Source organism: Papaver somniferum, unplaced genomic scaffold, assembly GCF_003573695.1.
Source record: "Papaver somniferum cultivar HN1 unplaced genomic scaffold, ASM357369v1 unplaced-scaffold_19, whole genome shotgun sequence".
In the NCBI taxonomy this organism is placed as follows: Eukaryota; Viridiplantae; Streptophyta; class Magnoliopsida; order Ranunculales; family Papaveraceae; genus Papaver; species Papaver somniferum.
Window position 1 is genome coordinate 6,967,250 of NW_020628818.1, and position 72,089 is coordinate 7,039,338.

The window sequence follows — 72,089 nt, forward strand, 5'->3', positions numbered from 1 at the left end:
GCCTTTACCTTTACGAGGGTACATCAACCTGGTTCATGTCGTACCCTCTTTAGGCTTATGCAAGCTCCCCGCTAACTTTCATATCGATGTAGCTTACTTTCGAGGCCATGCCCAAGGTGTCATTGGTATATGCCTAAGTGGAACACCTTTATATGAAGTATGAGCATCCAAGAAATGAAATGCAACTTTCTTGATCAAGTATGGCCACAATCATCTCTTGCATCGCAATACCGAGCCAAATGATATGAGAAGCCAATATGTCGTAATTATATCACAATTACATGATATGAGCGACAAAGTGTTGGACCGACAATGCTGCAACTCATTGCGGCTGCCTATAGACCGTAGTTCATCCTCGAAGGGACAGAAACTTTAAGCCAACTCGTTTTGCAAGGCCGTGGCCAAGCAATAATAGTAATGGCCTAGTCCGTGTAGGCCGTTCCATCAAAATACGTCCAAGTGATGCATATTTAGTTCGTGACATGGCATAGTGATGCCTTAGCATCATATACCCCATTGGCAAGGCTACACAACTATAATTGAGGCCTAAGTATCATTTATACTCTTTTGGCTAAGCTATGAAGCTTATTTGGTGCATGGTCCGCATATGCACCTTCAACCAACTACCCCTCCCTATATATGTTAACTTGACATTTTTACAACTCAAATTAGAGGAGCAAAATTCATTCATCAACTCTCAAGGACGTGATGGTTGTACATGACTACCTTGGCCAAATGCAATATACGGCCGTGATAGTTGGCCAAATGCAATTTCCGGCTTTGGCCCATAGTTGGCCAAATGCAATATAGCTTGGACAAATGCAATTTACGGCTTTGGCCCATAGGCCACTCTATAATGTCCAACCATATTCGCTATACATTTCCAAGGACAACCTGCTCTTGGCCTATTGCGATATTGGCATAGGCCAATGACATGCGCAATACGCCATTGTGGCCCTACTTTGTTTAGGCGAGCTACCCAACTGGCCTGAAGCAACTTTGGTGCGAGATTGACTCTTGGCCAATACAACTTACAACTTGTACCATCTTGGTGTGATATTGTCCATTGGCCAATATATCTTCGTAATGCGCCTTACTTAGCGCCATATTGGCTCTAGGCCAATGTTCCTCTTAACACGCAATGGAGCTCGAGATGAAGCTTCATCTCATGCTATGGCGTATCATTGAGCATGCGCCATGCTAAAAACACGGGGTGTTACATCATTCACCCCTTTAAAGAATTTCGTCCCCGAAATTCAAAATAAAAACTATTATGGACAAACTTTTCGGTTTGGATTCCTGAGAAAAATTCCCATACCAGATGCTCAGAAATCACGGGTTTCTTCAAGTTGTCATGAACAACAATTTAGAACTTCTGAGTAACCGTTCCATACCGCCTGCCCAGGAATCCAAAAGTTCCCACAACATTACCGAGAATATCAAGTTGGCCAGTTGCCAAAAGGATATCTCAAACAGGTATCCCGAATGACGTCCCATACCACCAGTCAAGAATCCCTAAAATTCACGAAGTTGGAAAATGTCATCGAGATGACAAGCAACATCTTAACGCAACATTGTGAGGACCCAACTCTAATGCCATTGCAGTAGGATGCAATCCACCGTCCTTGACGGATTTCCATTTGCCCATCATAATCGGTTGCTAGCCAACCTGACAACGCACACTGTCCCGGACGGGTGAGGGGTGATCAATCCCTATGACAGTGGTAGTAGGATACCAACCAACTGTCCCAGACAACACCGTCTTAGAAGCATTTTATGGAAAACTCACATCGGTTAAACAAGCTCAACTCTATTCGCAAAGTAACTGGTATAGCAGTTACAAACTCTTTTCGCGCAAAAGTTGGTCTACTCTGCAACTTTATTTCCTTTTAAAGGAAAATTACTCGTTGAAGAGTCCACTCCGCACAGTCCCTAGAGTTATCTCAGAACTTGCTCTGATACCAACTGTGACGGGCCGAAAAATTATGCCTAACACGCCTGGGCACGCACGCCATAACTTCCCCAGTGCGCCATTATTAAACTACTTACCGGGCCTTAAAGCTAGGAAAATGCACGCCCATTTTCCCTTGCAAGCATTCTCGAAGAGCATGATGCAGCTAACTGAGCTTCCACACCATTCCATCTTATCCCTTGTTCTGCAAAGGGTTTAAAGCCATTGAGGATATGGCAGATGCATGTTTATGTGCATCTCTGGCCTTCAGGTCCTTTCTAGGCATAGAACATGACGTGAGCTTGCGCGTAGGCCATTGCAGCCTATTTCCAACTCTTTACTTAGATTAGGCATTGCTGAGTGTATGCACTTGCCTTGCTCTTGCCAAGGGTGAATCAGTCAGGTTCATGCCGTACCCGTTAGGCTTATGCAAGCTCCTCTAATTTTCATATCGATGTATCTTACTTTCGAGGCCATGCCCAAGGTGTCATTGGTATATGCATAAGTCGAACACCTTGATAGGAAGTATAAGCATCCAAGAAACAGAATGCAGCTTTCCTCATCAAATATGGCCACAATCATCTCTTGCATCGCAATACCGAGCCATATGATATGAGAGGCCAATATGTCGCAATCATCTCACAATTAGATGATATGAGCGACAAAGTGTTGGACCGTAAATCCTGTAACTCATTGCGGCTGCCTATGTACCCTTCCCTACTCAAAAGGGATGAAGCACAGACCCCAGTTCATCCGCGAAGGGGCAGAAACTTTAAGCCAACTCGTTTGCAAGGCCGTGGCCAAGCAATAATAGTAATGGCCTAGTCCGTGTAGGCCGTTCCAGCAAAATACGTCCAAGTGATGCATATTTAGTTCGTGACATGGCATAGTGATGCCTTAGCATCCTATACCCCATTGGAAAGTATACACAACTATAATTGAGGCCTAAGCATCATTTATACTCTTTTGGCTAAGCTATGAAGCTTATTTGGTGCATGGTCCGCATATGCACCTTCAACCAACTACCCCTCTCTATATATGTTAACTTGACATTTTTACAACTTAAATTAGAGGAGAAAAATTCATTCATCAACTCTCAAGGACGTGATGGTTGTACATGACTACCCTGGACAAATGCAATATACGGCCGTGATAGTTGTATTTCCGGCTTTGGCCCATAGGCCACTCTATAAATAAACTCCAGAGCCTAGAAATTTATGTTTATTAAGGATGTCACTAACCAATCTAAGTGGATGGAAGCATCTTGGTTATAGGAGTTGAGGAACCAATCTTATTAGATGGAAACATATAAAGAGTCTATTCATAAAAGCACAGAGCTCAGGTGTGTTAGAATTAAAAAAAAAAAACATGGTAGTTTCGCCATATCTCGTTGAATCCTAATCCCTTTGTTTTTATTTCTTAAATGATATGGTGGGGCACACGATTCAAGTTGTTATCATTGCTAGGTGAAATAGAGTGGTTGAGATACAAAAAAAAATTGAGACCAGACCATCAGACCAACCGGAATAAATTCAATAAAGTCGACCACTGGTGCCCTTGTATATGCCAGTTGTGTTGACCTAGAGTTAGGTTTATCGACCACTGGTCCCCTTGTATATTCAAGTTGTGTTGATATTAGTCAGACCGGTATCTCAGTCCATTAGGATAGGTTCATCTTGGCAGAGGTCTTCAGACAGATACGGGAAACACCGTTCACTTTAAACCATCTATTTTTTTTCTCTTTGTCCATCTTCTTAATTTTTCCATATGATTGGTTGACTCCGGTTATGATGTCCAGAAACTATCTGAGTAGAGCTATGTCACTTATATATGAATTTTAGTATGCTGAATGCAAACTCGTGTACAACAATTGGAATTTCGCATCAGGGTACTTCCTCCTATAGTCAATGATTGTATGCCAACCAAGGAGATTCTTTAGTGCCTTCCAAGGTTCTGCATAGATGGCTAGGGTATGGAGTAAAGGTTTTGTGGGTATACCTCTGGTAAACCCTCCGGAGACAACACTCCGCCGCTAAGGCCACCTAGCGGTTTAACGGCTTGCTGCACATGCTAAGTGTAGTCATTTTATTTTCTAGATTAGATTTGCTCGAGGACTAGCAAATAATAAGTTTGAGGGTATTTGATAGACACATTTTTGTATCTAAGTTGTCCACAATTTTCTGTATTTTTGGTACTCGATTTTGTACTTATTATGGTGTTTTCTGTGTTTTTAGGTATTTTTTAGAAATGAACATTGTGGGAAAAATCGGCTCAAAAAATTACTCGGAGCACCCCCCCAGAGGACAACTACTAAACGGACTCTCAGTTTGGATAAGGGGCACCTAGTTACTAAAGGGCAACTTCTTCACTATTTGAACCCCAAGACGCCTCCCGTTATTCGCACCCTTGGTTTGGTTAGGGGCACACCCTTCTTCATCGTTCAAACATGAAATATGGCGGGAAAGTTGATTATTCACTGCAGAATTTTCTAACTTGATTTCGATCGAGATTTTGGGAGATATTTTCGTTGGATTTGGTTATAATGATCCTGTTTCCTTAAAACAGGAAAGCTAAAAAGGGAGATTTCACCGAGTTGAAGAAAAACAGAGGTCACGACAATATCTTGGGTATTCCTCTCACTTTCATGAGTCAGTTAAGATATTTTTGGAAGATTTCGTCTGCTGGAGAAAGTTTGACTCAATTCTAGACAAGATTATTGCATGCTTGGAGCGTGGAGTCAGCTGGAAAACGCGTGAAGGAGTTAATTTGGGAAATTATTTCCGCGACTTCATGAGAGTTATTACAGAGATTTTAGAATTTATTACGGGAGATTCTTGGTGCAGTGGTGTATATAAAGGGTGTTCGTGGTTCATAGAAGGGTTATGGAGAGTTGGGGAGCAGTTAGAACGAACAGAGAGTCGAGAAATCAAAGTTGCAGGAAACGCCATCTGCTGCTGCATAGCTGAAGAACACGAAGAATAGACCAACCAAGACAGTCGTTTATCAACAGTGATAACGACACACAGCCGTGGGTCTTAGAAGCTACAGTCTCAGCGGCTGTTGCGCAGTAGTCGTTTTGCTACAGTGACAACGACAGTTAATAGTTATCGTTCTCTGTAACAATTGAGTTTGTAACAAATATAAGTGTTACAACCCGATTTTTATTATTTTCTCATATTTCATTATTGTGAACACCCTTTTGAGCAATGGAAAATTCCTTTGAGTGTGTTTTCACCATGCGGAGCTAGAATCCATCACTGGGACGATGGAGGAAGTTGTTTTTCACCCATGTGGTAATTAAGTTAATTGTTTTATAACTATTTGCATAGAATTTAATTGTTTTATGATTTCTATTAATTATTTGTTATTTTGTCGATGTCCCATGCTTAGTTTTAATTACTTTTGATGCGTCATGCTCACAACTTACAATTAATGTTTTATGAAATCTACTTTGGCAAAGAATAAAGTTAATATTTCTTTTATTTTGAGATATAATTGCCTAGGATTAATTTCTGAACCACTTGAATATGAAAAACAATGAAATCCTGAGTCCCAATAAATTCTTCATCATGTGACAATATTTTGTATATATTTTTCTTTTATTTTAGTTTATTAATTCTTAAAATCAATCTCATCAAGTCCGAACGAACGAAAACTCTACTTACCACTATATAAAAATACCATCATATACCCACAAAACCTTTACTCCATACCCTAACTATCTATGCAGAACCTTGGAACGCACTAAAGAATCTCCTTGGTTGGCATACTTATTGACTATAGGAGGAAGTACCCTGATGCGAAATTCCAATTGTTGTACACGAGTTTGCACTCAAGCATACTAAAATTCATATATAAGTGACAGAGCTCTACTCAGATAGTCGCATTATGGACATCAATATCCGGAGTCAACAAATCACATGGATAGATTAAGAGATGGATATAGAGAAAAACATAGATGGTTTTGATGTTGACTAGGTGAACGGTGTTTCTCATATATGTTTGAAGGACACTGCCAAAATGAACCTATCCTAATGGACTGAGATACTAGTCTGACTAATATCAACACAACTGGCATATACAAGGGAACCAGTGGTCGATAATCCTAACTCTAGGTCAACACAACTGGCATGTACAAGGGTACCAGTGGTCGATTTTATTGAATTTATTCCCGCTGGTCTAATGGTCTGGTCTCAATTTCGTTTTTTTCTTTTCATAATAATTCTTTTTTTTTTCTTTCATTTTTCATTTTTCAATTTTTTTTTCATTTATTTTTTTTGGTATATCAATCACTCTATTTCACCCTAGCAGTGGTACCAACTTGATTCGTGTGCCCCACCTAATCACTTAGAGAAACATATTTTAAAAAGAAAACAAAATAAAAATAGAAGTGAAAATGACTCAACGAGATATGGCGAAACTACTATGTTATTTACAACACCTGAGCTCTGTGCTTTTATGAATAGACTCTTTAGATGTTGCCATCTAATTAATCATATTGGTTCCTCAACTCCTACAACCAAGATGTTTCCATCCACTTAGATTAGTTAGTGCCATCCTTAATAAGCATAAATTTCTAGGCTCTGGAGTTTATTTATTGTAACTTAAAACTAACAAAAAGTTTCTTCCCCACCCCCAAAACTTAAATCTAACATTGTCCTCAATGTTATAAGATAAAATTAAAAGCATGAACAAGGAGAAATTGTTACCATTTGAAGCAAAAGAGTTAAGGAAAGATATTACCTTGTCACATGAGCATTTGATACTTCCCAAGAAGTGTTAAGTTTAAAGTCTTTAGCCAGACGTTAAATACCACAAATGTCTAATTACCTTTCAAATCATATATCAATAGTCAAAATAACTGTGGGTCAACAAAACCAAATAAAACTGCCACAATTATGAGACAACTGCAGTGGATTAGAAAAATGAACAGACATAACACAATCTGATCAAAAACTTCTTGCAAGACAACTGCTTTTTTCTGTGGCGTCCACTTAGGCTTCATATGAGTGTCTTGAAAAATATATTCATCCGAACAACAGGTCTCTAATGAATGAATTTCCTCCTGGACAATATCAGGAGGATCAGGTTGCGGAATCGGAAGAGACTCGGGTAATACCTCAGGTACACTAGGCTCGAGTCTCAAGTTAAGGACTTCTAATGGGGATACTTGAGTATTACTACCCCCAAACTTAGAATTTTGGGTGTCTCTAGATAGAATTGTCACAATATTCCTAATTTCTAGATCACCAGGTTCCTGAAAAAGGTCAATTGCTTTCTCTAAATTGTAATCAGGTGGTTCATCCTTTAAATGCATTTGAGGCATACAAACTGTAGGACTTATATGTTTCACATCCTTATAGTTAACCATAATGTTTCCTTATCGTATTGAAGCACGATTTCTGGCCTACTATCCTGATCGGAAGCTATATTCATAGGAAAAGTCTCAGGTGACCCTAAATGCTCTTCAGGCTCTTCCAAATAAGGGATTAAGGTAGATTCGCAAGCTAGTAATGGTTTGAACCTATCTTTCCATCTATCAATATATAACATAGGAATAGAATCCAACATAACATTTAGTTGTTCAATGTTTCTATCATCATCGAAATTCATGCTAAAATGGGCTAGACAACTTTCTAATGGATCTTCTGATATGATGTTTGGTAATGACTCCTGAATTAAGGTTTCTATCATGTTCACCTCTTCAATGCACGTGTCATCTAGCTCAGGAGGTAGCTTATTTACATTAAAAATATTCAGTTCAATAGTCATATTACCAAAGGATAAATTCATGATACCATTTCAACAGTTAATGATCGCATTAGATGTGGGGCTAAAAATGGGCGACCTAAAATCACAGGTATCTGGTTCTCTGGGTCGGGGACAGGTTGGGTATCTAAGACCACGAAATCCACAGGATAAATAACTTGTCGACCTAAATAAGAACATCCTCTATCACACCACGAGGAATTTTAACAGACCTATCAGCTAACTGCAGTGTCATCTTGGTAGGTTTCAATTCACCGAGCCCTAGATGTAAATACACATGATACAGAAGTAAGTTCACACTGGATCCTAAGTCAAGTAAAGATTTCTCTACCCTATGTTTTTTCTATTGTGCAAGCAATGGTAGGGGCACCTGGGTCTTTATACTTAGGAGTTGTGGTATTCTGAATGATCGAACTTACATGACTAGATAAAAAGGCTTTTTTAGTGACACTAAGCTTGCGCTTTCGTGTACACATATCTTTAAGGAACTTGGCATAAGCCGGAAGTTGCCTAATTGCTTCTAGTAATGGAAGGTTTATGGTAACTTTATTAAAAACCTACATTATGTCATTAAAGTTGGATTCACTCTTTGTTGGTACTATTAGCTGTGGAAATGGGGCTCTAGGCATAAAATAGGGCCTCTCAGGAGCCGAATTGGCATCATCAGAAACTTTATCAGTCTCCTCAGCTATGGATGGTCCTGAGGGGTGAACTATAGTATGATCACTATTGGGCATGGTTGCCTTATTGTCTACAACCCTACCACTCCTAAGAGTTCTAATAGCATTCAATTGATGTGATGGTTTTTCACCTACTTCATGAACTCCTCTAGGGTTGGGTTGTGTTTGACTAGGGAACCTACTTTTTTCTCTCAAGGACTCATTTATCAGACTAACCTGGGTTCTTAACTCGGAAATAACTTGACTGTTTTCTTGCCCTATCCTGTTACTAGCTTCTATGCTTTGTGAAAGCGATTGGTGCATATTTTCAGTGTCTCGAATAAACGAAGCGAGAGTTTCTTCTAGGCTTGAAATTTTCTTGTCGGACTGATTCTGAAAATGAGCTAGTCCTAAAATATTCTTAGTATAGCCAAAACCCGGGAGAGCATTCGAATTATTAAACTGACCTTGATTCTGGTCCTTAGACCATGAGAGGTTTGGATGGTTTCTCCAACCATGATTATAGGTTTCAGAATACGGGTCAAATTTCTAACGGTTATCAAATCTAGTGTTATTATTATAAAGAACATTGGCTTGCTCTTCAATAGTCTGGCCTTCCCAAAAAGGCTCTATTCTACCACTAGTGTGACTTAATTCTATAGCTTCTAACCTTTTAGCTATTGCTGCAATTATGACATCTGATTCAAAGCCTCCTTCTATCATATTAATGTTTCCTCTGCCTAGAAGAATTGTTTTCTTGGGTTCCCTATTATTTTCCCATTGGTGGGTCTTTTCGGCGATTTCATTCAAAAAATTCATCGTTGTATCAACAGTTTGGTTTTCAAACCCACAAGTGCATAGAGACTCAACCATGGTTGTTGTCGAATAATCTAAATCCTCATAAAGGATCTGAACTAGCCTAACCTTTTCTAAACCATGATGAGAAAATTGGGCTAATAGATCATTGAACCTTTCCAAATACCTATACAAAGATTCTCCTTCATGTTGAGAAAACGTGCAGATTTGCGTCCCAATAGACGATGTTTTGTGCCTAGGGAAAAAATTGTTCAAAAAGGCAGTTGCAAGTTGTTCATATGTTTCGATTGACCCAGAAGTCAAACTATATAGCCACGATTTGGCTTTATATTTCAGGGAAAAAGGGAATAACCTAAGTTTCAAAGCATCATCATCAAGGTCTCTAATTTTTAGGGTACTACAAATTTCCTCAAAATCCCTAACATGGAAATAGGGATTTTCATTTTCTTTCCCTAAAAATATTGGGAGCATCTGTAAGGTCCCAGGTTTAAGTTCATAATTTGCTTCCGTTTCAGCTAACCTGATACACGAGGGACGAGTAGTCCTAGTCGGATTCAACAAAGCTTTCAAAGTTGCCATTTTTGGCACTATAGGAGTCCTAGGGATTCTCTCCTCAATAAAAGAGGGATGTTCAAAACTAGGTTGTCCAAGAATAGGGGTTTCTAAATTAAGGTAATCAAGATCCTCATTTCCTAATATAGAACCACTAGGTTTTTCTTTAACAAACCGACCAAATGCGTCTCTTTTGCGTTCAGGCATATACAAGAATTCAGCAAAAATCCGTGCACATGCAAATGCTGGGCTCACTAATTTAGGTAAGCTTGGGTTACCACAACAAAATATACCCAAAGGTACGAGGCTGAGGTTTGTGGAATTTCAGATGGTAACTCCCATAAGGCCCAAGGCACGGGTTTAGCTTACTAATCCACGAGTTTTCCTAAACTCGGTGATCTGACTAGGGATGCAATTGGTCTGTGCAACTGTGTTTTTTTCTTTTTTAATAAATAAAATACTAAAAATAAAAACAAATAAAAAAAATTACAAGTCCAAAAATAAATTAAAACTACCAAAGATAAAAGTCCTTAAAAATAAAATCTCCGGCTTTCTCCTTTTATGGCAAGTCCAACTTTTCACCTTTTGTTTCAAGCAAAACCTGCACAACAAAAGCAAAAATATCCAAAGTAAAATCAAAGAAAATAAAAATAAAATAAATATAAAAATAAATATAAAAATCTAAAACCTAAACCTAAAGACAAGTCCCCGTCGGCGACGCCAAAATTGATGTAGTTTTTACAGTGGTAAGAAAAGGTTCGTTAAAGACTTGTAGAGATTTGATTTTAGAATTATAATTTAAAATAGAAAACTCAAGACGATGTTGTTATCAAGATTATAAAAGCACCAAGACTCAGGATTCCACCATTGACCAATTAAGTGATTCAATCTAATCAATATTCATGCAATTCTTTGCGTTTAAAGTGATTCTAATTTATTGCCTCAAATAGATTTTCGAAGTAACAATTGTAAACATCAAGCATGAAACATCAAAAGTCTTAAACTAAGCATGCTCCACCAAAACAAATCACAATCATTCAAAAAAATCAATTTTCCAATATTAGTTCCATGAAATAATCATAAAAGAAATTGCAAAAATTAATTAAAATAGAAATATACCACTTTTCATGGAACAATGGCTTCCTCCGTCGCCTCAGCTAAGGGGTTTAGATCCTCATATTATTCACGTGCTCAAAATAGGTGTTCATAGCTCAAAAAGGTGAAAAACAAGAGAAAACTAATAAAGCAGACTGTTTGCAACGTTTTACAGGCGTTACAAACTGACTGTTACAGAGAATTGTTGCAATATGAGCCGTTACAGGAAACAATAGAAGAGTTATGTTGTAGAATAAAAGACTGTTCTGACACTTCTTATGTTCTTCGTGTTCTTCAGCAACAGCAGCAGAACCCGGTTTCCTGCAACTTCGATTTCTCTGCTCCATGGTGTTCTAAACTTCCCCTAACTTCTTCTAAACTTGAATAGTCCCCCAGGAGATCGAGCAACCTATTTATATCTCGCAAACAATCCTAGAAACCCGATTTAATTTCTCTTTTTCTTTTCGTGGAAGTCACGGAATTTTCACTTTCCTTATTTGATTCACGCGCTTCTGAGATGTTCCAAATAATCCAAACCCTTCATTAAATTGACACAAATCTTAGGGGATATTATTTGGCTTTTAGTCTAACTATATTACCAAGAATCAAATCGTAAAGAGACCCATAACTTTTCTTCACCTCTGTTTTGATCCAACTCGAATTCTAGCCCAACTGGATCCAATACAATGATTATACCAAGCCTGTTTTGCGTTTAACAGGTCCAACCAAACTGAATCCAACGATTGAATCTCTCTTGAGATGGTCAAATTCTTGAAACCTAAATCTGGTCGTGAAATAACAAACTTTCCTGCCTTTTTCTGATTTGAATTTGGGAAGAAAATGACCTGGGGTGCAAATAGTAATTTATGGGGTATAAATAGTAATTCTCATGGTGCCTTTAACAACTCCTCCGGGAGTACTTTTCGAGCCAATTTCCCGCAAGAGCTTATTTCTCCGAAAACACCTGCAAAAACATAAAATAACCAAATAAATATAAAATCGAGCACTAACAATACACATAATTGAGAACAAAATAAACACATAAATGCGTCTATCAGCCACTCCAATTTCCAGCCATGATGGACGTACATTGCCAAGCCCATCCTGCTCTTGGCATGTTGCGATATTGGCCATAGGCCAATGACCTGCGTAATGCGCCATTGTGGAGCTACTTTGTTAAGTCCATCCATCCAACTGAGATTGGCTCTTGGCCAATACAACTTACAACTTGTATCCTCTTGGTGTGTGATATTGGCTCTTGGCCAATATATCTTCGTAATGCTCCTTACTTAGCGCCATATTGTCTCTAAGCCAATGTTTCTCTTAACACGCAATGGAGCTTGAGATGAAGCTTCATCTTATGCCGTGGCGCATCATTAAGCATTCTCCATGCTAAAAACACGGGGTGTTACATTTTTTCCGGGGTTATTTTGTTGTTGATGAAGTTTGTTGTTGTCAATCTGGAGATCTCTTAGGTACTTAGGAAGAGATATATAATGGGGTTTATTGAAAGTGCAGATGTTGATTTCGATTGGAATGAACTGTTTTTTTTTGTACTAATGTTTTGCTAATAAGATATTTAGTTATGGATGTTTAATGGAACAAGTTCAGTTGTTTTAGTTTGATATTATGACTTGAGATTGTGGTTTGATTAAATCAAAGGACTTATGAGGTGTGCAAGGTAACTAATACAAACAAATAACAAGGTATTGATTAATCTGAAGATGAACTGAAACTGATTTTAAGTATGATTAACAGATGAAAGCATTTGAAAAATTTATGGAAAACATACTTATGTCATGATAACGGAGCAAAGCTCAAATTTCGGAGGTGGCGGTGTATAAAATTTAGTAATGTCTAGTTATCTATCTTTCTACTGAATTTCCCCTCCAATTTTTTCTTTCGAAAAAATAACAATTTTAGTTTATTTCAGAAATATAAACGCCTAGGAAAAGAAAAATTCGTTGTCGACTAAACACATAAAACGCTGCGTTTGTACCATCAAAGACACATCGGTTACTTGGTTAGTAGGCCACTTCCTATGGGTGTGGCAAACCAAAGAGTTTTCCATTTATGCACCCACTATGGAGGTGGAAAACAGGCAAAACGACCTGGATAAGTGGAAAAATTTTCACTTAGCCAGGCCAGGTCAAGTTTCTACTGAGCGGTTGAGACTTGCCACTTAGACAGGCCAGGTCAAGTTTCTACCGAGCGGTCGAGACTCGACCGCTCGGTGTAGTTTACACCGTTAGGTGTTTACTATACCGCTAGCGTCTTCTATTAGACCGGACGTCCTAGTCTACACCGCTGCGTAGAATCTGATCCAATGATCATAAATATTCCCCCTATAAATACCACATTCCTCTACCGTTTTAACTCACACCTCCTCTTCTCTACTCTTCACATTTGTTAATCTAAAACAAATTTCATCATCTAACTCTTTCATTCACTCGTATTGTATAATTTCTTTAATATGTCTCAATCTAATACTCAATCTAAACAAAAAAAGAAGAAGATTAGGGGTCCAAAATTTACCGTAATCGAAGATGAAAGCATTTGCAGAAACTATGTGTTCTTTACACAAGATAGTATCGATGGTCCCAGTCAACAATCTAACAAGTTGTGGGATAACATATCTGCTAACTTTCGTCAAGAAACTATGAACATCAACGAGCGTGATGCAAATGAATTGTATGGTCGCTTTGTTACAATCAACGCCCAAGTTTCCTTGTATGTCTCCGCTATAATGCAAACTGCTCGTGGTCGAGAGAGCGGTCATGTCGATGTTGATGTCGAGCGAAAGTGCCCAACTGATTGGCACCATAAACATGGGACAAATTTTTCTTATGAAAGTTGTTATCATATTTTGAAAGTGTTGCCTAAATATAATCCAGAAGTGTTAGCAAACATGCAGAATATACCTGCAAGTTCACCATAACTTCTTCACCTTCAACGCTAGTTTCACAACCATATCAATCATCTCACCCCCCTTCAGAAAATCCATTTTCTTCACCAGAAACCACCGGAAACAACAAATCCAACTTGAATGTCAATACTGCAATTAAGAGAAAATTATTAGGAAGAAATCATGCAAGAGCAGCAAGAAAAGCTGCCCAAGAAGGAGAAGCAAGTGAAGGAGGTAGTAGTACTATGGAAACTTTGATAGAGCATCAGAAGACCGTCGAAAAACAAAGAGTTGTTGACCGCAAGTTCTTGACTAAGGAGATGAAAAAACATCGACTAACTCAAGAAAAATTTGTTTCAGACTATGACAAGAATAAGATTCTAAATGCAAACACCGAAAAAATGAATCCCATACAATTCATGGTATGGGAGATGGAGATGGACAGGTTAACAGAGGAATTGGAAGAAAAAAGAAACAAGAGAAACATGGAAAAACAATTTGGGTTTCAAGATGAAGATGAGGATGATGAATACAATGATGAAGTAGTGCCACTTAATTAATTAATGTATCAGCTTTAATTTTAATGAATATGTAGTAGTTTGGTTATGGTGAATGAAATTGTTATGATTTTTTCATTACAAATTGTTCTACTTTTTTCATTACATTTAAACTTAAACCATTTTTCTTTCATTACATTAAATCCTTAACTTGACAACATCAATGAAAACATTAAGATTAAGCCTAACATCCCGTACGAGTTATTAAAAACTCTTTAAGAATTTGGTAATGTGCTTCGTACTCGAAATATTTTCGTTTCCATCTTCGCCACTCGTCTCGAGTTCGCATTCCCAATTCAGCATTGGTCTCACCTCTAAGACGGTATCGAGTGACAATCTTTTTCATAGCTATAAAATCCACAAGCTCTTTTTTGATATCCATGAATCGGAAAAAAAAATTAGCACGATCCTGATTGTGAGGATTACTTGTCTCTGTGCAGAAGGCATCATGAATTTTACCCAAATAACTCATACTAGGTAAACCGCTCATCCGTCGTTCTTCACCTCTCTTTGAGTAGTATATTACATAGTTTCTACAAAAAGATAAATCTTCATCTTCAGTGAATCTAGGATGATCCATAATCTAAACGGAAGTGTGAGAAGTTTTTGTAGAGAAGTGATGTGTGAGTTTGAAACTGATGAAGTGAAGGTTTTATAAAGGAATGTTAGCGGTAGAGTCTAGACCGCTAACGATTAAGTCTAGACCGCTACTTTTAGAACAGCTACAAAACAAAATTATGGAAAAACAAATGAGATAATTTATGGAACAACAAATGAAAATTAAACAATTTGAGAAAATAAAAATAAATAACAAACAAATAACAAACAAATAACAAATGAAACTACTCAATTCGTCCCCCATATCTTCCAAACTCAGCCCACAGATTCGCTCTGAGATCTTCCCTTAACCTGTTATACAGGTTTCTGTTCTCAATATGAATGGTCAATTGCGCATAGTTCCTTGCAGGTAATCCTCTTGCTGGTATAATCTTAGGCCTTAAGTCTTCATCTTGATGGTTAGTCTAATTCTTATTACGACGAGTCTCCTGGATAACCATGTTATGCATAATGATGCAAGTCAGCATAGTCTTATGCATTTCACGAGCACTTAGACCACGATAAGGCCCACAAATGATTGCAAACTTCTGCTTCAGAATTCCAAAAGCCCGTTCCACATCTTTTCTCAGATTCATTTGTTTACTATTGAAATACGAGTATGAACGACCCATTTCACCAACAGGTGGATGACGGTAACATTGAACTAAAGTTGACCATTTTGGATAAATTCCATCTGCAAGATAATAACCATAAGTGTAGTGATTCCCGTTGATAGCGAAATTTACCTGAGGAGAAATTCCATACTTTAAATCTTCAAACAAAGGCGATTTGTGTAAAACATTTACATCGTTCCGAGATCCTGGGAGACCAAAAAAAGCGTGCCATATCCAACAATCATAAGAAGCAACAGCCTCAAGGATCACCGTTGGTTTTGGGTAGTGACCTTTATACTGACCGACCCAATAGGTAGGGCATCCGGTCCATACCCAATGCATGCAGTCAAGACTACCCAGCATTCTGGGAAATCCTCTTTCCTGATTTTGCTTTAATATTTCTCTAATATCTGCATCAGTTGGTTTTCGTAAATAAGTAGGACCAAAATGATTAATCATTGTTTTGCAAAACAACGCAAGATACTTGTATGCAGTTGTTTTGCTAATGCGAAGGTACTCATCATTAGAATCTGGAGGTCTGTCATATCCTAAAATCCTCAAAGTCGAAGTAACATTTTGTTCAGGGCTATGACCCCTAATATTCAGTGCATCATACTGGGAATTAAATTGAGGTTCTACCTGACAAAGCTCACCAATAATATTTAGCACCAAATGTCTGGGCATGCAGAATCGGCCTTGGAAATTTTCATCAGAGAACACACAGTCAGGAAGAAAATAATCGTGCATCAGCTTCTCGTGCCATTCATCCCGACCACGGTACGTATATCTTCTTGTGAACACTTCTTTTGGCTCTGGATCTCTAGGTATTTGCCCCGATGAATCTAGCTGCATCAAGGTGTTGGTTAGTTCTTTATCTTCGTTTGAATCATCATCAATCTGTTTCAAGGCCTGAACGAATATTCGTTGTTGTTCTTCAAATCGATCCATATGAATACGCACTTCTTCTTCAGAAGAATCCATATCCATTGGGCTGGAAAAAAAAATTAAACAGATGATTATGGTACAAAAGAGTGAGTAAAGATAGAGTTAATGAGAAAATTAGGTGTGATTAAATTTAATTGAATGAGGCGAATTTATAGATAAATGTTGGGGAAAATAGCCGTTAATTCACTCAAATAAGCGGCGATTACAAGACCGACCGGTGTCTCGACCGCTGGCGGTTCAACTAAGACCGGTCGGTGTAGACTCGGTCGTTTGTGTTTTCTCCCATAGTGGCACGGCCAGTTTTCCAGGCCAGCTGGCATGGCAAATGGAGGGTTTAGCCATTTACCATCGGAACCGCCCGTACAATTGAGGCAATCTCATTTTGTAAGGTAATAATAGTCTGGGCCTGGGGTACCATGGGGCGATGATGCGCGGTAATATTTAGTAAAACATCTGCAGCTCATTCTTACGGGGATTGGCATGAAATGAAGTAAACGTTTGCACATACATGAAAATGCAAACATTCACCTAAAACCTGAAATACTTGTTCAGTTCTTCTGAAAAAAAAAGGAAAAGAAAAAGAAAATTCTCTTTAAATTTACAGGGGTTAGTCCACGAGTGAGTTGGAGGGAGTTTAATGTATTTTGAATCTTGGGGATTTGGAGGGAGTGTAAGAGAGTATAGGGAGTTTGAGAGAGTTTGGTGTGTTGAGTGTAGGGAGTTTAAGAGACTCTCCCAAAATCTGTACTTTTTTTGAGAGATTTGGAGTGAGGCAAAAATACACTATAAACTCCTAGAACTCCCCAGAACTCCCAAAAAAGACAAACTCTCTATCATTCTAATTTTTACCACTAACAGGGAGTTTAAGAGTTTCTTTCAAACTTCCCCACGACTAACGGGGTTTTCTAGGGAGTTGGGGAGACTCTTCTAAACTTTCCCACGACTAACGGGGATTTTGAGAAATTCACTCGAACTCCCTCACGATAAACGGGAAAAAACACAACTACACCCAACTCCCTTCGGGACTAACACCCTGTCAGTCTCTTGAAAATCCAACGCTGTGGAGTCTTGTTAAGGATAATACATTGGAGCGAACCCAAATCAACTCTCTGTAAGTTCAATATTCACCAGGATTTCATTATAAAAACCCTAGAATCTGTAGTTTCATCTTCTTCGTTTTGTTTTAATTACATAAAATTCTTCATAGATTAGATGTCCAATTGCGATCCTATAAAACGAATTGGAAATTAGTTTTCATGTCTAGGTTCTGCTTCATAATTGATGTTATTGAGAATGTATATTCAGGTGATCGTCAAGTGTTTGACTGGGTGATTTTGATTCTTATAGTGTGTCTTTGATTTTATAGGATTTGGATAACTCAAATTTGATAATGGATACGGTCAAGAATGTGTTTTCGGTGGATCTACTAGAAAGATATGCAGCAAAAGGTCATGGTGTTATTACTTGTATGGCTGCTGGAAATGATGTTATTGTATTGGGAACAAGTAAAGGATGGGTTATTCGCCATGATTTTGGAATGGGCGAATCTTATGGTTTGTTTCTTCAACAAATTTAGAATAGTTTCCCTTTAATTTGACCTAAACTGTATTTTTGTCTAGTTAATTTTGTGGCTTTAGTCAATTGATATGTCTTTGTTTGCAGATCTTGATCTTTCTGCTGGTAATAGAACTGGAGAACAACCTGTGCATAGAATATTTGTTGATCCAGGAGGTAGTCATTGTATAGCTGTTGTATTTAGTGGTGGAGATGTTGATACATACTATACACATGCTAAATGGAGTAAGCCTCGCATACTAAACAAATTGAAAGGTGTTGTTGTAAATACGGTTGCTTGGAATAGGCAACAGATAACAGAAGGTAATTGTGAATAGTTGGTGTTTTACTTGCCCTTTAGTTTAAAGTTTGCTCACATTGGTTTTGTATTCTTAATTTTGTTTGTCACCTTTGATATTTTTATAAACTTAGCTTCTACACGAGAAATCATTCTTGGGACGGATAATGGTCAGCTTTATGAAATGGCGGTCGACGAGAAGGATAAGAAGGAGAAGTATATAAATAATTTATATGAATTGTCAGAGCTCCCTGAGGCCTTCATGGGTTTGCAGGTATTTATTTATATTTGTGAAACATTCTAGCAAAAGCTAGTTAACCTTTCTCGAAAACCACAGCTATATGCAGCACTTGTAACAACATCCCTGGTAACTTAGCCTGGTAACCAGAGCCATATGCAAAAAGAACTCATTTTCTTCAGTTTCGTGGTTTTTTTTTCTTTTGTTTGCAATGTTCTTTATCCTCTTGCATGCTTTCTTACTCCCTGGGAAGGAGCTATGTACTAGCTCGGGCTATAGCACTGCCCACCGCATCCTGGGAACTTTGGTATTTTCCAAAGGTGTTTTTATGAATAGTTTGGGTTTTAGTAAGATTGTAGTATATCCCACATGAGATTTTCTTTCCAATTCAATAGTAACTTAGCCCACCTAGATTCAACTTCCCAGCTTCATCGCTGCTTGCTCTTACAGTAGAATTATGACCTGAGCTCATCTCACTTGTGAGGGAATTTTTCTGTATTTTCCAGTATTAATAATTAAGGAGCCTGCTTTGTCCTTCAACTTTTTGGGGGCGTTGCAATCTACATGTAGTTATTTCATTGGGCTTTGAATATTGTGCTATTGTTGAAGTGTCTTCAAATTGCTATTGTGTTTTACAGATGGAAGTTGCTTCTCTCAGTAATGCAACTAGATATTACGTGATGGCTGTTACTCCAACACGACTTTATTCTTTTACTGGCATTGGAGCACTGGATGTAAGTAAAGGAATTTCTTTAGGTTTCCATTTCTGTATCTATGTCTACTTGTACATACTAGGAATGTGCATAAAGGTCTCTAGCTCTAACTGTTATACATCTATATTGAAGTACTATCTGGGTTTTTCATTCAAAATTCTCCTAACTGTTAATAAGTAAACGCTGATTTTTTCAAATTTCTGTTTCCAAATGAAAAGAATCTTTTTGAGATAATTGTTTGCACAAAGATTCTGTGATAACTTTATGTAGACTCAAAATTTTAATATTTTCATCCAAATTTCACCAATATATTGATATCTCTTTTATCATATGGAAATTTGATACTTGTTCTGAAACTTTATCTTAATTGATGCTTGTGAATCTGCACTTTCTGCAGACAGTTTTCGCCAGTTACTCAGATCGAGCAGTACATTTTATGGAACTTCCAGGAGATATACCAAATAGGCAAGGTTTTTGATTGACAGCTCTATATTGAAGTTATGACAGCCAGAAACATTCCGCATGTTTGTCTATAGTTTCTTACATATAATAGATGAGTATAGAATATTAAAATACTTATGTTAATTCTTATTCTTGCTCCTATGGTCTTACCAAATATCCAGTACATAATTTTGACTGTAAAGCAAACCATGAAACTCCTAGAACTGTTTCCATTTGTAGAATTTGCATTTTTTATCAGAGTCCATTATATCTGTAGGCATTATCTATATGGTTCCAGATGTTTCGAGTTCAATGTTAGTGTTTAGAAACTTATACTATGCTAAGTGAGTCACATATTTTCAGTTTCATCTCTCATATCCATGTTCCATACTATTTCAACCGCGATTTCAAACACACTTCTCTTTGTAGCCAAAGACGCTCTTCTTTTTAGTTGATTAACATTTACCTCAAGATCGACACTTCAAACCATGTTCAATATATTATGCTAAACGTGGTTGCTATTTACTTGATTTTTGAACTCAGTAATTCTTGACAATTTTCCTCTTATAATTTTTTTGCTTAGTTTAGGAAACTAAAAGTTTTCCTCAATTCACCTGTGCTGCAGTGAGTTATACTTCTTTATCAAGCAACGTAGAGCTGTACATTTTGCCTGGCTTTCTGGGGCAGGTATCTATCATGGTGACCTGAATTTTGGAGCACAACACAGGTAAAATGACACGTTGTACTATGTCATATAACACGTAATAGATAAATTGCTACGATATGGTAAATTTTATGTTTCTCACAGTTTAGATGGTTGCTTCGGGTTTGAATCGATTCTTATTGGTATTTAATTTTGGAAAATTCTTGAGCAGCTCATCCAATGGAGACGAAAATTTTGTGGAGAATAAGGCCTTGTTGAGCTATTCAAAATTGAGTGACGGTGGAGAAGCAGTAAAACCTAGATCGCTTGCTGTATCCGAATTTCATTATCTGCTTCTCATAGGAGATAAAGTCAAGGTGCGGAATAGACACTGTTGCCTCTTTTTTTTGGTCTTAGACAATCAGTCAAAAGAGTAGATTTTACTTTATGAATTTCCCTGTTTGTGAAACCTTGCCATGAATCCTCTATTTTTGAAAAACATGTCAACAAAGAACGCAATATTAATTTATAGCCCTTCAAAAATTGATTTCTCATGGGTTATGAACTTTTAATGGTGTGTAGGTTGTCAACAGAATTAGCGAAAACATTATCGAGGAACTGCAGTTTGATCACGCTTCAGAATCAGCTTCAAGAGCGATTATTGGATTGTGTGGTGATGCCACGGCTGGTTTGTTCTACGCTTATGACCAGAATTCCATCTTTCAGGTTCACTACTTGAGTTAATTAAGGATCTGCTATTATGTCTTTTACCTTCACTAAGATTTTGTGTACTGAGCAAGAGACATTGCAGGTATCTGTTCAAGATGAAGGACGAGATATGTGGCAGGTTTATCTGGATTTGAAGGAATATGCTACAGCTTTAGCCAATTGCCGAGACCCTTTCCAGAGAGACCAAGTATATCTGGTGCAGGTAATGAGAGAAATTAATATTCAGTTGCAACTTAATTAAACATCAGGTAACAGTGACCAAAATAGTTGAGAGAAAAGGAAATATAACTTAGGCAATCTTATTATCTTTGTCATCAGACTTGTAGCTACCCTTCTAATCACAGTTCTCTTTTATCTTCTCTCTTTTGAACATTCATAAGTGTCATAACTTGTTTGCAGGCTGAGGCTGCTTTCTCTACTAAAGATTTCTTCAGAGCAGCGTCCTTCTATTCTAAGGTAAGTCTTTTACTGTACATTTTTCTATTTATAATCTTTAGAAAATTCTCATATATGAGTTACATATTAGACTTTACACTTCAATAACCATAAGAAGTTGTGGGGCCTGGGTGCCTTTTTTTACAGCTAGGTTTTAGACTATGATACTTTTACTGGGGAATTATATCAGGTTGTCTGGCTCGTCGTATTTAAGATGGCCATTGGTTACACTTGTTGTGGGAAGAAAATACCAGTCTTAAGAAGGGATTAGGCAATTGAAAATACATCCTCCTTACTGCTTCCATAAGCATTTTTTTAAAACATGTTTTCTTGAAGTTGTATGGCTTGATTCTCTATATTTCCACAAGATGAATAGTTTTGGTAACTGTCATACATATTTGTTGCAGATCAATTACTTGTTATCATTTGAAGAGATCACACTGAAGTTTATAAGTATTAACGAACAGGTAAGTGATCTTCCATTAAAAATTCAAGTTATATGTCATATCTTAATACCTCTCAGACATGAGATATATCACTATTTTATAAGTAGAGGGTCTAATCCATCTGAGGAAATTATTCTTTCTTATGGTGCATTACGCATTTGGGGACTTAATCTGAAAACGGTCCTTATGGAGTTCGATTGGTTATATCCAGTTCTTCATGATGTTACTAACATGTCCACATCTTTGTTGAGACCCTCGTCTGAATCTGTGGATAGCAAAGGATAAGCTAAGTAACAAAGTATTATAAGGAGATTTCATCTTAGTATGGGTTTGTTACTTGGAGGTTAATTTGAAACTTTATGAAGTTACTATTAGAAGTTAAAACACTAAATGGATAGAAAAATTCACAATATATAAGAGAAACTAAATCGGTAGACATCTTAGGAAGGTCTCATAGCACCAGCAGCTAGCAGCATAAACTTGAAGAAGCGCTTCAAGTGTTTGCAGTCCTTGCTGAGCATCAATTGCAGTTGCAACTAAATTGAAAGATTTTGCTCTATCTGTGTTACTGTTCTAGAAGTTATCTTTCAACGCATTGAAAACCTAGTCTCAGTTTTCTTCATATCATGCTCGAAAGTGCTTATTTCATGTGGCAAGTATTCATGGAAAGATAATCATATCGTATATGCATTATTATATGATAGTAGTCTTGCTGATACCTCTTTTGGGCTTTAGTATTAGTTGTCAATTATTCAATCTTGATGTTACCAATATAAAACTATGTTAATGATCAAGTGTCTTTGTTTTTATTGCAGGATGCTTTAAGAACTTTTTTATTGCGGAAACTTGACAATCTTAGGAAAGATGATAAGTGTCAAATAACTATGATATCCACGTGGGCTACTGAGTTGTACTTGGATAAGGTGTCTTTCTCAACTTCAAGAAACTGATTTCTATCTCGCATACAAACATACATATGCACAGCTCCTTTGGTACTCATGATCACATATGATTGCTTTGGCTTAGTTTGAGGCTGTCTTGTGTTAGAGTTAAACCTTATATCAGTAAGCTTAGGCCTTAATCTTCATATTGATGGTATGAAACTGCTAGTTGTATCATTACACCCTTGGCTGAAGATACCAGGCCTGTAATGAATGGTCGGAGTTATGCGTCAGAACACGTCTAAGTTTCAATGAGGATGTTGCCGTTCAGATTGTCAGTTCCTGACTGATGCTTCCTTTATTTGTTGCAACTTTTTAGATCAATCGGTTATTGTTGGAGGATGACACAGCTTCAAATAACCACAGCTCAGAGTACAATTCCATCATTCAGGAGTTCCGAGCTTTTCTCAGTGATAGCAAAGATGTACTGGATGAGGTGACCACTATGACGCTATTAGAAAGGTATGATTGTGTTGTACACAGTTTACTTACCAAACCTGCATATTCTTTCATGTAATGAGTATTTCCATAGTTGACTGTTAGTTTTCTGCTGCTTATTTTACACGCAGTGCGTGATGGATCTAGACTTTTTCTCTTGGTTGTAACAAATGAGTTTGGGTAAATATTGGTTAAACTCCTCTTGGCTCTTGTACTTCTGGCAGAAGAGTTTTGAGTTGATTATTTGACTTGATTGTTATGACATGGATTAGACTGCTCATTTTAACACTTCAGAATTTAGTTACTTGCATTCTTGTACTCCTTGTGTCTCAGTGATCGGTACTTAAATTCTCCAAACCAAGACTAATCACTATTTTGTTTGATTTGTTTATTGAGACAATGATTGCTCATTTCCATTTGTAGTTCTTTTTTTTTTGTTTCTATTATTTAGTTACTTTCAACTTCTGAAATCGACAAGTCATTTTGTTTCTTGCCTTTCACAATTCTTGCAGCTATGGTAGAGTTGATGAACTAGTCTATTTTGCTAATCTGAAGGAGCACTATGAGATTGTGGTTCATCATTATATTCAGGTATGCATAGTGTCTGCAATACTACTATAATGTTATAAAACATGATTGTAAAATATTGACTGAATATTTGATCTTCGGTAGTGGAGGGTGTTCTCCAAGATTTGATCACAGAATATTGACTGAATCGTAACATATGTCCTAAAATCAAGCAGGCTACCTTATTGCAATCATTGATTTCAGGAGGTGTACATTTTGTGAAGCGTATTGGTTCTCTAAAGTGGAACCTAATCACAATTTGTGCCAATATTGTTTTATACTGTTTTCTACATTTTTCTGCAATTAACTTCTGAGATTGTTATATGAGCTTGGTTTCCTTAGTTTTCATCATCTATCATGATTAGCGTTCTGCTTTTATCTGTTAATCTTGATGGTATTAAAATGACAACCTATACTGTGGCTTGTTTCACCCCGAGGTTCAGTTTTCATGGTTATGCGTGGTTGCTTTTTCATTGCGCACAATTTTGAATTTAATACATCTTACTAGTTTGGCCATTTAGATATCAACATTTCTTTCTTTTTATTCCGTGGCACAATTTTCTCTTATTATCTATAAAATGATGCTCCCTCGATACCTGAAACTCTAGGCAAAGTTTTAATTTCTTAAAATAAGCAGCGGTTGTATCGGGGAAGTGTTGGCGAATCTGTAGAACTGCAAAGTTTTAATTTCTCCTCTGTGTTTGGTTTAGCAAGGAGAAGCAAAGAAAGCACTGGAAGTACTGCAGAAACCAGCTGTTAATGTAGAATTGCAGGTATATGATGAACAATTTCTTTTTGTTTTGCTTTAAGGTTGCTTGATTCGTGCAGTTTATGGTAGACAAATGGACTGAGTACGCTGTTTCTTTATCTTGTGTTCAGTTATGCTGAAAAATAATTATATTCTTCCTTTATTTGCAGTACAAATTTGCCCCGGATCTGATCATGCTTGATGCATACGAAACTGTAGAATCATGGATGATCACAAGCAACCTAAATCCTAGGAGACTGATTCCTGCAATGATGCGTTATTCAAGTGAACCTCATGCTAAGTAATGAGTACTTAAATATAGATTGCATATCTGACAGCATTTGCCATTTAATGTAGCTATGGATATTATTCAGCAGTCTACTACACTAAAAGAATACATGGTTAGACTAAAAGGTGGCAGCCTATAAATTTGTGTACAGAGATGCCTAGTGCGTAGTCCCTTTGCTAGAATTACTGTCTAGACTGAGCTTCCAAAATTTTCTGTTTGCTTAAAGTGGCTAAGTTAGCTATAATGAGAGCCCCCTTACAAAAACAGATGGGGATTAGGCAGTCTAGGTCAAGTACCCCGGGGAATGATAAATAGTGAAACAGCATAAGATAGTGGTGCACACCAACATCCCTTTGGAGAATTCCCTTGGACAGTCTCATTTGACTTTCCTTTTTATGTCCTTAGCTTTTTTTAGTTGATCTGTTATGTTTCATACCTTAGTACTTTAAACCTTTAACTTAGAGTTCTTCCCTAGGAGATAATGTAGAAACAAAATGATTAGTGGAACTTTAACACGGACTCCAGAATGATAAGTTTGTATGGAACTGCTCTCCCTTCCCATGCATGTGTTCGTGGAATATGCTGCATGTTGATTCTCACGACTTTCATGATCATATCTCTTACTTATTTCTCTGACGGTGGATTATGTTGTATACGAGTTTTGAACTTACCACCCAGCAACTTTGCCTACAGGAATGAAACGCACGAGGTCATCAAATATCTGGAATACTGTGTCCACCGTTTGGTCAATGAGGATACTGGTGTGCATAACTTACTGCTCTCACTGTATGCTACACAGGTTGGAAAACCTTACATTGCTAGATTTCTGCTGCTTCACGAGTCTACTGTCTGTTTGTGCATTCTGAACAGAGTTTCAGTTCAATTAACTCAACTCCTGTATATATCTTATTCTTTATAACCTTATACTGCTTATATAACATTATTATGTTTTCGCGAGGTTGCTATTAGGAGGATGATAGTGCACTTTTGCGTTTCCTGCAATGCAAATTTGGAAAAGGACGTGCAAATGGCCCAGAGTTTTTCTATGATCCCAAGTATGCTTTGCGCCTTTGTTTGAAGGAAAAGAGGATGCGTGCTTGTGTTCACATATACAGCATGATGTCCATGCATGAAGAGGCTGTTGCTCTTGCTCTTCAGGTGATAATAATATGTTCTAAGTTGGATCTTATTAACTTGTTGCCTGGATAATTTCCTCAAACTAGAGCTATATAGTGCGATTAATTTGGTTTTGTTCAACGGAAAAGCAAGTAAGTGATTGAATTTTTTTTTTTTTAAATATATATTTTTCCTGATTATTTGCATCATGCTTTCACGGTTACTTGTGATCTTTGTAGAAGTCATTCAACAATTTCAGGAGAATAAGATTGAGAAATTTCATATTATATTTATTATGTTCTGAGGGGTTGGGAGGGTGGGTGGGTATTGTATTACGTGCTTCTGCGAGGAACTAGTAGTTGAAACATAGAGGGGATGTTGCACAATTCTTGAAAATGCTAATGGTGCATGTTAGGCAGCAAGTGTGCATACTCTTAATTTTTCTTTTCTAACCAATTGCATATCCATTGGCGCTCTAGGTTGACCCAGAACTAGCTATGGCTGAAGCAGATAAAGTTGAAGATGATGAAGATTTGAGGAAGAAGCTTTGGCTTATGGTTGCAAAGCATGTCATTGAGCAGGAGAAGGGAACTAAAAGGGAAAACATACGAAAGGCTATAGCCTTTCTCAAAGAAACTGACGGGCTATTAAAGATTGAAGACATTCTACCGTTCTTTCCAGATTTTGCTCTGATTGATGATTTCAAAGTAATGCATTACATAAACTTACATATCCAGCATGTAGTATATGCAATGGTCTTCGCATTTCCATAAATTCCACTGTTGAGTTCATTTGTTTGTCTGGGTATTCAATGTTTTAGGAAGCAATTTGTTCTTCATTGGAGGACTACAACAAGCAAATTGAACAACTCAAACAGGAGATGAACGAAGCAACTCATGGTGCAGACAACATAAGAAATGATATCACTGCCCTTGCTCAAAGATATGCTGTTATAGAAAGTGACGAGGGTTGCGGGGTATTGATCCACTCGATTATGTTCTTTGCATTTGTTTGGTTAGCTAGATCCTAGTGCCAATTATCTGGCAAGTATTTCAAGTTTTGTAGTTAACACTAACTTGTGACAGATTATTTGGACATCCTTAATTCTTATCTATATCTTGCAAGTCATACCCACTGATCTCCTGGATTACTATTTTGCTACAATATTGCAAACTTTATTGCTTGACCTAACATGTAAAATCTTCCTTTCGGCTATCAGGTTTGTAGAAGGAAAATTCTAACTGTTGGAGGGTTAGAACGCGTAGCAAGAGGGTATACATCAGTTGGTTTGATGGCTCCGTTCTACGTCTTTCCTTGCGGGCATTCCTTCCATGCGCAATGCCTTATAGCTCATGTGACACAATCTAGTAACCGAGCCCAAGTAAGTTTGTTTCTTTTACTTAATGGAATCTTCAATAGATTTTTGTATGCTTTCTTTTCAAGTTATTTCAATTAGTTATTCTTGACTCATGATAACTGCATGACAATGGTCTAATAATTCTTGGATCGTGCTATGAAACTTGCGGCCTTATTCTTTGTGGCAAAATGAACCTGTGAATTGAGCATGCGCGTTAATCCAGTAAAATATATGAGAAATACGTCAGTTGGAAAAGATTTCCTCCTTGTGGTCATTATGTACCCACATTTGCTTGGAAACAGACATCCGCAAGACACAAATATGTTTAATTGTTTTTCATCTAGTTTATTGGTGAAATTTCAGGCAGAGTATATATTGGATCTACAGAAGCAACTCAGTCTACTCAGCGTTGAATCCACAAAAGATTCAAATGGCATGGTAACGGAAGAAGAATCACTTACCAGTATGACCCCAGAAGATAAGGTTGACCTTAAAATTCTGGCTGAATTGTTGATTTTGTTTGGGTAGATATATTTAATTTGATATCTGTCATTGTTTTTAAACTGATGTGTTTTCTTCTTGGTTAATGTGTATTGAGCAGCTCCGCTCACAGCTGGATGACGCCATAGCTAGTGAATGTCCATTTTGTGGTGATCTGATGATTCGAGAGATCTCCTTGCCGTTTATACTTCCTGATGAGGAAAACGTTTCTTCATGGGACATAAAAACCCCACAGCTTCTTTCAGGTCAGAAGAGCCTTTCTTTAGTTATATAATAGTCTTTTCTTTTGTATATATTGGGATTGCAATTGTGTAGTGTGCATATAATTTATGTTTTATTTTACATGCAACTTCTATCCTTATCTCTGAGTTTTGATGTAGAGCTTCAGATTGTAAGGTCTTGTGTAGTCTTTCCTTGAGTATCTATATTTAGAATTAAAAACTGAACATTGTACTTCGTTTTTAACAATTGAATATTAATTGTATTGTACCTTAATATATTGACAGTTCACAGTTCATATGTGAAAATGCAAGTAAGATAGAAAACATAAGAACAGTGGCTGTTCTTATGATTTATAGCTTAGAAGTTAAACCAACAGTGAAGAGAATCGTATGAATAGTGTTTTTCGACCACCTTGAATCTGTTTTCATTCAAGTTATTCAGAAACAAGAAAAGATGAGTTATTCCACTCTCAAGTTAGAAACTTAAGTAAATAAATGAAGGAAAAAGCGCATTAGGTTTCTTGCTAGAAAACAATGACACACAAAGTATAAGTTAGTGGGGAAATTTTGTTTTGCTTAGAAGTTAGAAATCAACTTGCCAGTAGTCAACGTCACGGACCTTAATCAAAGGGATATGTCGGTAAATTGCTATGGTAGGGAGTAGTGGGAATTCCATTTTAATTGTGAGTATCATTGATGATAAATAAAGGGGGACTGTAAAGTCGACAAGCACAATTGAAGATGGAACTTAGAAATGAGGTGCCATAATTGAAAATTATGGTAGTACTCTTGTTGATAACCCTAACAACCATAAGAGTACATCACAGTTCCCATTGTCTGATAGGATTTTATTATACCCTTCTTAAAAGTATGTGTATATTGTACTTCTTTGATGTCTGCCTCAAAACCATTTTGTATATCATTATTCTTTTTTACAGCACTCTACTTATCAGATCTACTTTGAATGTAATCTTTTAAGGTTTCTTAGAACATTCAGAGAGGTAACTACACAAGGATCATTCTTTTTCACTCTCATTAATTTTGTCAGACTTGTAAGGTTTTTGTGCAGTTTGATGTCTCGCTTTTTCTTCGTTTTCTCCCTAGCTTTAATAGTAGTAACTGATCGAATTCCTACCGTCATTTACAGAGAGAGTTGAAACATGTAAAGCAGAGTACACCTTGATGGTTGCTACACTTGTCTGTATTTGTGTATCTAATGTCACTTCGTGGTACTTCAATTTTTTTTTTTTATAAAACTAGTAGTATACATCTAGGCATTTTCTTTTCCTTCACTGGAGTTGATCATTGATGGTAAATGAAGGGGGACTAAGGATATCAACAACCCAACTGGAGTTGGAACTTAGAAATGACGTGCCGTGATTGAAATTTATGGTACTCTCCTTGAAAACCCTGATACTGTAAGAGTACATTACAGTTCACTATGTTTGGTAGCATTATGACCCTTCTTAAAAAAATGGGTGTACACTGTACTTCCTGATTATTCTAGTACCTCGAAACCATATGGTTATTCTGTTTTACAGTGCTGCATATCAGATTAATACATTCAGAGAGTTAATGTTATTCTTTTTCACTCTAAGTTTTGTCAGGCTTGGCAGAATTTTGTGCACTTTGATGTCTAACTTTTTCTTCCGCCTTTAACCTACCTTTAATGGTAAGAACTGATTGAATTCCCACCATCATTTTATAGAGAGTTGAAACATGTAAATCAGAGTACACCCTGATGGCTACACAGTCTATCTATTTGCTATCACGTCTTGGTAATAAAAAAAAATCAGAAAAGTTGTGGGGAAGCAGCCATTAACTGGATCTGGGTTGTAGAACCAACTTTCAACTGCTTCACCATCTTTCAACTGCTTCACCATCTTTCAGATTCCTTTTTACCCCTAGTTAAAAGCTGCTAGATTTTCACTCTTCTTAAAAGATATTTTAGTTGTATGAATTATCAGACTCTTTGTTTTTTGGTGAAAAGGGGAGAGTAAAGCTTTTCGCCAATTTGAACAGTTTGTTTAGTGTTTGTTTTGGTCATAAGATTTGTGTCTAAAAATGGGTTATGTTTATGGATGTCTTGCATGTGTATTTTTCTTGAGTTAGGGATTGCTAGGCAGAGCCTTGAAAGGGATTTAGGTAAGTGATCAATTTTTCCAAGCAACCTAAATATAGCTCAACAATTAGGACTTTCTGTTTGCTTTTTGGCTAAATTTTGTCTTGTGGAAGAGTAAAAACAAAAACGGAGGACAAGAGTGGAGAAGATTTCGAAGGGGGCGGTGGGTTGAAGTTGATACCTAACAGATTAAAAGGTTTCACTTTGAGTAATGTTTTGTGTAAAGCAGTCAAAAAGTTTTTCTTATAATTAGAAGATACATTACGAACCGCAAAATATACATGGAAAGAAATATAGTAGTTAATATTTGTGTGAGGTTTGAAATTTTATCTCAAGAAAAAGTTGTGAAGAACGTTAATATGCATGAGAATGATGGTGGCTAAGCCCATTTCATCTAATCCTATAGATTTGTCGGTTCACATTGACATTTGTATAGGGTTCACGTTTATAATGACGAACTTAGATTTAATCAAGTGGTTCAAGTGGCATTAGCTTGAATCAAGTTGCATTAGCTTAAGAGTAGGTTCATTAGTCCGGTCGTGTTTGCCTTTGATAGACCTTAAATTTTTATTCCAACTCGGGTTGTATTTCCTGTGTCAATTCAGTAGGTTTTGTGCTTGCATCGCTTTTGGTTCGGATTTAGTTAGCCAATATTGCTGTTGCTAAGACTAACATTCAGTTAGTAAGACCTTGAGTTGTTGTGGTCAGCTGGATTTGTCGAGCGTTTTCACCAAATAATCTATGTCCCACTAAGAAACGAAATGAAAAATATCTGAGAGACAACGTTGATTTTTCTTGCCTGCACTTTAGATTAGATGGGGCCTCCACATGCGTGCAATGCCGTCTGATAAAAATTGAGATTGGTCGGATGGAGGTGCATGTGCCGCTCGGCCCATCAGAGAATTTGATCCAGGGAAAAAGGTCACCCTTGTGTCTGCTGTATCTTGAGATGACCATTGTATTGTCTGAGTACTTAAGAGGGTTATTTAAGCAAAGATTCATGTCTCTTGCTGTTTAAATGGATTTTTAGTGCGAGATGTTGAGTCGAGGTTCCGGACTGATATTTTCTTTTAAGCGTTCTTATTCACTGTTGTAGGGATGTTCCGTTGCCAACGCCCATGTACTATGCATTAATGGCATGACATTCATTGGCTACGAACAAAAAAAGAAAAATAAAGTTACCACTTATGCAAGGTTAAAACGGCTTAGAATTTGATGTTCTTACTTCTAATAATCAGCTTTAGTACAACAGTAGTCTTATGAACCACCAACTAAAGGCTCTCTCATAATGAATGTGCATAAATCTGAATTATGGATGACGCATTCGGGTCCAAAAAATCATGTGCCTCTCTTTATATCCACTTTAGTTATGAGCAATTAACTGTCAACATGTTAATGTAGTCACTGATGGTCGATGAAAGGTTGTTTTCCGCATGTCCACCATACTGTCCACCCGGAAAGAAAAAATTCAGAGTCGAGCTGATCCGGTAGGACTTGGCAGTCGGAAACATTATGAATTAAAAGACACGTGAAAGAAAGAATCGGTGCCGAAAGGTTTAGCATAGTTGAATTGACGTGTGGATTTTATTTGACACTGATCTTTAACCTTCAACTACTTCATTAACTCCCCTAATTAAAACTTATCAGATGTCCCTAAAGTGATTTTTGTGTCTTTAATGAATAGTTGCCCAATTTCATGTAAGTGGGTTAGGGCACCTCTATGGATCTATGATGCCCTCTGTTGATGAAAAATAATAATATTGGTACAAAGTTATTACACACATGGTGGGTTTTTGCAGCTGGATGAGTTGGATAGGAGTGAGGTGTACATATAATACACCCTTCTTCTGTGACATTTTGGTTTTTCCATTTTCTTGAAATGCGATTACTTTTTATTGTTAGGTTTGTTTGGGACCTATTTCAAGGATAACTGTTTAAGCAAACTATCGCGTACAGCTTGTTTATTTAAAAATGAACACCCATCAATTATTTTCCGTATTGGGTGAACAAAGGAAGATTCTCCTTGAGCTACATTAACAATCCGTATGGTATTGTTGTTGATCTAATTTGAATGTTGTTTGATACATTGTATATCATTAGAGCGTCCACGGTGGTGCCAGTACAACCAAAGACCAAAGATTAAAAAAAAAGACCAAATTTGGGTTTAGTCCGTCATGTGGCGTAGTGGGAAAAGAGTATATTTGGTCGCGCGTTGATAAACATTACGTCTGGGATCAGGCGTTGGTAAAGATAACGCCCGAGTGGGACGTTGGTAAAGATAACGCGCGAGTGGGGCGTTGGTATAGTATACGCTTCACAAAAAAAAATAAAAAAAAATGGGGCGGAGGTATAAAGCCCGCCCCATGCAAGTTTCATAAATTGTGAAAAGTGGGGCGTTAAGTATATGAACGCCCCATTTCGCGTTATCTTTACCAACGCCCCATCGGGCGTACATTATATCAACGCCCCGTTTCAGGCGTACATTATATCAACGCCCCTTGTGTAGCGGACATTATATCAACGCCCGATGAATGGCGGAGATTATATCAACGCCCGACTATATTTGGATTTGGTCTTGATCGCAGACCAAATTTGGTCTGGATTTTACTCTTTGATCAAATTTTAATCGATGGTCCGTCCCACTATGCCAGCCCACTCGACTGAAAATTTGGGTTTACTCGTCCATTGCAGTTGCTCTTAGGCCCTATACTTTTAAGCCAGAACGGCCGGTGACTTTTACGTGTCGGTGACGGATTAAATTTCGGTTCAATTTTTCATCAGTCTATATACAAAATTTCTATTTCTTTGCCTCCCATTAGAGAGTTTTATGGCTCCGCCCCGGGATAAAATCTCATATAACTAGCCTAGTTAAATACTCAGAATAACTAATCTGATTTTCTGTGAAAATAATATGCGGACGTAACACTAATTTTCTTTGTGATGAAGAAACTTGTAAAATCTATGTAATACTGTTCTAAATGACATGAATCCCTTCGATTCACAAAAACAAATTCCTGGTGGCTAGGGACCATTACATTACATTGTTTTACGCATTTTGTGCAGTGTTAATATGGTGTGACATCTTATTAATAAAAAGTTAAAGTAATCAAATTTTAATAAAATAATTAAATTAAATTCATTAAATACTACAAAATAATTTTTACGTGCTGCATAAATACCAACTAAACACCGCGTACAATTCTCACACTCCAAACAGAAATCTCTTTGTCTTTTCTTCTCTTCAATTCCATCCTCTCCCATAACAAACCTAACTCAAAGCTGCCTACACCTGCATTATCATCTACTCTCTTTTCATTCTTCTTCCATTCTTGATTATTATTTTGCTTGTTCATCAACTATGGGTTCTCTTGCTCATAACTCAAACCATGATCATGGTTTCCCACCTATCTCGAAATGTAATCACGAAAACCGGTCAGAACAATCGGTAGCTGCGGATTTAGACGGAACTCTTTTAATATCTAACAGCGCTTTCCCATATTTCATGCTGGTTGCAGTTGAAGCTGGTAGTTTATTAAGAGGACTAATCCTTTTACTCTCTGTTCCATTTGTTTACTTCTCTTACATTTTCATATCAGAAGCATTAGCTATCAAAACATTCATATTCATAACTTTCGCCGGTCTGAAAATCAAAGATATCGAAATCGTTGCACGTTCAGTTTTACCAAGGTTTTACGCTGAAGATGTTCATCCTAAGAGCTGGAAAGTGTTTAGTTCATTCGGTAAAAGATATATCGTCACTGCAAATCCGAGAATTATGGTTGAACCGTTCGTTAAGAATTTCTTCGGTGTTGATAAAGTTCTTGGCACAGAACTTGAAGTGCTGTATAAATCTGGTAGAGCCAGTGGGTTTGTGCAAAAACCAGGTGTTCTTGTTGGGGTCCATAAGAAAGAAGCATTAGAAAGAGAACTTTGCGATAATTTGCCTGACTTGGGTATGGGTGATAGGGAAACTGATCATGCTTTCATGTCCATCTGCAAGGTAACTTTCACCTCCTCGCTATTCTCTACGTATTTTAACATATTCTCATTACATTTAATGAAATGTTTTTTCTAGGTTTTGTTAGATGGCCGCTATAAGGTCCTCCAATTCTAGGACCACTTGATTATATAATAGCTCGTGTCCTCTAATTATAGGTCCACCTAGAAATAAAAACCTTAAATGATATCTCCTAAACTTCAATGGTACTAATATTTTCGGCGTTTGGATGGCCACACAAGACAAGGAAATATCCAACAAACTTGGTACTATTTTCACTCACATGCAAGCTTGTCGATAAAAAATTAGTACTTTTTGACTTGACTTGACGAACCTGAGTTTTCAAAACTCCTCCAAAACACTTGTACCCTAAATAGAAATGTTTGAAATACAGCCTGTTGATACTTTTGTTTACCGGTTCAGTTCTTACAATAAGAGTGTGAGATGTAGCGATTCCTTTATTTTTTTTTACCGGTTTTCGTCATTGTAACGAACTAGAATAAGTGTCAATTGTATGTCATTCACACCGTTTTTGACATGCTGCATGCAAGTAAAAATATAACCACCTTATTTGAAATACAGTAAATTACATCAGTGAAGAGGTTAGAAATTCGAAATATTTTTCTGTTGAAGTGGTCCATTGTTAATGGGACCTAAGGTTAATTAGCTAGGACTGGGGTTGGGGACAGTAATTACAAATACAAGGTAATATCAGTAGATTCAGTACCAGATATTTTTAATAGGGGGCAACCCTAACCTACTTGAATAGGGACCAAGTTGATAATAGTAATTGGTTGTTATACTAAAACTTAAGTAGGACATCTTCTTAACTAACAAGAAGAAACACTTTTTTAATGGAAGCGAAAGTCGTGGATTCATTTAGCAAAAGTACAAAAGATATTTGTTGAGAAGTAGCTGGCCTTCTTTGATGCCGTTAAGAAACCGATTTAGGTACTTTGGCCGTGATTATTAGTAGTTAGCATTTATTGGTGAGTTTTTAATTAATATAATCATTTCTTCTGTGATTTTCAGGAAGGTTATATTGTTCCAAAGACTAAATGTGAACCAGTACCAAAGAACAAGCTTCTAAGTCCGGTGATATTTCACGAAGGAAGATTGGTTCAAAGACCGACACCGATGACTGCACTCTTGACATTCTTATGGTTTCCAATCGGGTTTTTTCTATCCCTTCTCAGGATCTACATCAACATCTTTTTGCCGGAGAGAATTGTTTGGTACACTTATAAGATCCTCGGTATAAAAGTGACCGTGAAAGGAACCCCGCCTCCTGCCCCGAGAAAAGGCCAACATGGTGTTCTTTTTGTTTGCAATCATAGGACCATTTTGGACCCAGTGGTGACTGCTGTAGCCTTAGGGAGGAAAATCAGTTGTGTGACATATAGTATAAGCAAATTCTCAGAGTTGATATCGCCTATTAAAGCCGTAGCTCTGACGAGAGAAAGAGCCAAAGATGCTGAAAATATCAAACGCTTGCTCGAAGAAGGGGATTTAGTGATTTGTCCAGAGGGAACGACTTGTAGAGAACCGTTTCTTCTTAGATTTAGTGCATTGTTTGCTGAGCTCACTGACAGGATTGTTCCAGTTGCGGTTAACACGAAGCAAAGTGTATTTTTTGGTACATCGGCCCGTGGGTTTAAGCTTATGGATCCGTATTTCGTATTCATGAACCCAATGCCTACTTATGAGATTACGTTCTTGAATCAGTTGCCTACTGAGCTGACTTGCAAAGGTGGGAAGTCTCCTATTGAGGTTGCGAATTACATTCAGAGGGTTTTGGCTGGTACGCTCGGGTTTGAATGCACCAACTTGACTAGGAAAGATAAGTATGAGATGCTCGCCGGAACAGATGGCATTGTGCGGTCTAAGTAACAGAAAAGTTCATTATATTGTGTAATTTGTTGTTGGATGGGAGTTGAGTACTTACTCAAATATTTGTAATGTTGTTAGCAAATTATTGTAGTGATATATATATAATCGGCAATTTTTATGAAATATATACATTAGCAAGGCGCCAGTCGACAGTTAAGTTAAATTGCAGAGGCTGGGTTTTGGTGCGAATAAACATATTTGATTGCACCTGCCTGCCTAGGAAAATTACAAGTAACAAGATGCTCGAGCTAATGTCGTCCACGTTAAACAGAAACTGAATATTCATGGAAATGCTGTGTTTAATGCACTATGCATGAGCCCGTCAAAGTTAACATAAATTATTGGAAATTGTCTTTTGATTCAAGGGGAATTTGGAACCCCAAATGTATAAGATTAAGATAGGTAGCTGGAGTAGATATGGAGATCAACCCATCCAAAATCACACAACTATCCAAGATCTCATGTGTAACTTACATGCTGATCGTGCAACAAATGTACACAGGTAAAGTGAGGAGTCATCTCCCATGTGGCAGTTGACACGATAAGAACCCAAGCGACACCTCATCTGACTAAAGTGATGAGTCATTGCCCATGTGGCGATTGATGTGGACAGTGATATGCAACCACTAACGGATATTTTTTATTTGACCAACCACAACGGATTTATTTAGCAGGCATTATTAAGTATTAACCCATCCATGTCACCAAGCAACCATGAAGTGGACAAAGGGTGATAAATCACACAACGATCCAAAATCTCATGTGCAACTTATTACATTCTCACGCAACACATCCTCCTGCAACAAATTTGGACAGGTAAGAAACCAAGCTACACTTCATCTTATTAAAGTGACGAGTCATTTCCCATGTGGCGATTGATGTGGACAGCCATATATATGTGACCAATTAACGGATTTATTTAGCAGGCACTAACTAAGCTTATCAGAAGCACAAAAAAACATGCTCATCTCAATTTCATGCTAAATGCAAAAAGAAAAACGAATCAAACATCATACAGTTAACTAACCCATCTCTACTTTTCCTCTCCTTAACTAACCTCTAATTTATATGATATGATACAATCTCATTGATGATCATTACCAACTACCTGCGCATTTCTCTTCTCATCATTCACAAATGGGTTCTTCTGCAAGATTTACTAACACTCAAATTTTCAAACCCATCTCAGCATGTAACTCCGACAACCGTGCAAATCAGTCGGTGGCTGCTGGCCTAGACGGAGGCATTCTTATCTCTCCAAGTGCTTTCCCGTATTACATGCTTATGGCAATTGAAGGCGGCAGTCTCTTTAGAGGACTACTACTTTTACTGTCAGTTCCTTTTGTTTACTTCTCTCACTTTTTTATATCTGAATCTTTTGCTATGGAAGCTCTCATCTTCATAACTTTTGCTGGTTTAAGAATCAGAGATATCGAAGTTGTGTCAAGATCAGTTTTATCAAAATTTTATGCTGAAGACGTTCATCCGGAGAGTTGGAGAGTTTTCAATTCCTTCGGGAAAAAATATGTCGTTACTGCAAATCCAAGAATTATGGTTGAACCATTTGTGAAGAATTATTTGGGAGCTGATAAAGTTCTTGGCACAGAACTTCAAGTACTGCCTAAATCTGGTAGAGCAAGTGGGTTTGTTATGAAACCAGGTGTTCTTGTTGGGGTGCATAAGACAGAAGCTGTACTGAGAGAATTTGGTGAAAATCTGCCAGATAGTGTTGGTGACATATAAACAGATCATGGTTTCATGTCCATTTGTAAGGTATAATCTTTACATGCCAAACGGTAACTGTTGTCTCTGCGTTACAAGTTCCAGAATGGTGCCTCAGTTGGCCATTTAGTCTTTACATGGTCAGTTAACAAATCGCTTATCTTTGGTTGTGCTTGCAGGAAAGTTACATGGTACCAAGAAGCAAATGTGAACCACTTCCAAGAAACAAGCTTCTAAGCTCAGTGATTTTTCATGAAGGGATACTGGTTAGAAGACCGACGCCATTAGCTGCCCTCTTGACTTTCCTATGGATGCCAATTGGTTTCATCCTTTCTCTTCTCAGGATCTATCTCATCATTCCACTACCACAACAACTTGCAGCTAAGTACATGTTCAAAATCCTTGGTATAAATTTAACTGTCAAGGGAAATCCTCCTCCACTTCAACGCAAGAAAGACCAAAATGGAGTTCTTTTTGTTTCTAATCATAGAACTGTGTTAGACCCCATCCTCACAGCAGCTGCCTTGGGAAGAAATATAAGTTGCGTCACATACAGCGTAAGCAAGTTCTCCGAATTAATCTCGCCGATAAAAACAGTAGCATTGGCAAGAGAAAGAGAGAATGATTCCGCCAATATCAGACGTTTGCTTGAAGAAGGTGATGTGATGATTTGTCCAGAAGGAACGACTTGCAGGGAACCCTTTCTACTAAGGTTCAGTAGTCTCTTTGCTGAGCTCACTGATAGGATTGTTCCGGTTGCCATTAATACCAAGCAGACAGTGTTTTATGGTACATCGACTCGTGGGTTTAAGCTGATGGACCCTTATTTCGTGCTAATGAACCCTTTGCCAACTTATGAGATTACATTTCTGGATCAAGTGCCTATGGAGTTAACTTGCAGAGGCGGGAAGTCGCCGATTGAGGTTGCAAATTACATTCAGAGGATGTTGGCTGGAGTGCTGGAATTTGAATGCACCAATTTGACTAGAAAAGATAAGTATAAGATGCTTGTTGGAACTGATGGCCGTGTCCCAACAAAGAAATAATGGATTTACTTATGAACAAAATTGAGTTTAAGATTGTTACAGGGATGACAGGTGTTTTAGATTAGATATCTCTAATTTTGTTTAAGGGCTTTTGTTTTTATCAGTAAACAATTGTTGTTCTTGGTTCTTAATTTTGGTCAGGAAAATGCATTGTAATCTCCATTTCAGCCTTACTGTGTGCAACATGACCGGCCATTGTCTTACCGAAAGACTCACCTCCAAGAACCACAACCTAATAGCATCAGACAAGTTCATAAAACACCAATGCCTGTAAACGCGGCATTAGAGTCCCAAATTTAGACTAAACCATGAAAATTTACGCAAAATCAAGATCAACTAATTTCTAATAAATTAAGAAACCCAATAAAAGAACACACAAATTAGAGTGCATGGAATTACAAAAGATCATACCTTGTGCGTTTCCTAGTTCGAGTTCATAACATAAGAAATCTGGATATTAATAACAAATTGAATCTCTTTGATACCTACGCAATTATCATAAAAACAGAATGATAAGTGGGATATCGAAACTTAAGAGGATCAGTTTAATGAAATTTGTTCTCACTAAACACATGGACAATAGACATGTCCATACATCTGTGACCTAAGGAGGCAAAAAAAAGAAGAAGAAAAAACGAACGAGGTATCAACCACGACCAGTTTAATTCTATGTGCAGCTGGGGGAAAACTCAGTGTACCAAACTGATAAAAGGCAAATGCTTACACCTGCATCTGCACGCACATTCCACGGACTATTTTTCTCTGCTATCTTACTAGTGACATTACGGTTCCAGAGCAATCTTCAGGTTTTGTGACACAATCAAAGGTTTGGCTGACTTAGTTGATTATCTTAGTTCTGCTATTTAGGCAGGAGCTACTGGGCTTGGAATGGCGAAGTTCATTGGTGATCATGGGGTTAATTGAGCAGACTTGATTTGCTTGTAATTTGTCAGAACAAGTTAGATCTTTTACGAAATTCGCATAATACACAGATGAACATCCCATCCCAATAGTAATAGTAAATACCTGGATTAGCATCACCCACCCACAGCCTCAAGACACTGTAGCTCCTGAAAGTAAAACATAAACAGAAGTAGGCAGATTCTAAGTATTACCTACAAGAGCAAAGATGAACTTCCCAGAAGATGGACAGACAATCCATGAAATTCAAACGGAACAGTAGAGTTAATACCTGTAACTACTGAAAGTAAAAACAGAAACGAAAAAAAAAGAAGAAGCAGATATGCCCCTACCACTCCCGAATCTCGGGCTGATAACCTGCTAACTAGCCTGAGCCTGACTCTGAACTCCCACGCTACAGTGCTTTAGTATTACCTCTCATTGTCAGAGTCAGAGTTAGCTGCAGTCAAGGACAGGGGAACATCATAAATGAGAAACAGATGAAACAAACAAAGAAGAAAATTTACAGGACAGAATAATTTAACAAATTTCTCCATTGATAATTGTAGGCATACATACATGTGGTTCCTTTGCAAGGTGAAAATTGCAGAAACTGTATTCACGACTTCACATATAATACAATTGTGTTTGGTTAGGGTCTTAAAGTAAAATAAGACAGAAATAAGCATACAAAGTAGAATTGGTTTGAAGTGCTGAGCATACGTCGTATCTCAGAATTGTTGGCCTTCCTCTCCTCCTCCTCCAGCTGATAATATACATCAACCTTTTCCTAAAGCTTTCAATGAAACAAAGCTGTTAGTGTGAGGAATCGCTTGAAAATCGTTGAAACCCAAATCATCACCTTCCATTAGTTTCTTAACACTTCTAGTTTTAGGGTCATAAAGAGAGACAATAGTTTTATTATACCAGAATAAAACATGACCCCTCTCTGTGATGGCAAATGGCTCGTATTCACTATCCCGTTTGCCTTCCCATGGTATTCTGCACTCCTTTCTCCATTTCCAAGACTGCTTTGTTAGGGAGCTATCATCCAACAACCATATGTCCACATATCTACCTCTCTTTTGATGAACAAAGGTCAACCACCCGCCCAACACCTGACGTTGATAGCGACGACGCTTATCTCCAGGGAAACATGATGGTGCTGACATGACATAGAAGTCCTCTTTCGCCAAATCGAAAGCCACAATGCCGAATTTTTCCTCGAAATTCAGCCAATAAAGAGTTCCATTTGCATAGACACCCGGTGATGCAGTAAATTAGAAGGCATTAAACAATCGATATTTCCTTTACACCTTTCCCACCCGTTGCCACTACCAAGAGTATATACCTGGACCTCTAAGGCCTCCGTGCCGTAGTAACAAATTCTAACCACCTTGTATTCATTTATGAGAGGAACATAACCAAATCCAGATGCAATGCCAACTTTGAAACAAATTTCTATAGGTTGATAATCTACCATCAACCTTGGAAGATTCAACTCTTCTCCTGTGATTGGATTACAAACACAAACAGGATCCTTACTGACGAATAACTCCGAAAAATAAGATGTGGAGAAACAAATGAGACCATTGCATGAGTCAACAAGGGAGTAATTCGAGTTGGGGGTAAAAAGGTGGTTGTTCATCTTTTTTTGATTTGAGTTTCTTATATGTGAACTCCTGCTTCTCATCAGAATAATTACCATAATAGAATAATTTGTTTTGACCTTTAAAATATGAACCTCCCAGAATAAGGAAACTACCTTAGATGTAGAATTGGCGGCATCTTCAATGTTACTGGAACGAGAAGAACCCTTATTGACAGCATCTTCTTCACTGTCACTGGAACGAGAAGAACCCCTCTTCTTATGGAAGTATGAATGATCATCTTCAACTCCAAATCCTGCGTTCGATTGACGACGTAGGTGAGCATCAATGAAGTAGTTATCACTGAAGAGACCTCGCCAGGTCTTGCACACTCTTTTGGAGGAGATGAGAGTTTCAGCCGGTAACCGTGAAAAAATATCTACTTCGATTTCTCTAGGCAGAAGTTTATCCATCGCAAACCTATCAATTTCTCTCGCATCAACCTCCTATAAATACACTAAATTGGGTTTCGATTCCCGGCCTTATACAGATATCAGGAGGGAGGGGAATTTGGAAGCCTCCAACTCCGAAGATATTCCAGATCTAGACAGTCACAAATTTGGAAGCCTCCAACAATTAGGACTTCCCAAAAATTTGGCTGCCCAAGAATAGTTCTTTTTTTCATTTTCCGGAGTAGTACGAGTATTAAACCCGAGCTGAGTTGCTATTCCAGAAGATAAGTGATAAGTTAACTGACCATGTAAATGGCCAACTGAGGCACCAGTTGGCCATTTAAATTTAACTGTCAAGGGAAATCCTCCTCCTCTTCAACGCAAGAAAAACCAAAATGGAGTTCTCTTTGTTTCCAACCATAGAACTGTTAGGATGGTTGCAGAGGCGGGAAATCACCAATAGAACTACTAAATTTTAAGGTTTAGTAGTCTCTTTGCTGAGCTCACTGATAGGATCGTTCCGGTTGCCATTAACACCAAGCAGACAGTGTTTTATGGTACATCGACTCGTGGGTTTACGCTGATGGACCCTTATTTCGTGCTAATGAACCCTTTGCCAACTTACGAGATTACATTTCTGGATCAAGTGCCTATTGAGTTAACTTGCAGAGGCGGGAAATCACCAATTGAGGTTGCAAATTACAGGATGTTGGCTGGAGTGCACCAATTTGACTAGAAAGATAAATATAAGATGCTTGTTGGAACTGATGGCCGTGTCCCAACAAAGAAATAATGGATTTACTTGTGAACGAAATTGAGTTTAAGATTGTTGCAGGAGATGACAGGTGTTTTAGATTAGATATCTCTAATTTTGTTTAAGGGCTTTTATTTTTTAATAGTAAACAATTGTTGGTTTTAGTCATTTAGCCTCATCTTTGTGAATAATAAATGTAGAGTTTTACACTACACCAATTCTAGCCCAAAATTTGTAGCCAGCCTACCAAAATCGCGCCATTTGGAGCCGCAGAATTTATCAAGGTTCTCTATTTCTAAATCATGTCATCTGAAATACTGCTTCAACCCAAAGTGTGAATCCAAAACCAAATATGTGCCAAAAGGGGATACAAGACATGAGCTAATTAAGAAGGTGCTAACACAATATGTGCCAAAAGTTGTTGATCCACATTCTTCTGGTTCCAAAGATGATGATGATGCTTGAAGAAGTGGCCAACAATGACAATGAAACAGAGGCTTCTCCAACGACTATGTTAGTCAATGTTCATCATCCAAACCACGTAGGAAGCCAGGAAGAATATACTACTTTAATAGATAGGCAAATGATAGGGTCTCCTACAAGCATTGTAACCTCCATTTCAGCTTTACTGTGCTGTACCAAAAGACCCACCTTTAAGAACCACAACCTAATAGCATCACACCATTTCATAAAACACCAATGCCTATAAACGTGGCATTAGAGTCTCAAATTCAGATCAAACCATGTTTACTCAAATCAAGATCAACTAATTTAAGAAACCCAATAAAATAATACACAAATTAGAGTGCATGGAATTACAAAAGATCATGCCTTGCGCATTTCTTAGTGCAACTTCTTAACAACAAATTTGGATAAAGAAGCAGTATTAAGAGTGCAGTTAATAACAAACTGAATCTTTTTGATAGCTATGCAATTATCATGAAGACAGAAAGAAAAGTGGGATATCCAAACTTCAGGATCAGTTTAATGAAAATTGTTCTCACTATGCAACTATGCACATGAACTACCTTCTCAGAGATACGGGTTGGAGCTCCTCTCTTCATCAAACCCTTACAACAGACATGTCCATACATCTGTGTGAACCTGGGGAGGCAAAAAAAAAAGAAAGAACGAGGTATCAACCACAACCAGTTTAGTACTATGTGCAGCTGGGGGAAAACTCTGCATACCAAATTGATAAAGGCAAATGCTTACACCTGCATCTGCATGCACATTCCCCGGACTATTTTCCTCAGCTATCTTACTAGTGAAATTACGGTCCCAGAGTAGTCTTCAGGTTTTGTGACACAATCTAAGGTTTGGCTGACTTGATTATCTTAGTTCTGCTAGTTAGGCAGGAGCTACTTGGGGTTGGAATGGCAAAGTTCATAGGTGATCATGGAGTTAATTGGGCAGATTTGATTTGATTCTAATTTGTCAGAACAAGTTAGATCATTTTTGAAATTCGCGTAATACACAGACGAACATTCCAATAGTGAAGTAAATACCTGGATTAGCATCACCCACCCACAGCCTCAAAACACTGTAGCTCCTGAAAGTAAAGCATAAACAAAAGTAGGCAGATTCTAAGAATTACCTACAAGAACATAGATGAACTTCCCAAAAGATGGACAGACAATCCATGAAATTCAAAAGGTACAATAGAGTTCTGTTTTGATCTTAAAGTGAACATTCAAGTTAGCATCACCCACCCACAGCCTTAAAAGTTAAAACTCTGTAACTGCTGAAAGTAAAAACAGAAACGAAAAAAAAAGCAGATACTAAATGTTGCTGCAACATGGATGGTTCAACTCTTACGTCACTCACTTTAGCCTAAATGATATTGTATGAGTCCCCCTATCAGTCCCAAATCTCCGGCTGATAACCTGCTAACTAGCCTGAGCCTGACTCTGAACTCCCACACTACAGTGATTTTGCATTACCCTCATTGTCAGAGTCAGAGTTAGCTGCAATCAAGCACAAGGGAATATCATAAATGAGAAACAGATGAACTAAGATGAAACAATCAAAGAAGAAAAATTTTAAGGGACAAAGAGAATAATTTAACGAAACAAATTAAATTTCTCCATTGATAATTCCAGGTCTAGTGCTGAGCATACATCAACCTTTTACTAAAGCTTTCAATGAAACAAAGCTGTTAGTGTGAGGAATCGCTTCAAAATCTTTGAAACCCAAATCATCACCTTCCATTAGTTTTGTAACACTTCTTGCTTTAGGGTCATAAAGAGATAGAATAGTTTTATTATACCAGAATAAAACATGACCCCTCTCTGTGGTGGCAAACGGCTCGTATTCACTATCCCACTTGCCTTCCCATGGTATCCTGCACTCCTTTCTCCAACCCCAAGACTGCTTTGTTTGGGGGCTATCATCATATGTCAACAACCCGCCCAACACCTGAAGTTGATAGCGATGACGCGTACCTCTAGGAAAACATGATGGGGGTGACATGACATAGAAGTCCTCTTCTGCCAAATCGAAAGCCACAATACTAAATTCTTCCTCGAAATTCAGTCAAATCAGTAAGCATTAAACAATCGAAATCTCCTTTCAGTGATTTCCACCCTTCATTGCTGCCACTACCACCAAGAGTATATACCTGGACCTCTAAGGCCTCCGTGCCCCAGTAACAAATTCTAACCACCTTGTATTCATTAGTGAAAGGAACATAACCAAATCCAGAAGCAACATTAAGAATATCAAGAACTTCTTATGGTTGATAATTAACAATGAACCTTGGAAGATTCAACTTTTCTCCTGTGATTGGATTACATACACAAACAGGATCCTTGCTGACAAATAACTCTGTAAAATAACATGTCGAGAAACAAATAAGACCATTGCATGAGTCAACGGGGGAGTAATTGGATATGGGGGTAAAAAGGCGGTTGTTGTTCGTCTTTGATTTAAGTTTCTTATAAGTGAATTCCTGCTTCTCATCGGAATAATTACCATTGTAGAATGATTTGTTTTGACCTTTCAAATAAGAACCTCCTAGAATAAGGAAACTCACCTTAGATGTAGTTGAATTGGCGGCATCTTCACTGTTACTGGAACGAGAAGAACCCCTCTTCTTATGGTAGTATGAATGATCATCTCCGACTCCAAATCTTACGTTCGATTGACGACGTAGGTGAGCATCAATATAGTACTTAATTACTTATCATTGAAGAGACCTCGCCAGGTCCTGCATACTCGTTTGCAAGGGATGAGACTTTCAGCCGTTACCCGTGAAAAAATATCTACTTCGATTTCTCTGGGCAGAAGTTTCTCCATTGCAAACCTATCAGTAATTCCCATTAACCTCCTATAAATACACTGAATTTGGGTGGGAAATTTAAACTAGGTTTTCCAAAAAATATACCCCCAACATTATTCTGGATCTAGTCGGTTACGAATTTGGAAGCCTCTAAACTCCAGGGTAGAAGTTATTCCCTGACTCCTGAGTCCCGACTTCAGTTAGGACTGCCCAAAAACCACTCAAAACCGTAGTGGGCTTGTTTTCTTTTATAAGGTGGTACAGTGGCCCCTAGACCAATCCATACTCTTTCCTTCAAATTTGGAGTCGGTTTGTTATTGGGAAAATTAGGGGGATACCCAAAAAAAATAATATTGTCACTGTCAGGTCCACAATTAGTTTTGGGTACAGTGACATTCATAATTACTAGGTGCTTAGCCCGTGCTTTGCACGGGCATTGTAATATGTTACGGATAGATATTTCAGAAAACACCTAAACAAATTCCAAAAACATCTATCAATTAAACTGCTGACTTTTGTTGAGAGAATATCAAGTTTAAGTTTTATGTATCAATCACATTAATCTCAACAATCGTTATTCCAGACTTGACACACATGACTTGCTTCCATCAAGTGTAGTGCATCAAACAGTTGTAAGTTACGTATTAATTCATAACAATTAATGACTACTAAAATACCTGTTTTTTTAAAGAAAAAACAATTGATGTACCATTGATAACTTACTTCATTCTTTTTCAATGGGTGCTACTTTTTTTCTTTTTGTCCTGAGTGGTTAAATGGCTTTGATTTGATAAAACCGCCGCCAATATACTTTTATAAGGTTGACAGTGCAGATAACTGACTCATCTCTCGGTGGGAAGAAATCATGCTTGAAAATGTGATGGTGATTCTACGGTTGCTTACTTTAAACGTGCTGCAACTAATGTAGGGTAAATCATTTCAGGAGAATCATCTGCAATGGGAGATTCCAACATCATAATGAACTTGAATTTCCGAATGATTGAACTCTAGTACTGTAATTGATTATCAAACTATCTCTAGTAGTTATTTTTACAGTCTAAAACTCATCTATGGATTACAGTTAAGTTCAAAAGTTACAACATCAAAATGCTCAGCCTAAACCCAAGATTAGTTGTTTCAGTCAATACATCGACTTCATCAGCCGTAAATGTGATGCTTGGCAGGAGAGAAACAAAAGAGTGCAACAAAACCAACATACTACGACACATATCCCGAGGCCCAAAAAATCCAATCATTCTCTATCCCCTTCAAATAAATCTTCCATTGTAGCCAACTGAAACTTCAATTGACAACCTCCTCCAGGAGCCATTTCCACGCATAAATCTGGGTTCCTTGTAAAGCTTCTGGAAACCTCCAATTTTTTCTTCTCCAAGACAAAAATCCAGATTCTCTTCTCCAAGACACAAATCCAGACAAACAATTGTAAGGAAGATTCAAGAACGTCAATTCTTGAAGGGAACTAAAAACCAATGTATTTATTTATTAGTTTATATCTCATCTTTCTAAGAGTTTCACAGGCCAATGCTTACTCGAAATGCATATAAAATAATAATTAAACCACATTCTTTACTTCCCATAGATATCCAATCGGATTTTCTCATCCAACTACTACAAACATAAAGCAAAAACGCAAGGGTCCAATCACAAGTTCGGAGCCTAGAATTTGACCAAGTTATTACCATCCAGACACTCTGGAAGCATACTCATACATTGATTGATGCTGAAGAGATGTTAGTTGTGCAATCTGATTTCTTATTCTTGTCTTGGTTTATTGTCTAAAGTGCACCCAAGTAGAAAGCTATGTATGATTTCTACTATTCATGGTACCAATGGATCACACGGGCTAAAAGAGTTCTTACCATTTGAAGTTCAGTAAATATCTTCAGCATGCTCAGATGCAGTAAGCTCACCAAATCTGCATAAACAACTCGGAAATTCAATGTGCTGTTAACCTGCAATTGCATGAAAATGATTACAATGCATAAACTAACACATAAACCTGCAATATCTTCAGACTATGGAGATGCTATAGGTATAAATTGCTTTCATATAATAGGTTTCTCTTTCTTCTGTATTGCTTATTCTCCTAAACTCCTTTTTACTTGAAAAAGAGTGAGCACATTTTAGAAGTTATGTATATGAAAGTACAATTAAATCTTTTCCATATCGTCCCTTGGCTTTTTCGGATTGACCTGCTCAAAACAAACAATTGTGAAAGCATGAAAATTAAAGTGTATCTACCTGATATGATTAAGATTTGGCTTTTCAGCGTTTTCTTGTGCAACTTTTTTTTTTTTTGAAGCGTCCCAATTTATTTTATGAAGAAAGTGTCGGTTCATTGCCCTATCTATATGACTTCATTGTTCATGCATCAACATGGGCCTGTTAAATGAAAATGAAACATAATTAAACAATAGGCTTTAATTAGAAATGCATTTTATTAGCATAATGTACTAATAAAATTAAGGTTATTAAGCATGAGAACACATCAAGATCGGTGTGCACCAAATATTAAGCTTTTTACTAAGGTAATTCATTTGGAAATTAACCCCATTCCGACCCAAGATTTTAAAGTCTTGATGGGCTAAATCGACTTGTGTAAAGAACCAAGAGGTGAATCATTTTCCTGATCGTGGCTTTGAATAACACTTGGGATTGTTAAATAATAGTACCTCGTGTTACGGATACATAAGGCATGCAATAAGCTGAGATGGCCAGGCTCAATATCCCTCCATATTTTGGACTCCTAGCGAGCAGAACAATCATCTACAACTACTTGGATGTTGTCTTCCAAACTCTTCAAAAGTTTTTCTTCATCTCTTTGTAGCCTTTTTTCAGTCACCATGGTTATACGAAGACTCTACGTGCTCCACATGAACTGCTGCATTAATACACATGATATCAGTTGCATTTAGATAAATTCCGAGCATTAGTATTCTGAATAATAGTTGATGGAATCATATATAAGAAGAAGAATAAATGACTAACTAACATGAATATATTTGGGTTTGTAGCCATTTCAGCTTGGCTCCACTTGGAACTGAAATTAGACTCCGGATGATGGACTCTGTATCCAATTTACAATCAATCAACTCCGGGAGCTTTTGACTATCAGCAGTGATGTATCTACAAACAGAAGATTCAGCAAAATTAAGAGGTAACTTAATTATATATATATAGAAATAGATCAAGGATGCATATGACGAAAATATAAGCATAAACTGCAGACACTCTGTGTGTATTGCAGAAAAATACGCAGTACTTCGTGTCCATACAGTACACAACCAGAAAAAATTCAGTCTCAGAGGCTTATTTTTATAGAAAATTTAAAGAGTCTTCAAGCATCCCTTAAATAATTGGTGAACAATAAACAAATACATTTTTCATTGCGTCCTTTGAACTCAAAATATGACTCAAAATTTTCCCTATCTATATGACTTCATTGTTCATGCATCAACATGGGCCTGTTAAATGAAAATGAAACATAATTAAACAATAGTCTTTGATTAGAAATGCATTTTATTAGCATAATGTACTAATAAAATTAAGGTTATTAAGCATGAGAACACATCAAGATCGGTGTGCACCAAATATTAAGCTTTTTACTAAGGTAATTCATTTGGCAATTAACCCCATTCCGACCCAAGATTTTAAAGTCTTGATGGGATAAATCAACTTGTGTAAAGAACCAATAGGTGAATCATTTTCCTGATCGTGGCTTTGAATAACACTTGGGATTGTTAAATAATAGTACCTCGTGTTACGGATACATAAGGCATGCAGTAAGCTGAGATGGCCAGGCTCAATATCCCTCCATATTTTGGACTCCTAGCGAGCAGAACAATCATCTACAACTACTTGGATGTTGTCTTCCAAACTCTTCAAAAGGTTTTATTCATCTCTTTGTAGCCTTTTTTTCAGTCACCATGGTTATACGAAGAATCTACGTGCTCCACATGAACTGCTGCATTAATACACATGATATCAGTTGCATTTAGATAAATTTCGAGCATTAGTATTCTGAATAATAGTTGATGGAATCATATATAAGAAGAAGAAGAAATGACTAAGATTTGGCTTTTCAGCGTTTTCTTGTGCAACTTTTTTTTTTTTTTTGAAGCGTCCCTATTTATTTTATGAAGAAAGTGTCGGTTCATTGCCCTATCTATATGACTTCATTGTTCATGCATCAACATGGGCCTTTTAAATGAAAATGAAACATAATTAAACAATAGGCTTTGATTAGAAATGCATTTTATTAGCATAATGTACTAATAAAATTAAGGTTATTAAGCCTGAGAACACATCAAGATCGGTGTGCACCAAATATTAAGCTTTTTACTAAGGTAATTCATTTGGCAATTAACCCCATTCCGACCCAAGATTTTAAAGTCTTGATGGGCTAAATCAACTTGTGTAAAGAACCAAGAGGTGAATCATTTTCCTGATCGTGGATTTGAATAACACTTGGGATTGTTAAATAATAGTACCTCGTGTTACGGATACATAAGGCATGCAGTAATCTGAGATTGCCAGGCTCAATATCCCTCCATATTTTGGACTCCAAGCGAGCAGAACAATCATCTACAACTACTTGGATGTTGTCTTCCAAACTCTTCAAAAGGTTTTATTCATCTCTTTGTAGCCTTTTTTTCAGTCACCATGGTTATACGAAGAATCTATGTGCTCCACATGAACTGCTGCATTAATACACATGATATCAGTTGCATTTAGATAAATTCCGAGCATTAGTATTCTGAATAATATTTGATGGAATCATACATAAGAAGAAGAATAAATGACTAACTAACATGAATATATTTGGGGTTGTAGCCATTTCAGCTTGGCTCCACTTGGAACTGAAATTAGACTCCGGATGATGGACTCTGTATCCAATTTACAATCAATCAACTCCGGGAGATTTTGACTATCAACAGTGATGTATCTACAAACAAAAGATTCAGCACAATTAAGAGGTAACTTAATTATATATATATAGAAACAGATCAAGGATGCATATGACGAAAATATAAGCATAAACTGCAGACACTCTGTGTGTATTGCAGAAAAATACGCAGTATTATGTGTCCATACAGTACATAACCAGAAACAATTCAGTCTCAAAGGCTTATTTTAATAGAAAATTTAAAGAGTCTTCAAGCATCCCTTAAATCATTGGTGAACAATAAACAAATACATTTTTCATTGCGTCCTTTGAATTCAAAATATGACTCAAAATTTTCCCTATCTATATGACTTCATTGTTCATGCATCAACATGGGCCTGTTAAATGAAAATGAAACATAATTAAACAACTTTGATTAGAAATGCATTTTATTAGCATAATGTACTAATAAAATTAAGGTTATTAAGCATGAGAACACATCAAGATCGGTGTGCACCAAATATTAAGCTTTTTACTAAGGTAATTCATTTGGCTATTAACCCCATTCCGACCCAAGATTTTAAAGTCTTGATGGGATAAATCAACTTGTGTAAAGAACCAAGAGGTGAATCATTTTCCTGATCGTGTATTTGAATAACACTTGGGATTGTTAAATAATAGTACCTCGTGTTACGGATACATAAGGCATGCAGTAAGCTGAGATGGCCAGGCTCAATATTCCTCCATATTTTGGACTCCTAGCGAGCAGAACAATCATCTATAACTACTTGGATGTTGTCTTCCAAACTCTTCAAAAGGTTTTATTCATCTCTTTGTAGCCTTTTTTTCAGTCACCATGGTTATACGAAGAATCTACGTGCTCCACATGAACTGCTGCATTAATACACATGATATCAGTTGTATTTAGATAAATTCCGAGCATTAGTATTCTGAATAATAGTTGATGGAATCATATATAAGAAGAAGAATAAATGACTAACTAACATGAATATATTTGGGGTTGTAGCCATTTCAGCTTGGCTCCACTTGGAACTGAAATTAGACTCCGGATGATGGACTCTGTATCCAATTTACAATCAATCAACTCCAGGAGCTTTTGACTATCAGCAGTGGTGTATCTACAAACAGAAGATTTAGCACAATTAAGAGGTAACTTAATTATATATAGAGAGAAACAGATCAAGGATGCATATGACGAAAATATAAGCATAAACTGCAGACACTCTGTGTGTATTGCAGAAAAATACGCAGTACTACGTGTCTATACAATACACAACCAGAAAAAATTCAGTCTCAGAGGCTTATTTTTATAGAAAATTTAAAGAGTCTTCAAGCATACCTTAAATCATTGGTGAACAATAAACAAATACATTTTTCATTGCGTCCTTTGAACTCAAAATATGACCTAAAATCTGTCCAGAAATCAGTCCAAGATGAAACCATACTTGATGACCTACAGATAAACTAATGAGCAGAACAATCATCTACAACTACTTGGATGTTGTCTTCCAAACTCTTCAAAAGGTTTTCTTCATCTCTTTGTAGCCTTTTTTTTCAGCCACCATGGTTATACGAAGAATCTACGTGCTCCATATGAACTGCTGCATTAATACACATGATATCAGTTGCATTTAGATAAATTCCGAGCATTAGTATTCTGAATAATAGTTGATGGAATCATATATAATAAGAAGAATAAATGACTAACTAACATGAATATATTTGGGGTTGTAGACATTTCATCTTGGCTCCACTTGGAACTGAAATTAGACTCCGGATGATGGACTCTGTATGCAATTTACAATCAATCAACTCCGGGAGCTTTTGACTATCAGCAGTGCTGTATCTACAAACAGAATATTCAGCACAATTAAGAGGTAACTTAATTATATATATATAGAAACAGATCAAGGATGCATATGACGAAAATATAAGCATAAACTGCAGACACTCTGTGTGTATTGCAGAAAAATACGCAGTACTACGTGTCCATACAGTACACAACCAGAAAAAATTCAGTCTCAGAGGCTTATTCTTATAGAAAATTTAAAGAGTCTTCAAGCATCCCTTAAATCATTGGTGAACAATAAACAAATACATTTTTCATTGCGTCCTTTGAACTCAAAATATGACCTAAAATCTGTCCAGAAATCAGTCCAAGATGAAACCATACTTGATGACCTACAGATAAACTAAAAAACTGAATTGAGGCAGGAAATTGGATGCATTGAGTTTATTTACCTTTGGTAGTGTAAAATTAGTGTCCATTGACGTTGATGTAGTTCTGAAAGTAATCTTCATCTTCTTCAGGTGACCAAGGATTTTAATGCCTCCGATCAATTGGGTATACAGACAATATCACGAAAATCTACTTCAAAATATCGTTTGTCAGCCGTGGTAACTTCATAAAAAAAAAACAGAATATAAGAATCGGGAGAAAAAACCCAGTCGTGGTAACTTCATAGACTAAAGTCACTAAATGGTTACCTGCAACTAATATTTTCATGATTGTTATAAAAAACCCAGTATTTCGACCTCAAATTATATGAATAACAAAGGATTGAAAATAAAAATCATTGAGACTTAACTCGTCATCTTTACTGCATCCATAAACCTCAGTCCATTTAGATCAGGCATTCAAAATAACAGAATATAATCTTAACAAAAGATACAGCGAAAAGTATATAATCCTAACAACCATACTGATCCAAACCGAACTCAACAATCATTTAATCATTTACCAATTCATAAAACGTGATCTAGTAACCACAGATCATATGAAAAAAATAATAAATAGGTTTTTAATTTTGGATCCATAAGCAACCTCAGGGGAACCAAAACATGATCTAGTAACCACAGATCATATGAAAGAAAATAATAAATAGGGTTTTTAAGTTTGGATCCATAAGCAACCTTGGCTGATAGATGATAGATGCTGATAGATGATAGATGCACTGGGAGTTGGTGTTTATCTCTTCTTTATGTACGCAAATAGCGATTTCATCTGTTGTGAGTGACGGTGTTGGAGCAGGTTTGAGATTTAGGCTTACAGGTTTAGAGTTTTAGTAGGGGAAACTTTATCCGGAGGGAAGACCGGAGGGAAGGGTGGAGTGATAGGTTATGTTTTGTGCTACCGTAGATTGGTAACCATCGATTTCTATTGGTAGGGGTCCAGGAGCTCTAGAATTCAAGCTTTTGGCCTAACTTTCATTCTGGAGCCATCATTTTCCACTCAAATTATATATAAAATTTCCGTGACACCCATAATTATATGAAATTATTAAAAATGTATGCATGACAGATTATGCATCCGCATGACAGGTTATGCATCAGGGGTATAATTGGCAACGCAACTTGGATATAACATATCTAAAAATCCGCGCCTTGGAATTCTACAAATTTTATATCGTTGGAAATCTTTTTAAGAGAGTTACGCAACGAGTACAAACAAGAATATCAAATTTTTGTTTTTCACGAAAAAATCGGAGGTGATCATCATTTTAGGCAAGATTTTCGAAAACTTGATACATAACCATTTTGCAGCCACCAAAAACGATGCATAACACATTCTTAAGACGCATAATGAATTATGCAACCATTTTCTCCACTGCATAACAAATTAGGCATTTGGAAAACAAAGTTATGCATCTATAACAAGTTATGTAACCATTGTTTTGGTTTATTTTAGTGCTACATAAAAAGTTGATGCATAATACAGTATGCATCCATATTTACGGATGCATATCAGGTTATGCATCTATTTTCTCGATGCATAAAAGATTGTGCAACAATTTTCTCGATGCACAACGCATTATGAAGTCATATTTTCGGATGCATAACAGGTTACGCATCCATTATATCGATTGCATAACATGTTATGCATATATTATTATAGGTGCATAACATGTTATGCAGCCTTTTTTTTGTTGGTTTCAATACTAACAAAAAGTAGCTGCATAACGTGTAATGCAACCATTCTCTGTACTGCATAACAAATTATGCAAAAAAAAAAGGTTGTATAACTTGTCATCCACCTACAATAATAGCTGCATCACGTGTTATGCTACCATTTTCGAGACTGCATAATAAATTATGCAACAAATTTTTTTAGATGCATAACACCTGCAACACAACTTTTTTCGATCCCCAACCACTGTTAACAGCATCTCAACTTCCTTCCCAACATCTTCCAGCACTAAATTGAAAACGTATGATGGTGCACTGAAGAAGACGCTCCTCATCATAACAACAAAAACCTTCCCTCACAAATATCATGTGAGTCTTACTAATCAGTAAAGCAAACTCCCTCTCATTTCTCGGTCTAGGTGAATCTGTAATCATCATCAACCTTCAACAACTTCACTCCATTTTCAATTTAATATTATACCATAAATAAACAAACAAAACCCCCATGGATCCATTCCTCAAGTTTACTCCAACACAAAGCCTAATTAGTTTGTTAGTTTGTTAGCAGGAGCCTTGCTCTTTACCCACTAATTAACTTTCAATTGATTGATTGCAACACTCCATTAACCTCCGCTCATTCTCTAGCTACTCTTTAATTTGGAATCTTAATCCTACTTTGTATTTAAGGAGTTCGTTTATCAGCTATTGTTATTCACAGGAGGTTTACAACACCAATTGCCTAAATGGGGACTGCTGAGAACAATAATAAAGGGCGATAAACGAGAAGATGGGGACAACAACAAACACAAATGGGGAGTCTATCGTCTTTGATTATCCGAGAAAATGAAGAAGAAATTCAAATTCAAGCAGAAGAAGAGGAATGTTCCGTATCATCAGAATCACCATCTACATCTAATGAGGACCGCCGGAACCACACAAGCAGCAGTAGTAGTTCGGAAGAGTCATGTTCTTCTCCGCCGCCACAATTGAACTGTCCTATTAACAACAATTCATCTAGTACCATTAGTAATGTCATCAAAGATGATGATGCTGAGAAACCCCATCTGGGTGTTATAGAATCCAAAGCAATAGAGAACGTATATACAATTCTTAACAACAACAAACACAAATCTATCACCATCTTCAGATTCGAGCAATTTCAGCTCAGTTTCAACCTTAGATTCAAAACCCTAACTTCATTAACAACAACAGTTGCAGCTGTAATTCTCCTTCCTCTTGTGTTCTTGAAGGTAACAGATGTTAAACCCCCTTTCAATTCTCGAATCTTTGTAACTTTCCACTGATTTTATCACCCATTTCAGAGAAACGAAATTGAAGATGAAGAAGAAGAAAAAAAAAAGAATGAAACAGAATCTCATAAATTATGGGTTTGAGAATAATTGTTCTCTAGAAAATGGATGCGCGCCTTCAAATTTATGGACGTGGGTTTCACAGTGGGAAAGATCCGAAGAATGGGTCTCCCTGTAGTTTTCACTTTGTTATTCGGTTCCCCTACTCCTGAGTCCTGAATTCAGTTAGGACCGCCCCAAAACCACTCAAAACTAGGGGTGTGCATACAATCCGGAACCGCGGATTTCATCCACAATCGTCCGTAAAATTGCGGGTGAAAACCAACCCGCAAAAGTCTATGGACCGGTTACGGATGAATTTTCAAATCCGCAAGGTTTAGCGGTTTGGTTGCGGTTGGTTTTGTAAATCCGCGGATTTATCCGCACCGTAGGGTATTAAAGAAATTTCATAAAACAAAAAAGTATCTAAGATACAAATAAGGAAATCATATATAACACAAAGGTAAAAAGTAGTAAAGAAGGGTAATTAGTTTCAAAAGTATGGAGAAAGCACATACGAACAACACAAGGTCATACCATTAAAAAAAACAGTACACAGAACTTACATGCTAGCAAAATCTAACCTACCTGAACTTTCTTATACAGTTTGTAAGCAACAACCATGAAGTAAGAGAAAGAGTATAACTAAACCGACCTGGCAACGATAACCGAACAGTGAAACAAACTTGGCGGACAATTTCGGTTTTTACCCTAGAATCCGGTTATCCTACATTCTGCAGTTCAATTCTTGTGTTCTATGCTCTTTATTTCTGTTTCGGTAAGTTTATCATTATGGTGCTTCCTTGATATTGCATAAATTGCTAGGACACAATGATTCCAAAACCTCAACCAATACCATGGTTGGATGAGGTAGAGGTCGTGTAAGAGGTGACGAAACCAAACATACTTGATAGAGCGTCGACTTGTCATCGATGTGCAAACGCTACAGCAGTAAGGACATAAATGGAGGTGCTCCATTAAAATTATTACTCTTTCGTATTAAGAGTCGTTTGTATTAGATTCTGGCTTTTATACTTGTATTTTTGTTTGTTTTACTTTTTTTTTGACTAAATCCGCGGTTAATCCGCATCCGGCCCGTACAATCCGCTAATCCGCAGAGGTCAAATCCGAGGGTGATTGGGCCGTTCACGGTTCAATTTTCTAAATCTGCAACTTTAACGGTTTGGTTGCGGGTGACTCCTAATCCGCAACCGTCCGTCCGTTGCACAGCCCTACTCAAAACCATACATAGACTAAAAAAAATTTATTAGGCAGTACTGCGGCCCCTAGACTAATCCAAACTCCTTCCTTCTTCTTAGTGGGAGGGAGCATGAGAACTGTCGGACCATTTGATGGTTCTTATTGGGGCATAAAACAACATAGGAGAGTTGTTATTAAAAGAAAATTAACTGATATAAGGAACATTAAGAGGAGAAAATTAAAAGATTTAAGGAGGGATTGACTTATTAAAAAACTGATATGAGGAAGGAAAGACATTATAAAGAAATTGAATACCGAGGAAGAAAATAACAAATTAACTCGAGATTAATTCACGAAGAGACTTGTGGCTGAACTAGAATTGAAGCAGGGAGAATTTTCCAAAGAGCTAAGGTCAAGAGTTTCAACGATTGTGACAAGAAGGAAAGCATACACTACAGTGAAATTGGTCTTTGAAGAGGGAAGATTGTTTCTGCTAAGGCAAATTAAAGGAGGAAGTGTAAAGTTATTACTCCAACCTTTTCACAAAAATCATCATTATACTCCTGAACTGTGTGTTTTAAGCTTTAACTTTATTTCTTGTGAAGACTGTCAAATGTTGGAAGCTTCCTTTGAAGAAGAAGTGTATAACACTGTCATGCATTTGGGCACAACAAAGCCTCAGTACCTAGTGTGTGTGATTTATTGGCACATAATCAAAACTGACAAGCTTAATGTTTGGCATGAATTTCACTCATAAGAAGATTTGAATTAAAGGATAAATTGTTCGTTCCTCACTCTAGTCTCAAAGAAGGAAGACGCATATTCCCCTAAAGGATATTGGCTACTAGGTCTAATTTGTAGTGCTTGGAAGCTCTTATCTAAACTGTTCACAGAGAGACAAAAGAAAGTGATGCCAAAAATGATTATTTATTACCAAGGAGCCTTCGTAAGAGACAAAAAAATATTGGATAATGTTCTGTAGCTGGGAAAGTATGGATGCTTGATTGAGAATAAAGAAGCCTGGGATTTTATGCAAAGTGGATATAGAAAAAAAAATTGATATTGTGAGATGCGCAACTTTACACCGAAATTATGAGAGATATGGTTTTCGCAAGAAGTAGATGAAATGGATCGAATGGTGTGTATCCACTGTTAGTGTGTATCCATTGTTAGCCTCTCAGTTCTGGTTAATGGTAATTCTTCTAAAAGATTCAAATCATCAAAGGGTCCAGGGACGGAGTCAGAATTCTTTTTCAAAATGGGCTAATTACAAAAACACATATTTAGGGGGCTGACTAGAGATTTTTCTGTTAATTAGTAAAACTTTTAAAGAATCCTTAATGAATTTACAAAAAACAGGGGGGCCGGGGCCACCCCTAAACTCTACATAGCTCCGTCCCTAAAAGGGTCTGAGAGAAGGTTACTTATTTCCATCATTTAGTGTTCCTTCTCGTTGTTGAAATACTCACCAAATTAATTCAGAAGACAACGTCACAAGGAAGAATTGAAGGATTTCGATTTTCACCCAATGGAGTTCTCATCAGCCACTTATAGTTCGTCGATGACACCATCATTTTCCGAAATGTAATCTCGAATTTAGTAATTTTTATTGTCACTTGGATGATTTTTGAAACATTAACCGGACTAAAACTTAATCTAGAGAACAGTACCGTGATAAAGATAGGAACATACAACATTATTACCGAGATAGCTGAAGAAACAGGATGCAAGAAAGATTGATAACCAAGTATCTAGGTTTGCCTATAGGTGCAAATCTAAAAATCTATTCAGTTTGGAACATAAATTTGGCACAGTGGAAGACCAAATTCCTCATTAAGACGTGTAAAGTACAACTAATAAAAAGTATTCAAGCTTGCCTATATTCACATTTCCAGTGCTAGTTGAGAATAAGATGACTAACATTATTAGAAGATTTCTTTCGGACACAAAAGACAATAAGTTGAAGATATGTTGGATTTCATGCGAGAAGATTTCTAGTCAAAGAGGGCATGAGGAATAAAAATTAGAAATTTGAGAAGTGTGAGCAAAGTCCTCCGTGCTAAATGGTTATAGAGATATGCACATGAAAATAAGACAATTTGGAGAAAATTTGCCAGATTTGACTATTGGTGACATAGAAACATATCATGGTTTCATGTTCATTTGCAAGGTATAATCTCTGTTAGAGCATCACTCGGTATAACTCACAAGTTTTGTTATCTCAAGATTATTGTCAATGTTAGTTGCATAATATTATATCTTGATTTCTAGTCTACTAAAGTCAAGTTTGATTACCCTCGAAGATTTAATATTGGAGGAATTCATTTGCGAGGAATTCATCGACAAAGGTATGTGAAGACTGACTTATCCTATTTACTCAATGTATCCACCATTATATCTTATGAGACTGTGTCGTATGCTTTTAGTAGATTTTACATTGCAAAAAAAGAAACCTCGAGTTCAAGCGTGTCTTGATTTAAAATAAAAATATTACTCAAGCAATGGTTGTTCATAGATCTTTAACAATCTTAGTCGACATAAATTTATTGTTCACAAACTATTTTTGCTTAAATTGATCTTTGGAATATGACCCAAGTAAAAAAAGATCATGAACTGCTTTGGGTATGCATACCTATGGTCGTTGGGTATGTTTTTGAGCATAACTATGAAAAACAAAAGTACACGAATTGTTTGGTATGTACTGTTAGAGGACTGCTTGGTCGAACTTGTTGAGGACTGCTTTGGGTATGCATACCTATGGTCGCAAGCGTTGCTATCTCAAGCTTGTTTTTCAAGTTTACTTTCCAAAACTATAAGGCTTGATTTCTAGTCTACTTATAGCTAAGTCTCGGATAATGATAGAAAGTGTAGTTGAGCATTAGACTTCACGACGTTCATCAATTGAAGACGAAGAACTACTAAGGGGAGCTTGTGGGACTTCATCAACAAAAGGTATGTGGAGACTTGAACTCATCTATCACTCAAAAGTCTATCTACTTTATCTCCTATTTGAGACAAAAGTCGTATAGCTATATAGACTTCAATTATGCACATTTGATATTTCAAGCTGAGTTTGACTCGCTTACATATTTCTCGAAATATGGGTTAGTAAGCTTTCGTTTTAACCAAGTTCATCTTATATTCTTGACAAAAGTTAAAAGATAATCATGTGAAAATCGCCTGGTAACATCTTACATGATTTGTGTGAGACAATCATTTGATGTAGACTCAGAATATTTTGTATTGATCATTCGATCACTTGAAAATTTCTTTGAAGCTAATAGTTTGTATGACACATCTATTGTCGACTTCTGAGAATGTTTCAATGGTTGAAATGAGAGTTTATAACAATGGGATATAAGCACAGTATGCGTACTTGCATATGTGTAATCCAAGTCCGGGAACCATGGTATGTATACCCGTATGCGTACTGATTGGTTTAGTAGAGGTCCGGGAAATAAGTACGCATACCAGTACGCGTACTGGCGTGAGGTTCAAGTTCTGGGACTTTACTGAGTTTGGTGGTATGCGTACAAGTTCGCATACTGGCGAACCCAAACTTAGTCCGACCACTAAGGTATGCATATTTTGCATACTTGAGTCGGTTGTGTTCTAAAATCGGTTTGTTTATGAACTAATACATTTATATAATAAGGAATGAAATCTTTTGCAAACCGTGGATATAATATTCATGACTTAATTCGAGTGAATCAAAATCGATTTTGCTTCAATTGTGTCTTGTATACTTCTATGAGAATATAAACAATTGAACAACTCTAGAACTAGTTTCATTTGAGTCATTTGAACTAGTTATGGTTTAGATGAATAAGGTTGATATGAAAGTGTTCATATGGCTAAATTCGGTTAACTATTGTTAACCCAACAAAGGTGCACACGTTTAGGTACGGTTACTCATATCTAAATGAAGTCACTTTTCATTTATGTGTAACAAGATAAGTTCGATCTAACGGTTGAAGATATTAGCTTGAGTCTAATCAGGTTTTCATCTAACGGTGAATATTGAATGCTTTGTTACCAAGGTAACATTGATTGCAAACCCTGATTTGAAGACTATGTAAAGGATAACTCTAGCAACTGGGAAACCTAATCCCCGCACCTCTCGTGTGATACTAGTTGTGACTATAGTCGATTCTCCTTTAACCTTAGGTTTTTCCAAAACCCTGTAGGTTAACGACTTGAAGACTTCATTGGGATTGTGAAACCATACCCAACTATTTTCTCTATAGTTGCGTGTTCTGATCTTGGTGTTTTCTATCATGATTGAGTACTATCTTCTCTAAGATTTGCTCGAGATTTAATCTCCGTAGGCAAGATAAAAAGTAGTCACAAACATCTTCGTCTCATCGTTTGTGATTACACAATATCTTGTTTTGCTACCATACGATTAAGATTGTTGTGAGGTGATTGATATTTCTAGGCTGTTCTTCGAGAATATAAGTCTGGTATATCAATTGGTTCCTGTTCACCTTGATTTATCAAAAGACGGAACAAAACTTATAGGTATTTATGTGGGAGACAGAATATAATCTGTCTCACACTTTTCTGTGTGAGACAGATTGGTTTATCAAGTCTTAGACTTTGGGTCGTAACAACTCTTAGTTGTGGGTGAGATCAACTAAGGGAATCAAATATGTAGAGTCCTGCTGGGATTCAGAGATGTAAGGAGCGCAACTGTACCTTGATCAGTTTTAGTTTGGTTAGGTCTCAACTATATTCCAGTCCGAAGTTAACTTGGAGTAGGCTAGTGTCTGTAGCGACTTAATACAATATGGTGTTCAAATATGGACTAGGTCCCGGAGTTTTTCTGCATTTGCGGTTTCGTCGTTAACAAAACTTCTGGTGTCTGTGTTATTTATTTTCCACATTATATTTTTTTATATAATTGAAATATCACAGGTTGTGCGTAAGTTCAATCAATTGTGAACCCAACCTTTAGTTGGTTATTAAATTGATTGACACTTCGATATTGGTTTTTGATATCGTCCAAGTTGTTTCTTATAATCAATCGGGCTCGCAAATTCCTATTTGTTTGATTGCAGATTGAATTGAGAAATAGAGATATAACTCTTTGATATACTTTCTTAAGATTGAGTCTAACTGTCTAGTTGATTCTCTTAAAAGTATATTGGAGTTAGTCCATAAGATTGCTAAGCGAAATATTGGGTGTGGTTGTTCGACCCCCACTTTTTCAATTGGTGTCATAGCAGGCAAACACTATAACCTAATAAGTTTGTGTTTGACTAATCCCTAAAGTCTATCCCTATGGGAAATTTCTTTAGCAAACTTGCTCTAGGCATCTGTAATGCACGCCAGAATTCCTTAAAGATTGTTCAGAGCTTATTATCCATTAGACCTCTAGTCTCTGACGAGGTGTCAACTCGCAAATAATATTTCTCTACTTCTCTTTACAAGCAAGTAATATAATGAAAACAGATTCGTCCCAAGGGAGGTGTGTTAAGCAAAAGTTGTTATGCAAATACTCTTAGCAAGATTGTTTTGTTATAGAAATTCTGAAAATTGTAAAGTTGTATACAAATATGAGATGGAATTGATTAAGGAATCATTCTCGGCATCGAAACATAAACCAAATAGATATATAACTACGTTATTCTCATTAAATCGTTACTAACAACCCCAGGATAATTGGTATGCTCAACTATCCCGTTATTATCTCCTAAGCTCACCGGATACGGAAGCGCTCGACTATCGGTTTCTACTGGTCAAGTTTCCTAGAGGTACGCTTTCTAGGTGTGACCTAAACAAGTGATCTAAGTTTTGTGAGATAAGGTTTCTCCTAGTGATGAATTCAAAAGCATGAATCAACTACTAGTGTCAATTTCTACACATGGATACTTAACAAATTCCCATCATCAACACCCATATATTGCTACCTGTGTTTAATTCTCTAGACAATTACGGATCAAAGAAAATCTAAACTAGCAATAAGATTGTGACATAACTATTTACTTTCGAACTTAAACAATTAAGGAACTATCCATACACATTATTAGCATGGTAGAAATCAAACAATAATGAGAATAAGTGAAAGAGAACAAGTTATTTCATATCAATTGTAGGTTCATATTTCGTGCTTTGAAATCACCCTCAATCAACGATTGTTTTATCTACTCATAGTTTTGGAGTTCATCATAATAATAATTGAAATAAAGAAGATGAAAAATAAATACGAAAGCAAACCCTACCTGCGACTCTCCCTCCAAAGCTCTAAGTAGAATACGTGATAAAGTTGTAGAAAGACTTCTCTTTTTATAGCTCTTCTTATTTCCAAGGTCCAAGTCTTCAAAGTCCATCTCCAAGTCCACCAAGCCCATGTGTGAAAAATATCTCTTCTGGAAATTCTGGGTCCAAAACTGGCCGCCAGAATACTGACGTCTTCACCGGAACTCAGTCACCGTTGCCGGAATTTGATCACCAGAAAACTGAGTTTGGCCAGCTGACATATCGGAAACTGTTTCCTGGCAGTTGCATACTTCCAGCAGCTCTCTATGCAGTTCAAACATTCACTAAATACCATCTAAGCCAATTCCTTGTTCTTGCGGAAACGTACCCAAAAGCGTAACTCCAAACTCATATACCCGGACGCCAAACCTTACATACGACTCGTTCCCCCTTCATGATTCAGTGAAATGTTATGATTCCCACTTTCCCTTCCAAAATCTAGCAACCAGAACTAGTACCACAGTGTCACCATTCTCACTGCATTTTCGTACTGTTTCTGAAGAAAATGGAATTTCCATGCAAGCATATATTTCAGTTCATACATTTCCTGGCACTTTCTTGTCTCTGAACCTAGTTTAAACAGCAACAACTTCATCCATATGTACATTGCTCTCTTTCTTGTATCGCTGCAAATCTTAATTCTCAACTGCACTCATTCTGTTACTCTAGTTCAGTACCGCAACCATTTTGCAGCTCACCTACAACTCCAGTGTGTACGCGTACTATTCTTCAAGGAGAAAATCAAGTAACTAAGGGTTTTATTCATCATCAAGGAGCAAATCAAGTAAGTTCTTTATTCTCCTTTTACTCTCAATTTCTAGGTATCATGGGAAATTTCAAGGTTTCAAAGAAGGTTTCAAAAAACTTGGATTCATCATCATCTAGCATGACTATACCTCAAAATCAAGATTCTATTAGAATTAGATTTGTCAATGATTCTAGTAGTAATATCTTTGAAAGGATTTCTTCTAATGGTTTCATTCTAGAAAAGAAAATGGATATGGTTAGTGGTCATAAAGAAGATTTGGTTTGCTTTGAAAAATTTAATCTTAGAAACATCTTTAATGGTCTTGGTGAAGGTTTTGACACTCTCACATTAATCTTCTATGCTAACATCCATGATGTTTATCTTGATAATATGTAATTCAAGACCATGATAAATAAAGAAAGGATTCTTGTTAATAGAGAGTTGATTTCAAGGATTACCAAAATTCCTTTGGGATATTTTCGCCTTCCTAGACCAAGGGAAGAAAGACCATCTTATGAAACCATTTCTAATGGTCTGTGTGGCAAGAGTGTTGATTGGATTGAAGGGAAATTTCCTACTAATTATCTTATTCTTGCTTTTATGTCTTTCGAAAATCTTGGTATATCTAACCTTTGTCCCTCCACAATTAAGAATTCTCGGTGGAGTCGTGAGTTTGCGGAGTTAAGCCTATTACGTCATTATGCAAATATTGATGGAAGATAGGATGAACTTTTCTTTACAAAGATTAAGTCTAATACACATCTCTATGCAAATATTGATGAAAAATAGAATGAATCTTTGAATATTTCGCAGTATTGGTCTTTCCCTGGTCCACATCTTTGTGTAAGTACTGTGTGGCTCCGTAAGTCCTCTTATGTGAGCATTTCCGATTAATTTAGTCATGGATTCTCTTGTGGTTAATTTGATTGAGTATTTTGGATACGAATTCATGTTTCATGTGATTTGTTAATGTCCAAAGAAATCCTTATTTTCTTGTTAAAGTAAGGTCGCTCTTGTTGTTCTTTCGGGAATGACATTTTATGGGGGAGAGTTCTTATTTGAACTTGTGCTTAATTGCCATATCTTTGTGGGGAGTGCGGCGGTGAAATATTATAGGGGTTATCTTGTATCTTTATAAACTCCTTGATGAATGCATTTAGCTTCGGCTATATGATTGCATCTAAACAAAGTTGATATGTGGTTCTCTTTTCGTCATGAAGTATCTCTATGGAAATTTCATTAGGATCTCACTAGTTTTCGTACCTTTGATAGACGCATTTATGTGTCTATTTTCATCTCTTTTGTGTATTTTGTTAGTACTCGTTTTCGTCCTTATTATGATGTTTTGTGTGTTTGTAGGTATTTTTTTGGAAATAAATAATTTTGGAAAAATCGGCTCGAAAAATTATGCGGAGCATCCCCGGAGGACATTTGTTATTCGGACTCTCTGCTTTGGATAAGGGACACCCACTTGATAAGGGGTGACCAATTGCTATTCGCACCCTTGAACTGGATAGGGGGAGGTCATCTTCTTTGTTTGAATTTGGTTTTGGTGGGAATACTTAATGCAGACGCTGTTGATTTTGGGTCGGATTGTTGGAGGGATTTCAGCGAGATTCAATCGCTAGAAACGGTTGGGTTGGGCCTGAATACACTAGACAGGGTATATGCAAGAGATTTGATCGAGTAACTTGGGCCAGAAATCCGAGTTTGGAAGTAAACAGGGGACCGAGATATTTTAGAAGATTATGTTAATTACGGAAGCTGTGTGAAGATTGGGAGAAGATATTTGGGAAGATATTCTCTCATGATATTATACGAACAACTTAAGACAATCCAGAGACGCGTAGAAGAGTTAAACAGGGAAGAAAATCCCATATCCTGTATGAAATACAAAGAAAATATTCCCGACATTAATGGAAATTTCTGGGAGTTATTGTGAAGATTTGAAGGCATTAAACAGTATAAATAGGATCTTTGGGTCTACTATAGAGGGTGTCGAGAGTCTGGGGGGCTGAGGAGAGCCAGAGAAGAAGAAATTCGAGTTTTCCCAAACTCGGTTTCTGCTGCTGCTGATGATGATGAACATGAAGAACACGAAGAATGGACCTGCAACAACAGTCGTTTCTCTACAGTAGTAACGACTAACACCTGTGGGTCGTAATCAGGCAGTCTTATTTTCCACAGCGTTTGCGACAGAGCTTCAGCAGTCTTATTTTATCACTGAGGGTCGTAGTTCTCTGGTTTTATTGTATTTCTCATATTCTCATCATTTGTAAACCATTTTTGAGCCATAATAAATTATTTTGAGAGCATTGTTACTATGATGAGTTAAACCCCAACACTGGGACGACGGAGGAGGCCGAACTTCATACATGGGTAATTTTATTAATTCTTTTAAGACTTTTGCATTAAAAATTAATTGAAATATGATTTGATTAAATTGGGTGTTATTTGATTAGATGGGTCATGCTTAGCTTAGGTGATTTGATGTTCCATGCTTAACATTTACAATCAATGTTTTGAGAATCTACTTTGGCAAAATAAGAGTCAATATATGTTTTGAGCGATTATTGTTGAGAATAAATCATTGAGCCATATGTTATGAAGATTGGCCGAATCATTAGTCCCAGTACCTCTCTACCAATTTGTCAATATTTTTGGTATATAATTTTTATAAATCTAAAAATCCTTCACCTTCACAAGTCTTAGAGTTCGAACCTTCATTACTACAACCCACGAAAAATCAATAATCATTGAGCCCTATGTTATATTGACAAAAAAGGGAGAGAATTAATGTGTAGTGCACACTACAAATACATATGGTTTACGTATCGTTATGTAAGGGGGAGTGGTTTTCATGTGAGATGAAGTATTGAATAAAGGGGAGTGATACATATCACCATAGTATTATTGTCAAAGTTGTGATACAATTGGACTTTAATGTTGTGTAATAATACTATGACATTGTATAACAATGATTGAGATCTATTGTTTTCTCATTGTTATAGCTACAGATATTCAACAACTATGATGCTGAGTTGAACACATTCAGAATCACTGGAGTACTTGGAAGTGACGAATATTTCGAGTAATATTGAAGAACCATGGAAATCAAGCATTTGGATTGAGATATACAAAGTTTATTTATTTTATATTCCATATGTATTGATATTTTTGTCGCTAAAATTGACAAATGGTGAGATTGTTAGAGCACTGCTCGGTCGAACTTAAAAAGACGAGTACCCAGATATACCTGAATCTAAAACTTTTCCACCAATAATTCCTTTCTCCAAAAATGATTGTCTATGGACTGAGTCGAGACAGTACTACTAATCGGTTCACACTTCATGTGATCATCTATGGATATGAGATCGAGACAATACGACAACAAGATAACTTGTGTGATTGACTATGGATACAAGATCGAAACAATACAACAACGAAGTATGTTTATTTGATAAAAGGTTCGGACTTAACCAAACACAATAGGATTGCTATCAAGTAAATATAAATTAACGTTTGTGTATTTTACTTCTAATTATAATAAAACAATTATGTTAGCGAGGAAACCGCAAATTTAGAAAAACCTCGGGACCTTGTCCAGAATTGAATACTCTCAGGATTAAGCCGCTATACAAAATCTAAACCAACTTCGTATAGTTAAGACCAAGCAACTAAACCTATAGTCCACCTAGTTTCGTCTGTATCCATGTGCCTCCAACTTTCAATAAGTCACGCACTTGGAACAATTCCTTTGGTTCGTATTCCAAACAGTAAAGGAACAACAAATCTGTTCGGTAACAACTCTTTTCAACCAAGTGATATGAGTTTGACAAAAGGATCTTCCGTTTATCCCAATAAACTCTTTTGTCAGGTTCTTAGATCTATCCAATAACAACTACCAAAGTAATTGTTAAGATTTTGCAATCAATACTTTTAATCACAAAGAATTGTATTGATGCCGATCTACTCAACTAATCAATCAAGGTTATCACAAAGATAAACCGATTATAGTTAGATCCCTAGCCGATCAAATTTTGCGCACAGTAAGGATTATGAACCCAAATCAGAAATCTTTTTCGTCTTCAAATCTTCTTAGATCTTAAATAAACACCTGCACACAATCAACTTGAATCTCTTGTGATCAATCACACACAGAACGGAGTCTATTAACAATGGATTATCACAAGACGTCTTTAGAACTGTAAACAGTCTAAAGATCCCCGCCGAAACTTCTATCTAGTTTGAGTGAATCTTATATCAGAAGAAAAGATTCTCAAGTATAAAAAAACTAGGTGCAATCAAAGTTCAACCACCGTTAGTCAATCAAATCAATCGAAAACTAATAATAAACTACAATTATCTAGTTTCCCACCAACGGTACTCTTAGAGCTTCCCAATCCAAAGAAGTCTTTAAAACGAGTGGTCGTAAGAGATTTCGCCTAATTCGGTTACTTTCCTCTCCGAATAGAAGGCTCCACCAGTAACAACACAACAAGGTAGTTTTTCTGGCTCTGAGGATTAGTTTGCTTGAAATGCAAACTTCAATATTTATAGACCAAGGAAGTTTGGACACCAAGGAATTTCCAAAACCGAAAATATTCTCAAGATATGCAATATATTTCCAAATTTCGGTTTCCATAATTCCTGAAAATTCTTTTTACAAATATTGACCGAAATCTCAGTAGAAAATCTCCAATTAGTAAATGCACATTACCAGCTTCTATTTTCTAAAGATATGCATTTTAATTGCTGGAAATTAAAAGCATATAAAAATAAAAACCTTAATTAAAAGATTCTCAATTTATTTCGATCCGGGATTATCCTTTAGCTATTAAGGAATATCTTTGAACAATAAAATATAAGCGTTACTGCACATGTTCAAAGTATGCCGACATCTCTACATTGTCAATCCTTTTTCATATTTACGATCTTGGAACCGATTTGCCACACTTCCAAACGAGTTTAGAATTGGTTCATCTGACTTCAAAGAACTATGTGATTGATTATCCCATCAAATCACAAATCATGGGTTTTACGGTTCTACCAAAATAAGTTTCGGTTCTACCGCCATGTCGGTACTAGAATTAGTCACGCTAGTTACCAAAACTTGGTTGACTACGTACTAGGATCGGTTCCCACATATATATGGTATCTAACTTGTATTTTTTGCACATGTTTATAGGATCGGTTCCCAATAACTAAAAACTTGTTGCACCTCTTACAAGGATCGATTCCCTTTTGGTGATCGGTTGCACCTCTTACTAGGATCGATCCCCCAATGTCTAGAGTTGGTCATACCAATTACAACAAATCGATCATACCATCTCAGGTGATTACTTAAGATCGTTTTCACTAATAAAAGTCATACCAGTACAAAATTCAAGCCCTGTGAATAGTTTTACCAAGATACATAAACAAGTTATGAGCGGTTATACTAAATACACATATTGGTGATCCAAAGATTTGCAATGAATAACAATACCAATAAGCCTAGTGATTTCCCTTTCGATTCATAAAACAAGTTTATGAATTGTACTTCCTTTAAACGAATGTAAAAAAAAAATCTTAGGACGAAATCTTCACCCATACCCATAAATAATCACAATAGCATTCATACGATTATGTCGATATCTTATATACGAAGTTCAAAAGATAAGCGTTATACTCCGTATTGTATTCCTTAATACTTTGTATAACTAGAGTATAATCATTCACATCTTCGCAGTTATGTTTTCAATATGCGTGACTTGAAAGATACGTTAGGGAACGAAACAGTTCAAGTCAAATATTACTAACCTCAAGTGGAAGGATGATGTCATCGTTGTAGATCCTTACTTCTTCACATTCTTCAAGTCTTCACGTAATACTTGTAATGTATCATATCCTAATACTTTCAAGCTAACCTATACGAATTTGACTCTAGTAAATAATCAAGCGACTCTTTAAATGAGTTTTGGTTCACTAAAATATGACAATCAAACTTGACATACCAACTCTTAGTGGGTTCAACCGAGTGATGCTCTAACAATCTCCCCCTTTGTCAATTTTAGTGACAAAACTCTTACATCATATGGATAAACAAATTACAAGAATTCATTACACATACGCTTGATTCCCAAATTCAACAGCACAATAACCTGTATACATTCAATCCATAAATGTCGTTGTTGACATTATAATAACAAAGCTAATACTCCCCCTAAAGGTAAGATAGGTAGATTTTTAATCCGCACGTCTTTGTTATTTCCTTTGTAGTCCATATAACTTCAAGTATCAATATGATATGCTATTTCCCCTTAGTCTATGCTTACTCTTTCGTTAGATATAACGTTTAACCACAATTGTCCTTTACGTGGTGATACCAAATCAATACTAATCAATATGAATATCACTTGTTTACTCCATATATTTCTCCCCCTTTTGTCACAAAATGACACGAGCAAATAAAGAACAAACCGAAAGGATCTTACAAATCTCAAAAGACTTGCAACCTATAAGAGTTAAGCACGAGGGTTCCACACACCATTTTAGATAACCAATATCAAAACCGAAACTACAAAATAATTTTGTTTTGATATGTTACCAAGGAAACAATTTCCCGAAGCAATTTTACCTAATAGTTTAGCGGACCAAAAATCGACTAAGAACCTTAGTTCCTTTGCTAAACCGATTGCACAAATACAATCGCTTGTTCGATAAGACCAAAATAAAGATCATAATTAACTCTATTTTTCTCATCAGGTTCTAATTATTCAAATAATAACTTAGACCTTTCACTTTTAAACAGAAAAGTACTAGGTTAGTTAACTAGCATTTCTTGTTAAGGCATTCGATTAGACTTGAATAACCGAAACCTCCACTTTGATAAGTCTAACTAAGATCAGGATTAACTTAGTTTCTCTTATCCGGAATCGAATTGGACTAAACAATTCATCCCGAAAACCTTTATTTTTGTTAAGCCATAAACAATTCATACAAACCAAATAAATCAACTTGCACAATTATTTACCTCAACCAGAAGCAATTGAAACAACATAGACATTAAAGTACCACAATTTCACCGAAATTTCATAAGCCTAAATAATTGATACCAAACAATAAAGTAATATAACAATAGTTTTTCTTAACCGGAAACAATTGAATCACACACATATCCATACACAAATAATGGAATAAACATCAATTGTACCGAAATTTTGTTACGCAAATGCAATAAATATATGCAATAAAATCAGGCTTTTCTTAAACAGGAAAACGATTAACTAACAAATTCGTTACCTCAATCTCCGCATCCTCTTCACCCCAGAAAGATATATCATTAAGCGCAAGTTCACATAGAACTCTCCCCCGTTAATGTTGTCATCCTCTCGCAAAACAAAAGAACAACAACAAAGAGCAACCTTTTCCAGAGAAAGGTTGAAAATCTGTTTTAACTAATGAAATGCAAAAGTTGAAACCCTGAAACTCATATGCTTTTATGCTAAACCAAAATGATTCAACATATTGTGACTTTTTCACATATTAGTTTCAATCAGAACCCCTTATGATCCTTTGATAAATCCTACCAACATGGGCTAGAACTTAACCATGCTAAACCAAAAAGTCACCCAAACCATAAGGGTTCACCATATGAGATCGAATAATAAGGTTATAAAAACCGAAATCAAACATCCCATAAACATAAATAACAATAAGATAAAGCATTCAAGCACAGACTATGTAAAGGAAAACTATCACAAGAAAAATTATAAACTAATAATTTTATTCATAAATAATAGTTTTATTCAAAATATACTTTCTTGAAA

The 72,089-nt window shown here is 36.7% G+C and overlaps 5 protein-coding genes and 1 pseudogene across 7 annotated transcripts; 3 read left to right on the forward strand and 3 right to left on the reverse strand.

The window, feature by feature from the left end:
* Nucleotides 1–15,326: 15,326 nt before the first annotated feature.
* Nucleotides 15,327–16,502, reverse strand: LOC113338464. The gene is made up of 3 exons (XM_026583883.1): nucleotides 16,000–16,502; nucleotides 15,806–15,896; nucleotides 15,327–15,647 (listed from the first exon to the last, which is right to left on the reverse strand). The coding sequence occupies exons 1-3, from the start codon at nucleotides 16,500–16,502 to the stop codon at nucleotides 15,327–15,329; spliced, it is 915 nt and encodes a 304-aa protein (XP_026439668.1).
* Nucleotides 16,503–17,466: 964 nt separating this feature from the next.
* On the forward strand, nucleotides 17,467–28,433 carry LOC113338695 (vacuolar sorting protein 18-like). 3 transcript variants are annotated; one of them, XM_026584064.1, is made up of 24 exons: nucleotides 17,467–17,571; nucleotides 17,827–18,013; nucleotides 18,123–18,338; nucleotides 18,447–18,586; nucleotides 19,189–19,284; nucleotides 19,661–19,728; nucleotides 20,330–20,431; nucleotides 20,580–20,724; nucleotides 20,930–21,073; nucleotides 21,159–21,278; nucleotides 21,476–21,532; nucleotides 21,919–21,978; nucleotides 22,773–22,880; nucleotides 23,218–23,360; nucleotides 23,849–23,927; nucleotides 24,614–24,676; nucleotides 24,822–24,952; nucleotides 25,634–25,739; nucleotides 25,910–26,098; nucleotides 26,536–26,763; nucleotides 26,877–27,032; nucleotides 27,276–27,437; nucleotides 27,777–27,896; nucleotides 28,015–28,433. In XM_026584064.1, the coding sequence occupies exons 2-24, from the start codon at nucleotides 17,851–17,853 to the stop codon at nucleotides 28,186–28,188; spliced, it is 2,970 nt and encodes a 989-aa protein (XP_026439849.1). In that variant the 5' UTR covers nucleotides 17,467–17,571; nucleotides 17,827–17,850; the 3' UTR covers nucleotides 28,189–28,433. The 3 variants fall into 3 exon arrangements, with proteins under 3 accessions (XP_026439849.1, XP_026439851.1, XP_026439850.1); XM_026584066.1 differs by lacking the exon at nucleotides 17,467–17,571 and adding an exon at nucleotides 17,598–17,724; XM_026584065.1 differs by lacking the exon at nucleotides 17,467–17,571 and having other exon boundaries at nucleotides 17,604–18,013.
* A 5,042-nt stretch (nucleotides 28,434–33,475) lies between these two features.
* On the forward strand, nucleotides 33,476–36,269 carry LOC113338245 (glycerol-3-phosphate 2-O-acyltransferase 6-like). Its single transcript, XM_026583699.1, has 2 exons — nucleotides 33,476–34,257; nucleotides 35,287–36,269. The coding sequence occupies exons 1-2, from the start codon at nucleotides 33,616–33,618 to the stop codon at nucleotides 36,142–36,144; spliced, it is 1,500 nt and encodes a 499-aa protein (XP_026439484.1). The 5' UTR covers nucleotides 33,476–33,615; the 3' UTR covers nucleotides 36,145–36,269.
* Nucleotides 36,270–37,281: 1,012 nt separating this feature from the next.
* LOC113338465 lies at nucleotides 37,282–39,166 on the forward strand (annotated as a pseudogene).
* Nucleotides 39,167–40,212: 1,046 nt separating this feature from the next.
* On the reverse strand, nucleotides 40,213–42,685 carry LOC113339012 (F-box protein At3g07870-like). Its single transcript, XM_026584413.1, has 2 exons — nucleotides 40,740–42,685; nucleotides 40,213–40,602 (listed from the first exon to the last, which is right to left on the reverse strand). Exon 1 carries the CDS (start codon nucleotides 41,872–41,874, stop codon nucleotides 41,044–41,046), a length of 831 nt encoding a protein of 276 aa, XP_026440198.1. The 5' UTR covers nucleotides 41,875–42,685; the 3' UTR covers nucleotides 40,213–40,602; nucleotides 40,740–41,043.
* Nucleotides 42,686–44,461: 1,776 nt separating this feature from the next.
* On the reverse strand, nucleotides 44,462–46,028 carry LOC113338299. The gene is made up of 3 exons (XM_026583743.1): nucleotides 45,642–46,028; nucleotides 44,734–45,433; nucleotides 44,462–44,574 (listed from the first exon to the last, which is right to left on the reverse strand). Exons 2-3 carry the CDS (start codon nucleotides 45,077–45,079, stop codon nucleotides 44,531–44,533), a joined length of 390 nt encoding a protein of 129 aa, XP_026439528.1. The 5' UTR covers nucleotides 45,080–45,433; nucleotides 45,642–46,028; the 3' UTR covers nucleotides 44,462–44,530.
* Nucleotides 46,029–72,089: the final 26,061 nt, after the last annotated feature.

Coding starts and splice junctions, on each gene's coding strand:
- LOC113338245 (XM_026583699.1), top strand. CDS start 33,616: ATGGGTTCTCTTGCTCATAACTCAAACCATGATCATGGTTTCCCACCT. Junction 34,258..35,286: donor CTTTCATGTCCATCTGCAAG/GTAACTTTCACC, acceptor TGTGATTTTCAG/GAAGGTTATATTGTTCCAAA.
- LOC113338695 (XM_026584064.1), top strand. CDS start 17,851: ATGGATACGGTCAAGAATGTGTTTTCGGTGGATCTACTAGAAAGATAT. Junction 23,928..24,613: donor TGGTTCATCATTATATTCAG/GTATGCATAGTG, acceptor TGTTTGGTTTAG/CAAGGAGAAGCAAAGAAAGC. Junction 24,953..25,633: donor TCAAGTGAACCTCATGCTAA/GTAATGAGTACT, acceptor CTTTGCCTACAG/GAATGAAACGCACGAGGTCA.
- LOC113338464 (XM_026583883.1), bottom strand. CDS start 16,502: ATGGATATGGATTCTTCTGAAGAAGAAGTGCGTATTCATATGGATCGA. Junction 15,897..15,999: donor AGCAAAACAACTGCATACAA/GTATCTTGCGTT, acceptor AAGCAAAATCAG/GAAAGAGGATTTCCCAGAAT. Junction 15,648..15,805: donor TTGGGTCGGTCAGTATAAAG/GTCACTACCCAA, acceptor ATTTCTCCTCAG/GTAAATTTCGCTATCAACGG.
- LOC113338299 (XM_026583743.1), bottom strand. CDS start 45,079: ATGTCACCCCCATCATGTTTTCCTAGAGGTACGCGTCATCGCTATCAA. Junction 44,575..44,733: donor ATTGAAAGCTTTAGTAAAAG/GTTGATGTATGC, acceptor GCTTGATTGCAG/CTAACTCTGACTCTGACAAT.
- LOC113339012 (XM_026584413.1), bottom strand. CDS start 41,874: ATGGATAAACTTCTGCCTAGAGAAATCGAAGTAGATATTTTTTCACGG.